General features: G+C 43.9%; 5 protein-coding genes across 6 annotated transcripts; 1 reads left to right on the forward strand and 4 right to left on the reverse strand.

Moving 5' to 3' along the window:
• Positions 1-7,262: 7,262 nt before the first annotated feature.
• LOC130205279 (bile salt-activated lipase-like) lies at positions 7,263-10,988 on the reverse strand. The gene is made up of 11 exons (XM_056432537.1): positions 10,923-10,988; positions 10,402-10,549; positions 10,034-10,153; positions 9,755-9,952; positions 9,516-9,646; positions 9,265-9,372; positions 9,030-9,144; positions 8,430-8,616; positions 8,096-8,296; positions 7,543-7,752; positions 7,263-7,446 (listed from the first exon to the last, which is right to left on the reverse strand). Exons 1-11 carry the CDS (start codon positions 10,986-10,988, stop codon positions 7,263-7,265), a joined length of 1,668 nt encoding a protein of 555 aa, XP_056288512.1.
• A 3,332-nt stretch (positions 10,989-14,320) lies between these two features.
• LOC130205278 (bile salt-activated lipase-like) lies at positions 14,321-17,932 on the reverse strand. Its single transcript, XM_056432536.1, has 11 exons — positions 17,867-17,932; positions 17,563-17,710; positions 17,190-17,309; positions 16,911-17,108; positions 16,672-16,802; positions 16,421-16,528; positions 16,186-16,300; positions 15,578-15,764; positions 15,244-15,444; positions 14,689-14,898; positions 14,321-14,592 (listed from the first exon to the last, which is right to left on the reverse strand). Exons 1-11 carry the CDS (start codon positions 17,930-17,932, stop codon positions 14,409-14,411), a joined length of 1,668 nt encoding a protein of 555 aa, XP_056288511.1. The 3' UTR covers positions 14,321-14,408.
• A 2,317-nt stretch (positions 17,933-20,249) lies between these two features.
• gtf3c5 (general transcription factor IIIC, polypeptide 5) lies at positions 20,250-26,325 on the reverse strand. Its single transcript, XM_056432538.1, has 11 exons — positions 26,033-26,325; positions 25,106-25,304; positions 24,703-24,904; positions 24,428-24,611; positions 23,102-23,206; positions 22,656-22,770; positions 22,403-22,483; positions 22,013-22,101; positions 21,669-21,751; positions 20,748-20,887; positions 20,250-20,578 (listed from the first exon to the last, which is right to left on the reverse strand). The coding sequence occupies exons 1-11, from the start codon at positions 26,231-26,233 to the stop codon at positions 20,379-20,381; spliced, it is 1,599 nt and encodes a 532-aa protein (XP_056288513.1). The 5' UTR covers positions 26,234-26,325; the 3' UTR covers positions 20,250-20,378.
• An 8,058-nt stretch (positions 26,326-34,383) lies between these two features.
• Positions 34,384-42,593, reverse strand: gfi1b (growth factor independent 1B transcription repressor). The gene is made up of 7 exons (XM_056432540.1): positions 42,407-42,593; positions 41,715-41,815; positions 40,969-41,136; positions 40,615-40,853; positions 40,348-40,485; positions 39,367-39,532; positions 34,384-37,691 (listed from the first exon to the last, which is right to left on the reverse strand). The coding sequence occupies exons 2-7, from the start codon at positions 41,806-41,808 to the stop codon at positions 37,513-37,515; spliced, it is 984 nt and encodes a 327-aa protein (XP_056288515.1). The 5' UTR covers positions 41,809-41,815; positions 42,407-42,593; the 3' UTR covers positions 34,384-37,512.
• Positions 42,594-52,736: 10,143 nt separating this feature from the next.
• On the forward strand, positions 52,737-69,983 carry tsc1b (TSC complex subunit 1b). 2 transcript variants are annotated; one of them, XM_056432532.1, is made up of 22 exons: positions 52,737-52,778; positions 55,945-56,164; positions 56,250-56,353; positions 57,132-57,284; positions 57,484-57,628; positions 58,052-58,206; positions 58,307-58,380; positions 58,479-58,657; positions 59,181-59,299; positions 60,155-60,314; positions 60,395-60,516; positions 61,155-61,248; positions 61,370-61,477; positions 62,427-63,015; positions 63,925-63,968; positions 64,867-65,033; positions 65,153-65,335; positions 65,478-65,588; positions 65,905-66,027; positions 67,232-67,419; positions 67,507-67,671; positions 67,893-69,983. In XM_056432532.1, the coding sequence occupies exons 2-22, from the start codon at positions 56,056-56,058 to the stop codon at positions 68,488-68,490; spliced, it is 3,690 nt and encodes a 1,229-aa protein (XP_056288507.1). In that variant the 5' UTR covers positions 52,737-52,778; positions 55,945-56,055; the 3' UTR covers positions 68,491-69,983. The 2 variants fall into 2 exon arrangements, with proteins under 2 accessions (XP_056288507.1, XP_056288508.1); XM_056432533.1 differs by having other exon boundaries at positions 63,925-63,938.
• The last annotated feature ends 103 nt before the right edge of the window (positions 69,984-70,086 follow it).

Below are 70,086 nucleotides of genomic sequence, written 5' to 3' on the forward strand. Positions count from 1 at the left end.
AAAACTGAATAATACACTTTGAATTAGAAGTCTCATTCTACTCGACTGGCACCGGGCTTGTCATTAATGCTTCCTTTGGTCAGGTCAATCTTTTCTTTCATCTGTCATTGGTACTAGTGGGTCGGCACACTGCTTCAGTATAGACTTCGTATGTCAGCTGTTTCAAGTTCTGTGTCTATGGTCCACTGGTTCTATCTGTACCTTCTCTTCAGTCATGCTATTTGGTGCTTTCATGCTTAGACATTAGATCGTACAAAGCCTTTACTGAGACTGTACTGTGTGTGGGGAAAGGACAAATTACAATGACTTCCAGCCTAATCTATAATTAAAATGTTGGAATACTGCTTTCTAAAACCATCAGTGTCCACTTCTACTCTGTTCTTACTCTTACACTAACGGCTATCTTGTTCATGTCAGGTGTATGTAACATCAGTGTTGTTGCTAATTTACGTGCCCACCTGTTGCAAACAGGGACATTTAAGTTTATACACTAAGTTGGAAGGTGCAAATTCATGCTCTGTGTGTTCAAGTACGATCAGTGCTTTGGTTTGGGAGGTGCTGGATAGACTATGGACCTTACAGTCCTAGTTGGCTGTTCTCTCCGCACTTGTGGTTGAGCCTTAATGTCTACTTGGCAGGTCACTTTCTCTAGCTCTTGTCCTTATCTTATCAGTCTTTCAGTTGTGCTGTTGACCTAGCTTCCAGTGAGATCAAGGAAGTTAGTATTTATCCTGACGTCCTTTCAGTGGTCTGTATGGCCACAGTCATCTTGATGTATCATTATACCCTGTCAATAACCCCTGTTAGAAAGTCCTGCTATCCTCTCAAAGGAAATCTTCCTAGGTTGTACAGTTCTAAACTCTCTCAGCATTCTAGTCTAAATAAGCTGCTCCTCACTACCATTCAATGGTTATGTACACATTCTTAGAAACATAACTTGTGTTGCTTTGTTGTTTATTAGTGTTGTAGCTGGGGAATGCTAAGAAGGTGCCTTCAGTGTGGTTACTGTAGAAACCTAAGGAACAGTAGGTCAAAACTGTCTAAAAATTAAAATTCGATGATCTATAGTTATACCACTAAAAGGGCTATATTGTAAAACTGAATCCTATCAACCTTTGAACTTAGAAGTCTCATTTCTCACGAGATAGCGGCATTATTCAGTTCACTACTTTGAAAGGTATGCTATCTATAAAATGTGGCAACATGCAGATTCAAGGAGAAGACATCTATTTCAAATAAGTCATTAAGATGGTAGGCACCTCTATCACATAATGTAGATAGTTGAGTCTTAGACCTGGTATGCAACATTATCCAGTTTTATGCTATACACAGTGTAGTCTTAATTTCACTAGCGGGTTCCTCTTCCAAAGGTCAACTAATTCTAGTCTCTCATGTTTATGCGACTGCATAAGACGTCACAATGTTGTGAACAGTGTGGTGGGGTGAGGATCCCAGAGAGATCTTCGATCATTGAGACTTCCGCCCACATACGTTAATAAGAATGTTGGAGTCCTTTGTCTAAAACATTAAGTACAGTGTTCTCACTGTCTGATTCCTATACTCAGTATTCAGTCAAGGATTTGATGATTCTGGTCACTTACACCTAGCTAGGGGTTTGGAGAGGTCCTGAAGGGGTGTCATCCCAGCAGGTCAAGTTGCCAGAAAAAGTCCCTATTGTGACATCCTATAAAAACACCACACTCTGTTAGTCCCCTTGTGTCTTAAAGCTCTGTTGTTGTGTCCTGTCAGCTCAGTTTAGTGTAAGTTGTGCGTGTCCATGCCAAAAGAGCAGCAAATTACCAGTTGGCTTGTGGTTCAACGTAGTGAGTTCACACATCCTAGTGCCTATGGAAGTGTTCTCACGCCTCACACTTCTGTTTTGCATGTGAGCTACGTAGTGGCCTATGACCACCTGACGTTGTTTCAGGGTGAGGTCTTGGTGTATCTGCCATCAGCTCTTGCACTTGGTACAAGTCAGGTGTGGTGTTCACAGTGCGCTCACACACTATTTTGGAGCTTCAGTCTGAGTCGGAAGTGCAAACTTGACACTATAATTGACCCTCACAGCTCGGTGAGCTGAATGGATCTCTGTTGTAAATAAATGTAGGCGACGACTAAAGGTCATGGTTTTAGGTTCCCCGAGACCTTCCCCGGGGGGTCCAAATAAGTTTTTCCCACCAACGTTTTCCCTTTGGGGGTTTTGACCCCCTAATCTAAACACTTCCTACCCTGGCTTTGTTATTGGGTTTAACCCGGGACAGTCTTTCCAATTGGGGAACCTTCTGTTCAAACGGCCCATCACGTTTAAAATTTTTTTTTTTTGTTGAAATTTAAAAAAATTAAAAAAAGGGCCCGGGGGGGGGTTTAAAAAGGGGGGAACCCCCTTCAAAAAAAAAATTTCCCGGGGTTTTTGGGGTTTTTTTGGGGGGGAAAAAGGGTTTGTTTTTTGGTATCAAACACATCTACCTCCCCCCAGTTTTTTCTTTTTAAACTGTGTGTGTGTGTGTGTGTGTGTGTGTGTGTGTGTGCCTAAGAGGGGCAGTTGTGTGGGTCTATGTGGGGGTCCTGGTGAGGTCGGAGTTCACAGTCCTGATGGCCTGAGGAAAGAAACTCCGTCTCAGTCTCTCTGTTCTTGCAGCGTGACTACGGAGGCGCCTGCCTGACCGCAGCAGCTGAAACAGTCTGTTGTTGGGGTGGTGAGGATCCTTCATGATCCTGCCGGCTCTGGTTCTGCACCTCCTGGTGTACAAGTCCTGCAGGGTGGGAGTGAAGTTCAATAGTGCGTTCAGCCGAACGCACTACTCTCTGCAGAGCCTTCCTGTCCTGAGCGGAGCAGTTGCCAAACCAGGCTGTGATGCTTCCTGTCAGGACGCCTCTACAGCTCCAGAGTAGAAGGACTGAAGGATCCTCTGGGAAACTTTAAATTTCCTCAGCTGCCTGAGGTGGTAGAGGTGCTGCCTTGCCTTTCTCACCAGAGTGTCTGTGTTTGTTGACCATGTCAGATCCTCGGTGATGTGGACTCCCAGGTATTTATACCCGCTCACCCTCTCCACAGTAGTCCCGTTAATCCCCAGTGGTGAGTACGTCCTCTGTTGTTGTACCCTCCTAAAGTCCACAATCAGCTCCTTAGTTTTGGTGACATTCATGATGAGGCTGTTGTCCGGCACCAGAGTGACAGATCAGCAACTTCCTCCAGGTAGGCCTTCGTCGTTGTCGGAGATCAGGCCCACCACCACTGTGTCATCCGCAAACTTGATGATGGTGTTGAGCTGAACCTGGCCACACAGTCATGTGTGTACAGGGAGTACAGTAGGGGCTGAGGACGCAACCCTGGGGGATCCTGTGTTCAGGGTGAGGGATTTGGAGGTGTGTCTGCCCACCCTGACCACCTGTGGCCTGGCGGTCAGGAAGTCCAGGATCCAAGCACACAGGGGTGTTCAGTCCCAGCTCAATCAGCTTGCCGGCCAGTCTGGAGGGACTATGGTGTTGAAAGCTGAACTATAATCAATGAACAGCAGTCTCACATAGCCCCCTTCTGGCTGTCCAGATGAGAGAGTGTGGTGTGCAGTACCTGGGAGACAGCATCATCTGTGGATCTGTTTGGGCGATAAGCAAACTGCAGCGGGTCCATGGAGGAAGGGAGGAAGGCGCAGATGTAGTCCTTTATCAGCCTCTCAAAGCATTTCATGACCACCGAGGTGAGGGCCACCGGTCGGTAGTCATTCATACATGCTGGAGAAGCATTCTTGGGCACAGGGACAATAGTGGATCTCTTGAAGCAGGCGGGACCACGGACTCAGCCAGGAGAGGTTGAATATTGTGGTGAACACTGGAGCTAGCTGGTTAGCACAGGTCTTCAGTACTCGCCCAGATATGCCATCTGGACCTGCAGCTTTCCTGGTGTTCACCCTCAACAGAGCCCTCCTCACACTGTGCTCGGTCACAGAGTGTGTGTTCATCCCCAGCGGTAGAACTCACCTCGGCTACGCTTAACGGTGTTGTTGTTAGCGGCGAGCTAGCGCTGTTGTTGCTAGCCTCAAACCGTGCATAAAATGAGTTCAGGTCGTCCGCTAGGGATGCGCCGGCACTCACCATAGCGCGGGTCTGCTCTGCTAGTCTGTGATAGTCCGTAGCCCCTGCCATAGGCGCCTGGTGTCGCGCTGCTCCATCTGTGATTCCACTCTGTCTCGGTACCTCCTTTTGGCTTCCTTCACCGCCTCCTCAGTCCATAGACCGCTGCCTTGTACTGCCCATGTTGCCGGATACAAGACCGGAGTTATAGGCAGCAGTACGGGCGCTCACAGCTTCACGGATGGATCTATCAACCCACGGCTTTTGGTTAGAAAGACCCTAACTTTACCGTGGGGACGATGGTGTCCGTTAAGCGTTGCTATGAGGCTCATTGCTACTTCCAAGAACTCGCTGACGTCACTGGAACTGGATTGGATCATGTCCCAGTCGACGACACGCAGAGCGCCCTGTAGCTCAGCCTCTGATTGGCCAGACCACCGCTTTGCGTTCCTCGTCACTATCGCTTCCGCGATCTTTTGCGGTACCGGAAGCAGAAAAATGGCGGCATGGTCTGATTTCCCTAACGGAGGAGAGAGACAGCCTTATAGCCTCTCTTGAATGGCGTATAGCAGTGGTCCAACGTTCTTTCCTCTGGTAGCACACGTAATGTGCTGGTGAAAGTTCGGCATGACTTTTTAGGTTTGCCCTGTTAAAGTCCCAGCCACCACCACAGCCGCCGGGATACTTGTTCTGATGCCGACATAACACATCATGTAGGTCCGATAGTGCTACGTCGGTGTCCGCTTGTGGTGGTATGTAGACGGCTGTGGTGATGACCGAGCTGAACTCCCGGGGGAGGTAGAATGGACGGCATGAGATCGTCAGATGGTCCAGGTTCGCGAGCAGGAACGAGAAAGAGTCTTAATGTTCTTGGGGTCGCACCACATGTTGTTCGTCATGAAGCAAACCCCTCCACCCTTAGATTTACCAGACTCTTCCGTTCTGTCTGCACGGAAAACAGAGAAGGACTCGGTTGGGCATATGACTCGATCCGCACCAGCGGGTCAGCCATGTTTCCGTCAGACAAAAGATATTACAGTCCTCATGTCCCGTTGGAATCTGATCCTTGCCCTAACATCATCCATCTTATTTTCCAGAGACTGGACGTTAGCAAGAAGGATGCTGGGCAGAGGTGGGCTTGAACTCTCAGTCTGTTCCGAATTCCGCTCCGTTTCCCTCGATGTTTTCGTCATCTCCCCGTAGTAGCGGCTCCACTGTTGTTGATGTGGTTCGCTCGTACGATCTCTGCCGGCCACGCTGGATCGATGGAAAAAGTGGACAAAAACCCTTGTTTTGCGCAAAAGTTTATGTCCAAAAGTGTGCTGTGGTCGTATGCTGTTAGTGCCGATGTGTTTGTGGCAAAGAAAACATTAAAAATAAACACAAAAACTAAAAGAGCGCACAATCTCCGCGGAGCTACCTCGACGGCGTCTGGACACAGCCGCGCCATCTGTTCAAATACAGAGTATAAATTCTCGGCCGAGGACTTCTAAGGCTTCACAATCCACAGACCACTCCTGGCTAAACCATTTGTAGTTAACTGTCTTTTGCTTCACCTAAAAAGAAGTGTCTCGCAGCCTCCGAAAGTTCATTTTATATTTCCCGGGCGTCCCGGCCCCAGGGGAAATATCCACTTCTCATTGGATACATTGTCTTGGTAACATCTTTCCCCAATTCGCTCATTGGCCGAGCCGTCTGGCTGTTGGTAGATTTGCATATCCACATGACGTCATCACTCCGGCCACCATTTGCCCTCGGACATGCGGTCCACTGCAGGAATGTGGTTTCCTTCAGGGGCTCTCTCCATGCCGGGGAGGGGGAGGGGATTCCTTTCTGCCACTGATCTGTGTTCTTGGAACACAAAGAGATTCGTCTTCACCAGTGTGTTACATCAATGCATTAAACAATAATACACAGACACTCACTAAACAATATTGTAAATTATTAAACAATAACACACATTCTATAACAACATGTATGAAGTTATGGTACATTAGTAAATCCTAATTTACATTTTGCTTTAGTAAATTATCTAATTCAACACTACAGATGGGGACCATTTCTGCCAATAAAGCAAACATATGTTGTGTCCATTACTAAGGCCCATTTTAGCTTTAGGCACTGCTGTAAAGAGACAAATTAGAAATATTTTGTTACTGTACTTAAGTTGTTTTTTTGGATACCTGTACTTTACTTTAATATTTATATTTGTTTACTTTAACTTTTCTGATGCATCAAGTTTTTTGCTGAACACAACATTATGCATTTGCCCTCTCCATCTTCTAATCGTAACTGCACTGTTACAACGTCTTCATAGTATCAGATTGCTTTTCTGAGCAATTACTTTCATTACCTAAGTACATTTAATATTAGAAAATTAGTTGTGATACTTGAGTAGAATAAATATTATATACTTTAATACTTTTACTCAAGTAGTATTCTAGTAGATGACTTACTTTTACTGGAGTCCTTTTCCAGTAAGCTATCTTTTACTCATGTATTGATTTTGTCTACTTTATACAGTAGACTGTACACTATAAATCCTGTCAGGTTGAGTCCAAATGAAATTTGGAGAAAATCACCCTCTGTTTAAAGTTAAATTAAGAAGATTCACCTTTTGATGACATTGCAAATGTCCGAGCTGTATAAAGGATTGTTTAATCTTCTTTAACATGATTCAAATGGAAATGTGTTTCTGTTTATCACAATGAAAACGGTCTGAAGTATTATGGTAGAAACATTTTACAGTACAAATAGTAGTAAGACCATGCTAATCGATGAAACCTTTGAGCTAACGCAAATGAACTGGTAACAAATCAGCAGTGCAGCCAGAATATTAAAAGATCATAATTTTCAGCTTATTGTCCGTTTTGATTTCGTTTATTTTTACATTATGAAGTAAATGCACTCTACTGCACAACCACTAAAGTATTGTACATTAAGATCAAGGCCAATAAGATTTATTATCATCCAAAAATCCAACAAAAGACAAACCAAGCCAAAAGGTTCCATACATGCAAAGTGAATTGGGTTAGCACATCTGTACGTAGCCTGTTGTCAATTCAAAGAAGCCAACACAGAAAGAAAACCAAGGAAATGTCAATTGTATTTGTCATCAATTTAATTTTGTATGGCCCAATAGGGATTTGATACTTCAGCTCTATAGGTCAACAATGCAGGTCCACGGGTCATTATTCTGAGATGGTCATGGGGAGGTTGGGTAGGACGCTGGTCCAGAAATGCACGTAACGCAATCTCATCATTTGTTGCACATAGTTCCTGTCCATCTTAGAGTTGATCTCCAGGAACAGATGTCCATCTCTGGTGAATTTAGGCCAGGCAGTGGGCACTCCTGATTCTCCTATGTTGGGGTCCCTGTGGACATAAGAAGAAAAAAGGGCAACTGAAGTGTGACCTAGGTTTGGTTGTTATCATGAGGTTCACGAGAAAAGTATGTCTACAGAATTATACCCAGTTCTGGCGAAGTTGGTCCAGTAGGCGATCAAGTAGCCAGAGACGTCGCGGTGGCGAGGCCAGTACCCAAGCGGTGAACTGAAAGGCTTTCCAAATACGTACTGCAGGTCATCGGCGTGGTCGGCTCCCATCCAGCCGGGGTAAGGCCGGGCTAGGCCGCCCATACGATTGGGCTCAGAGAATAGGTAGGAGTAGGTACGACCGGTTCTTTGGTGAGACGAGAAAAGAATAGATATATGACAATAACGACACTAAGGAGGCGGGCAACAAAAATAAAGATCACATTTAGCATTCTAAAAGCTGAATTCTTCTCAAAGTCTACTTATAATGATAGATGTCAAATATTGCAAGTTAATTTCTTGCCGTGCACCTCACCGTACCAATGCTGAAAGCTACTTTTACTAGTGAGCCTCGTAAATATGAAATATTTAATATATAATAGGAAACAGCAGGACTTATATTTACGGAAGCTGGATTGTGTAAGAACAATTTAACAAAAGGGCTTATAAATAAATTGACGGACGTCTGTATAGCTAGATCTTATCCTCACGTGGCATTGGCAGCATGAAGGTAGAGGGCAGCCTGAGTAGGAACCAAGAAGATGTAGTCCGTTCCAATCGCCACCACAGTTTTCTTGATGGTCTCCCCGCTGGGGTTAGAGCCCCAGGTTGAGGAGTATGTGGAGAAAGCTTGGTCCAAAGCAGCCTTGCCCTGCTTAGTGTACGAAGCCAGGAGCCGCTTTACGTCATCGCTGAGATCCGGGAGGTTTAAAAATTAGGTTTGATAAAACACCACAGCACTACAGCTTAAGCAACAGTAAATCACGCTGCTCTCATTGTAGGATTGTCAATGTTTTACAACGTGATGAAACGGCTTCAACTCACATAGGGGTGTCCACCAGGGGGGAGTTGATTGAAGGAACATCTAAGCCGGTGAAGAGGTGTCCGTCCATGTCGTTGACTCCAGCGATGTAGTCAATCTCAGCAGCATTGTGGAACAATCTAGAAGGCTCATCCGGTACGAAGTCGCCATCGATCACAGGAGACAGAACCAGGTTGTTGAGAAGAGGGTCTGAGAGAAGAAGATACAATGAGATACATACCATATACATCTCTAACTGTATGTTTTATGCATAACTGGAATTCTATGTTCTCATTTGCAAGATCTGCTGTTGGTATGCTTCAAATGCAATCTGCCAAGAGCTGTTTGAGGTCTAGATGGTGTTCTGGGGCCAAGTTCCCATGTAATCTTAGTGCATACTTTGAATGAATTTCCAGAAAAAGGGTGAAGGGAAAAAGCTAATTACTGCCATCCACTTCTGTAATGTAAGCATTATGAGTTGGCCACATCAAGAGCAGTTTCTCCAGTGAGGATCCAATAAACCCTTGTAGAGGAAAGGGCTGACATTTTCTTCTATCCATTGTTCTGGAAGAAAGTTTCACAATGTCTCCAATAAAGTAAATTGCATGAAAGACTGTCCTTACGATCAGGTGAGCTGGACAAATCGAGAGTGCCGGCTAGCGTAAGCTTTGCAGGATCAGTCATCTTCAAACAGGAAGCCATATTCTGATCGGTGGGGCAGCCGAGCTTCACGGCAACCTGGGTAGAGGGTTTAAATATGCTTGACTTGTCTACCAGCCCTGAAGTTATACTGTGCTAACTATTCCACGAAAGTGCTGCACAGAAGAAATAAAACACGTCAGAGTAGCTGTTGTGTACCTCTTCAGCGAACCTGCGGGGGTTCTTGCTGATAGCCCACGGGCAAATGGCGACGCCACTCTGGGAGATGGCTCTCTTGATCAGCCCTTTGTTGTGGGGAGTGATCGTCTGTGGGCAGTTATAAGACACATGTGAGTATGTTTTGGGATTGTTTTTAAACAAAGTTAGATACAAATTTACAAACTGAATTTAATGTAAATGTCATATCCATCATCTGTCCACACCCAGAATAAAACAAGAGAGCTTCTGACCTGGAAGTTGACACTAGCTCCGCCTGCAGACTCTCCGAAGACGGTGATGTTGTCGGGGTCTCCTCCGAACGAGCGGATGTTCCTGTGCACCCAGGCGATGGCCGCCTGCTGGTCCCACAGACCGTAGTTTCCTGTCAGATATCATATTCTTCACTCAGTCGTGCAACTTTTCTTTTAATAGTGCAAATTACAAAATTCTAATTCTGTCACTGTTGTGATGAAAATAAACTGGCTCCTACCAGGTAAGTCAGATTCTCCGGTGCTCAGGAAGCCCAGGGTGCCCACACGGTAATTCAGCGTCACCACAATAACATTTCCTCTGTCTGCAATCTCCTGCCCGTCGTACAGATAGTTGCTCAGGAAGTTGGCACCCATCCCGCCTCCGGCAAGGAAGGCTCCCCCATAGATCCAGACCATAACGGGCAGATCCGAGGACACTATAAGACAGAGAACATGGGAGCCAGGGGTAGTGTGGATCTTTTATGGATGATGCTCTGTGGACTTCTCTCAGTCTTTACCTGAGCGGCCGTGAGGAACCCAGATGTTCAGGTAGAGACAGTCCTCACTGCCTCTGGTATCGGTCATGATCATGTTTATCTGCATGCATCTGTTCCTGTACTCGGTGGTCTTCATTACACCTGAGGAGAGTGTAAGAGCAGGGTAAGACGTACATCATACAGTTTGGGCTCATTTACCCGCGACAGCCAGAAGATGAAACATTTTCACGAAATTCAATTCAAGTTCAAAAGAGAAAGAGTGACACACTTGGATGTCGGGAGTTACATTGGTGAGTGCTAACAAACACAATTATCTTTGTGGTGTGAATGTATCAAGTGAGGCATTAGTGTAAAATCCAATGAGTGAAAAGTTCACTGATTCTACCCACCGTCCCAGCCGGGGTGACGTTTTGGTTTCTCAAACCTTCCAGGGATGTCAGCAAAGGGAATCCCCCTGAAGACGTCCATGGTACGGCGGAATCCAAGACGGATTTCCTCGCCCCGCACCATACCTCCCTCTGTGGAGACCACCCCGAGCTACAGAGGTGAAACAAACATCTTCATTTACTTCACATAAAACTACACCAACTGATGTGTGGCATGCTTCATTTAGATTGTAATTGTGTTTCCTTTTGACCTGTTTTTCAAAAGAAATGCAATCAATCATTTAAAAGCAATTTGAAGAATGCTTATTATAAATAACTAGAAATATCGTGAGATACAAACGTATGAAGAGTTTTTTCCCTCCACAATAGAATATATATATAAATTCCTGCTTTCATAGAATCAGACTGTACTTTTCAAGAAGTATAGCACTCAGTCACACTAAACTTTGTATGCCAATACTAAACAGAGCACTTCAACACACGGTTCTTCAGATACACTAAAAACCTTTTTTTGTGATACTTACGGAGGTCGCAGAGACCGCCTCCAGAAACACGGTAACCGCTACCAAAATCCCCAGCTTTACCATCATGACTAAGCTGTGACAACCAAGTTGATGGTCTCCAAGCTTATATAGAAGGAAACCCCTCCGATTAACAACCTCTGACCACTGTGCAAACTGGTCAGATGTTGTTTAGTGTGCCTGCTTTTCCCACTGTTAGATAACACGTAATATTTAACCACAGTGTGTCCATAACACTTTTTATCAGACTTTCCATGGTACCTCTAAAGGATTAAAACCTCTGGCTCAACCAAACTATCATCTGTAGCAATCAAACAAAGATGCAGGCCAACTTCTAGTTTTTTAGTGGACATTGGTAAAAGAAAACATGAATAAGCAGTGGCATATTTCAGTAATCCATTATTTTCTTATCACAGTGAAGTTGTGTAAGGATCGGCCATATCAATGGACCAAACCTGTCCTGCCTTTTAATGTTCTCTTTTACATCAAGTAGTCCATAGTTCACTAGTAATAGCAGATTAAAAGGGAGAAAGAAAGGTGACCTCCTTCTCTTCTGCTTTGATGAAGCCATTTCATCTGGTGATGTGGATTCTGTAGACGGCATTGCCCTGGCATCCAACACCACTGTAAAGAATATTGGCGTTATCTTTGATCGGGACTTGTCCTTTAACTCCCACGTAAAGCAAATCTCAAGGACTGCATTCTTTCATCTACGTAATATTTCAAAAATCAGGCACATCTTGTCTCAAAAAGATGCAGAAAAATTGGTTCACGCGTTCGTTACTTGAGACTGGATTACTGCAACTCCTTATTAGCAGGCTGCTCTAATAAATCTCTTAGGTCCCTCCAGTTGATCCAGAATGCTGCAGCTCGTGTTCTCACTAAAACTAAGAAAAGAGATCACATCACTCCTGCACTAGCTGCTCTGCACTGGCTCCCAGTAAAATCAAGAATCACTTTTAAAATTCTTCTCTTAACCTACAAAGCCTTGATTGGTGATGCTCCATCATATCTTAAGGAGCTTGTCGACCATATTGCCCACTAGAGAGCTACGCTCACTAAATGCGGGACTACTTGTAGTTCCTAGAGTCTTAAAAGTAGAATGGGAGCCAGAGCCTTTAGTTATCAAGCTCCTCTTTATGGAACCAGCTTCCAATTTCAGTCCGGGAGGCAGACACAGTCACCTCGTTTAAGAGTAGACTTAAGACCTTCCTCTTGACAGAGTTTATAGTTAGGGCTGAATCAGGTTTGCCCTGGTCCAGCCCCTTGATATGCTGCTATAGGCTTATAGCTGCCGGGGACGTTTTAGGATGCACTGAGTACCTATCTCCTTTTTTCTCTCCTTAAGGATGAATTTTCATCTCTCAATCACACGTTACTAACTCTGCTTTCTCCCGAAGTCCTTTTGACTTTACGTCTCATGGGGTCATCGGACCCTATGAGACGGCATAGATCCTATCTGCCTGATGGATCGTCTGGGTCGTGGAATTCCTGCTCATGACTACGCCACTGTCCTGTTGAGACTCCGCCCACTCCTCCTCCCCACCGCCATCTGCCTGATGGATCGTGGAGGTCTCCATCGTGGAATATGCCTACTATGAACTATTCATACACTCTGTCATATTCATTGAATGTATTTTAACTCTAAATCTGTCCTTCTGTACACATTACATCTATTGCATCTGTCCATCCTAGGAGAGGGATCCTCCTCTGTTGCTCTCCTCCAGGTTTCTTCCCTTTTTTTCCCCGTGAAGGGTTATTTGGGAGTTTTTCCTGGTCCGATGTGAGGTTTTGGGGCAGGGATGTCTATGTGTACAGATTGTAAAGCACTCCGAGACAAATTTGTAATTTGTGAAATTGGGCTATACAAATAAACTGAATTGAATTGAATTTGACTCGGTTAAAGGCTACCTTTTAAAAAAAGGTCAAGGCAAAGTTCAGGATCTTGGGCACAAGGTTTGAATCAACATTTAAAAGGGACTCATCATGAAAAAGTCACTGTGTCAGTCCTTGTGCTGTACATTTGGGTATATGGAATACACACCAACCAACACACTGTGTCATGAGACAACCCAGTTAGTTTTCTTTGTTGAAACAGGTGATTCAACAAGCCTTACAGATGTGTCTCTCCTTACATCAGCTCAATAGAATGTTGTACTCATGATTGCTAGTGGATTTTACCCACGAAGATAAGACTTCTCCTCTTTTAATCTATAGCACCATGTTTTCTCAATCGAAACAGACTGGGATTTTTCCCGTGGGGGGGTAAAAGAGACGGACGCTTTAAGCATAGCAATTTAGACAGACTGTATGAGGAAAATTCTGTGTTTTTTGATCAATAAAGCATGGAAACCTTTTCTAGTGGAAAACTCACATAAAAATACAAACCTGAAAATCAGCACGATATGTCCCCTTTAAAATTCAAAGGTTAAATCAGGATGGATTTCAGTTCGAGGATACACTACCGTTCAAAAGTTTGGGGTCACCCAGACAATTTCGTGTCTTCCATGAAAACTCACACTTTTATTTATCAAATGAATTGAACATTTCATAGAACATATAGTCAAGACATTGACAAGGTTAGAAATAATGATTAATATTTGAAGTATTAATTTTTTTCTACAAACTTCAAGCTCAAAGGAAGGCCAGTTATAGCTGAAATCACCAGCATAACTGTTTTCAGCTGTGATAGCATAATTGCACGGGTTTTCTAATCAGATATTAGTCTTCTAAGGCGATTAGCAAACACAATGTACCATTAGAACACTGGAGTGATAGTTGATGGAAATGGGCCTCTATACACCTATGGAGATATTTCATTAGAAACCAGACACTTCCACCTAGAATAGTCATTTACCACATTAACAATGTAGAGAGTGTATTTCTGATTAATTTAATGTTATCTTTATTGAAAAAACAGTGCTTTTCTTTGAAAAATAAAGACATTTCTCAGTGACCCCAAACTTTTGACCGGTAGTGTACATGTAGTTGGCTTGTAGGAAACATTTAGAGGGATAAAATAGGGTGTTAAAATAACCTCTGGTGAGTTGACACAGCTGTACGACTGGATTCAAAGTCACACAGCTGCAGCCAATCCAAATGGTAAGGAAGTAGCTCCTTGTTTAATGCATGACCCTTTTAACAGTAGAGCTGCACTCCAATACCTTCATCACAAGATGGACACACGGGCACGCTCTACCACAAACCACCATGAAGATGCATTTGATCTGTTTGATTAGTAGTAGTTTATAGCACTTTTTATTAACTATTGAAAACCCAACAAAAGACGAACAAAGCCAAAAGGTTCCATACATGCAAAGTGAATTGGGTTAGCACATCTGTACGAAGCCTGTTGTCAATTCAAAGAGGCCAACACAGAAAGAAAACCAAGGAAATGTCAATTGTATTTGTCATCAATTTAATTTTGTATGGCCCAATAGGGATTTGATACTTCAGCTCTATAGGTCAACACTGCAGGTCCATGGGTCATTATTCTGAGATGGTCATGGGGAGGTTGGGTAGGACGCTGGTCCAGAAATTCACGTAACGCAATCTCATCTTTTGTTGCACATAGTTCCTGTCCATCTTAGAGTTGATTTCCAGGAAGAAATGTCCATCTCTGGTGAATTTAGGCCATGTAGTGGGCACTCCTGATTCTCCTATGTTGGGGTCCCTGTGGACATGAGAAGAGAAAAGGGCAACTGAAGTGTGACCTAGGTTTGGTTGTTATCATGAGGTTCACGAGAAAAGTATGTCTACAGAATTATACCCAGTTCTGGCGAAGTTGGTCCAGTAGGCGATCAAGTAGCCAGAGACGTCGCGGTGGCGAGGCCAGTACCCAAGCGGTGAACTGAAAGGCTTTCCAAACACGTACTGCAGGTCATCGGCGTGGTCGGCTCCCATCCAGCCGGGGTAAGGCCGGGCTAGGCCGCCCATACGATTGGGCTCAGAGAATAGGTAGGAGTAGGTACGACCGGTTCTTTGGTGAGATGAGAAAAGAATAGATATATGACAATAACGACACTAAGGAGGCGGGCAACAAAAATAAAGATCACATTTAGCATTCTAAAAGCTGAATTCTTCTCAAAGTCTACTTATAATGACAGATGTCAAATATTGCAAGTTAATTTCTTGCCGTGCACCTCACCGTACCAATGCTGAAAGCTACTTTTTGTAGTGAGCCTGGTAAATATGAAATATTTAATATATTATAGGAAACAGCAAAACGTATAATTACGGAAGCTGAATTGTGTAAAAGAATAATTTAACAAGAGGGCTTATAAATAAATTGACGGACGTCTGTATAGCTAGATCTTATCCTCACGTGGCATTGGCAGCATGAAGGTAGAGGGCAGCCTGAGTAGGAACCAAGAAGATGTAGTCCGTTCCAATCGCCACCACAGTTTTCTTGATGGTCTCCCCGCTGGGGTTAGAGCCCCAGGTTGAGGAGTATGTGGAGAAACCGTGGTCCATAGCAGCCTTGCCCTGCTTAGTGTACGAAGCCAGGAGCCGCTTTACGTCATCGCTGAGATCCGGGAGGTTTAAAAATTAGGTTTGATAAAACACCACAGCACTACAGCTTAAGCAACAGTAAATCACGCTGCTCTCATTGTAGGATTGTCAATGTTTTACAACGTGATGAAACGGCTTCAACTCACATAGGGGTGTCCACCAGGGGGGAGTTGATTGAAGGAACATCTAAGCCGGTGAAGAGGTGTCCGTCCATGTCGTTGACTCCAGCGATGTAGTCAATCTCAGCAGCATTGTGGAACAATCTAGAAGGCTCATCCGGTACGAAGTCGCCATCGATCACAGGAGACAGAATCAGGTTGTTGAGAATAGGGTCTGAGAGAAGAAGATACAATGAGATACATACCATATACATCTCTAACTGTATGTTTTATACATAACTGGAATTCTATGTTCTCATTTGCAAGATCTGCTGTTGGTATGCTTCAAATGCAATCTGCCAAGAGCTGTTTGAGGTCTGGTTGGTGTTTTGGGGCCAAGTTCCCATGTAATCTTAGTGCATACTTTGAATGAATTTCCAGAAAAAGGGTGAAGGGAAAAAGCTAATTATTGCCATCCACTTCTGTCATGTAAGCATTGTGAGTTGGCCACATCAAGAGCAGTTTCTCCAGTGAGGATCCAATAAACCCTTGTAGAGGAAAGGGCTGACATTTTCTTCTATCCATTGTTCTGAAAGAAAGTTTCACAATGTCTCCAATAAAAATGTAAAGTAAACTGTATGGAGTGCTGTTTTTACGATCAGGTGAGCTGGCCAAATCGAGAGTGGCGGCTAGCGTAAGCTTTGCAGGATGAGTCATCTTCAAACAGAAAGCCATATTCTGATCAGTGGGGCAGCCGACCTTCACGGCAACCTGGGTAGAGGGTTTAAATATGCTTGAATTGTCTACCAGCCCTGAAGTTATACCGCGCTAACTATTACACAAAAGTGCTGCACAGAAGAAATAAAACATCTCAGAGTAGCTGTTGTGTACCTCTTCAGCGAACCTGCGGGGGTTCTTGCTGATAGCCCACGGGCAAATGGCGACGCCACTCTGGGAGATGGCTCTCTTGATCAGCCCTTTGTTGTGGGGAGTGATCGTCTGTGGGCAGTTATAAGACACATGTGAGTATGTTTTGGGATTGTTTTTAAACAAAGTTAGATACAAATTTACAAACTGAATTTAATGTAAATGTCATATCCATCATCTGTCCACACCCAGAATAAAACAAGAGAGCTTCTGACCTGGAAGTTGACACTAGCTCCGCCTGCAGACTCTCCGAAGACGGTGATGTTGTCGGGGTCTCCTCCGAACGAGCGGATGTTCCTGTGCACCCAGGCGATGGCCGCCTGCTGGTCCCACAGACCGTAGTTTCCTGTCGGATATCATATTCTTCACTCAGTCGTGGAACTTTTCTTTTAATAGTGCAAATTATAAAATTCTAATTCTGTCACTGTTATGATAAAAATAAACTGGCTCCTACCAGGTAAGTCAGATTCTCCGGTGCTCAGGAAGCCCAGGGTGCCCACACGGTAATTCAGCGTCACCACAATAACATTTCCTCTGTCTGCAATCTCCTGCCCGTCGTACAGATAGTTGCTCAGGAAGTTGGCACCCATCCCGCCTCCGGCAAGGAAGGCTCCCCCATAGATCCAGACCATAACGGGCAGATCCGAGGACACTATAAGACAGAGAACATGGGAGCCAGGGGTAGTGTGGATCTTTTATGGATGATGCTCTGTGGACTTCTCTCAGTCTTTACCTGAGCGGCCGTGAGGAACCCAGATGTTCAGGTAGAGACAGTCCTCACTGCCTCTGGTATCGGTCATGATCATGTTTATCTGCATGCATCTGTTCCTGAACTCGGTGGTCTTCATTACACCTGAGGAGAGTGTAAGAGCAGGGTAAGACTTACAGTACATCATACAGTTTGGGCTCATTTACCCACGACAGCCAGAAGATGAAACATTTTCACGAAATTCAATTCAAGTTAAAAAGAGAAAGAGTGACACACTTGGATGTCGGGAGTTACATTGGTGATTGCTAACAAACACAATTATCTTTGTGGTTTGAATGTATCAAGTGAGGCATTAGTGTAAAATCCAATGGGTGAGAAGTTTAGTCATTCTACCCACCGTCCCAGCCGGGGTGACGTTTTGGTTTCTCAAACCTTCCAGGGATGTCAGCAAACGGAATCCCCCTGAAGACGTCCATGTGACGGCGAAACCCAAGACGGATTCTCTTGCCCTGCACCATACCTCCCTCTGTGTACACCACCCCGAGCTACAGAGGTGAAACAAACATCTTAATTTACTTCACATACAACTACACCAAATGATGTGTTGCACGCTTCATTTAGATTGTAATGCAGATACTGAACAGAGCACATCAACACACGGTTCTTCAGATACACTAGAAAAACATTTTTGTGATACTTACGGAGGTCGCAGAGACCGCCTCCAGAAACACGGTAACCGCTACCAAAATCCCCAGCTTTGCCATCATGACTAAACTGTGACAACCAAGTTGATGGTCGCCCAGGCTTATATAGAAGGAGACACCTCCTGTAAACAACATCTGACCAGTGTGCAAACTGGTCAGATGTTGTTAAGTGTGCCAACTTTTCCCACTGTTACATAACACGAAATATTTAATCACTGTGTGTCCACAGCACTTTCCATCAGACTTTCCATGGATAACCTCTGACACATTAAAACCTCTCTGGCTCAACCAAACCGACGTACGTCGCAAAGATTCAGGCCAACATCTAAACATGTTGTTTTTTTGTGGACATTGGTTCAAGAAAACGTGAATAAATAGTTACATATTTCATTAATCTGTTCTTTTCTTATCACTCATAGAGAACTAGTTTCACCACACATGATCGCCACAACAGGCAATCTGACAGTGAGGTTGTGTAAGGATCGGCCATGGCGATGGACCAACTCTGTCCTGACTTTAATGCTCTCTTTTACATCAAGAAGTCCATAGCTCAATAGTAATGGCAGATTAAAGAAAGGGAGGCCTCCTTCTACTCTGCTTTGATGAGGCCATTTGACTCGGTTGAAGGTTTCCTCTCGATAAAGGTCAAGAAGTAGCTCAGGATCTTGGCCACAAGGTTTGAGTCAACGCATCATGAAAAAGTCACTTCGGTAGTCTTTGTGCTGTACGTTTAGGTATGTCGCAATGTGTCATGAGACAACCCAGTGAGTTTTATTTGTTGAAACAGGTGTTTTAACAAGCCTTTCAGATGTGTCTCTTCTCTCGCATCGGCTCATTAGAATGTTGTACTCATGATTGCTGGTAGATTTTAACTACGACGATTTGACTTCTACTCTTTTAACCCATAGCACCATTTTTCTCAATCGAAGCAGACTGGGCTTTTTTGCTTGGGGGTGTCATCAAGCGTAGTGTTTCAGACAGATATTACGAGGAAAATAATTTTTTCTTTCTTTCAATAAAGCATGGAAACTAAAATAAATAAAATTGAAAGGTGAAATCAGGATGGATTTCAGTTTGATGATCCGTTACCAAATGTAACGGAATGTAAATGATGGCATCCCCAAATCCCGAGGTTTTGTGTTTTGGCTTCAGGAAAGTTTTGAGATACCTGGTTGATGAAAGAACGTGTATTAAAATAACATCTGCTGCGTTGACACAGCTGTCCGACTGGACTCAAAGTCACACAGCTGCAGCCAATCTAAATAGTAAGGAAGAAACTTTTTTTTGGTAGGGACATTCAATCAATTTCAGCAAACATCCCAGTATGATTCAATGAAAAAACACACATTTCTACCTTGTAGTTTAATATTTGAAATGTATTCCAACACTGACTTAATGAGGACATTTTATTCATACAATTCAGTAAATCTATATATATCATAATAATATTCAGTATAATATTGTCGCAACCCTGTAAAGTGGGCTTTGTATTTGGATTGGTCAGTCGTTAATCAAGGTGAGGCAGTGTGCATGCTGGTCGAGGTGCGTGCCTGTGATTGGTGTAGAAGAGGGGAGGCGGGGTTGACCTGTCCTGGGAACGGGAGTGAAGTGTGAGTTCCTCGTCAGTGTTAGAGAATGCTAAGATTAAAGTATTCCTTCAAGAACGTCATTCTGACTCATCTCTGTACTGGCCTTGTTAGACCTTAGTGCTGCGTTGGACACCATTGACCATGACATCCTGTTACAGAGACTGGATCAGTCGATTGGCATTTCAGGCTCCGCACTAAGTTGGTTTAAATCCTATTCATCAGATCGATCTCAGTTTGTATTTGTAAACGATGACGCCTCGATGACACCAACGTTAGTCACGGAGTTCCACAAGGTTCTGTGCTTGGACCAATTTAATTGACCTTATACATGCTTCCTTTGGGCAATATTATCAGGAAACACCCCATAAACTTTCATTGTTATGCAGATGATACTCAATTATATCTATCGATCAAACCAGAGACCAACCAGCTCGCTAAAATTCAAGCATGTCTTAAAGACATAAAAACATGGATGACCTGCAGCCTTCACTGGCTGGACTCCAAAACCTTCATCACGAGATGGAAGCACAGGCACGCTCTACCACGAACCACGCAATGCAGCAGAGTTTATTGCACTTTTAATTAACTATCCTATCCGTCTTTTTACTCTCACGCCCTTTTACCTCCATCTGTTAAAATAATCATGTCTTATCCCCGTTAAATAAAGGATACACAGTATGTAACAGAAGTCACCGCCACATGGCATTTCCAATGCTGTGCATCTCTTGCCTCGTGTAGTTTCTCAAACACAAACATAATTATAAAGAATATATGGTTCTTACACACGCCACTACAATTATTTCCATTTTTATTTTCATTTAAAGTACAAAAAAACATTGCAATTAAAACACATCCCCTTTGACAAACAAGTTAAACACGAACAAACTCCAGATCGACGTCATCAAAATGCCCGTTATTTGTTAGATGTAATCCAGAATTTCTGTCTCCATCTCGTTTTCGCTGCCCTCCGACGGCTGAAACTCATCCTCGTCGTATTCGTCTTCGTCGTCCTTGTTCTCGTCGTCCGGCACCTCGTCCTCTTCCACTTTACCCGCATCTCCCTCTACGAACGTTGCATTTAGGCCCATTCGTCTGCGTTTCTTGGGGAATTCCGGCAACGCTGGGGGGGGAGGGGAAGAGAAATAACTTCAGTTAACCAACCAAAAGGCGCACAGGAGAACACGCTCATGAACACGGCGTTCGGATGTTATGCCCGAGTCCCGCCCTCGCCATGTTGCGTCTCCGGTAGGCGGAAAGTGTTCGGGGCGTGCGCTGGGTGTGTTCCCTACATGGTCTCTGGGCTCGGATGATGGTCTTGATCATGGCTGAGATGATGTCCCTCAGCTTGTCCGTGGTGCCGAGAACACACCAGCCGTCCCGCTCGTCGCAGACCTTCTCGTCGGCCTCCTGCTGAACCACCTGTTTGATGCTGGAGACACACAGGGGGTTGCAACTTTTTTTCTTTTTATGATACTTTATACTTCTACTCCAATAATTTCAGAGCCAATTTAGTTTGTTCTACTTTATTTAAAACACAGCTGGACTACAATGAAGGAGTAGACCCATCTCAAGGAGGATCAGAAGAAATGGGTGTCACAGCAAAGGGTCTGAATACTTATGACCGCGTGATATTTCAGTTTTTCTTTTTTAATAAATTTGCAAAAATGTCTTCATTTGTTTTTTTCTATTAAGATGGTGTGCTGAGTGAACATTAATGAGAAATAAAATGAACTTTTTTGATTTGAGCAAATAGCTGCAATGAAACAAAGAGTGAATAATTTAAAGGGGTCTGAATACTTTCCGTACCCACTGAATTTATTTTGATAACTTGGATTCATGACATGAATAAAGATGTATTATTGTTACTACAGGTAAAGATATGATTTTATTGAAATTCACAAGCTACCGATCCGTGTATAAAGTAATACGATTAGTCTCTCCGTTATCAGCTGCAACGATAAAGCCAGGGTGGGTAATCTTCTTCAAAAATCTTCTTGCTTTCAATTAATCAAATTCTCAGACATAAAATTAATTAATTAATTGCAGTAACTTCTAAATTGCTTGATTCCCCGTCACTTGCTTTTTCTTCTTCTATTTTTTCACTTAAACCAAAATCAGAAAACTACTCATTTCCAAATTTTTGGGAAATTTCTTTCAGCACGTGTACTCGTGATGTAATTATCATGACGTCACGAGGAACTGGAACGTACCAGTCCACATCCAGATCGCAGAGCTGGTAGAACATCTGTCTGTGAGGAGGCAGCATGCCCTCTCTGAAAATGTAGGACGACTCCTGTGGAGGTGAAACTACGGTCAGTCGGGACAGCGGCCATTTTTAAAAACACTCACATTTCAGCATTTAGGCTCACGGAGAATCAGAATGTTGGGGCGAAGTAAAAAACACAAGATATGACATTATTATTATTTGAATAATAGATATATAAAAATATAAGCATAAAAGATTTTTTTAAGGAGCTCGAATCGAAACTAGCACGTTAGCGCTGTGCTAACGTTGCAACTCGACTACAGGATGTGATGCTGGACTATCGCCGACCTTCTGCTGGTAAGACACCGGCAATCTATCTCGACTGGAGCTGGGACCCTCCTGAGCTGGAAGCTCCATCACACTGGCTGCCTGAGGATCTGGAAAGAGAAAAAAAGAAAGCATTCATTTTCGAACAAAGTAGCCTCTTTTTTCCCCCCCGCAGCAGGCCTGAGATACACCACATTTAAGTAACACGCACAGAATTCACAAACAACTAAACTAGATACTAATATGGGTGGAGACTGGGAAGGTGGAGGGAGTTACATTTCTGAAACAAGTGAACCGAAGTGACCATATTTGGACTCTGCAGAGGAGCGACGTAGAGACGCCGCATATTGCTGGTGGACATATGTGACTGGGGTCTGTATGAATTATGTATTTGTTTACATTCAGACTCACATGATTTGTTGAATGTGATGGGCAGACTGTAGTTCAGGGCACTCCTCTTGGCTTTCACTGGTATGTCGGATAATGAATACCCTAAAAGTGGAAAGACAGAGGAACCAACCAGTCAGTGTCGTGAATTTTCATGAAGGCTATGAAGGATATCACTGAATTGGCACCCATCTGTGCCTTTGATGTCCAAACAAAACCAAAAGAACTGTGAACAGGAGACGATACATTTGAATGCCTCCTCTTCTCAGGCTCTCACCGTGCTTGGTGCTACAGCGGATCCTGAAGTCCAGTATCTGGTATTTCTTGGATTCGGGGTGCTTTCGGGGGTCGTGGCCCAGCCCCACCCACAGACTCCTCCAGGGTCCCGTCACCTTTTCGAGAGCAAACCTCACGGGGTTAACGTACGTTTGGGCGGGAAAGAAAAGGTTGCTTTTCCCTTTTGATTTGAGGACATTTCCGTCGTGATATAAACGGGACTTTCATTATTTCGGGTTTTATTTTCGAGTTACTCCACAAATGGAAGAGGAGTGGAATAAAATGTACAAAATACAAACGTCTTAACTTTCGTTCATATTTACATATGAATAGATTTCAGCTTTGGAAACTATTTCGACAGAGTTTTTCAGACTCAGGGCTCCATGTTCCTTTTCCACCTGACATTGCAGCCTCTCACTCTGTACCCACCGTGTGCCCTCAGCTCACCATGTAGTAGGCGAAGACGGGCAGCAGCAGTTTCAGTTTATCAGGGTGGATGTTGATGTTGGCCTTGACTGCATTTCGGGACCAGATGTGTCGGCTCTCAAACATCTAGGCGAAAAAAAAGAAAGTTTGGTTCCAGATAAGATAAAAAAGTTATTCCATTCCCTGAACCGCTTATTCTATTTAGGGACGCGTGGCGCCGTTACCAGCTGGCATTGGGTGAAGGCGGGGTTCACCCCGGACGGGTCTACCTCCGGGCACATATAGAGACAGACGACCAGTCGCGCTCACATTCACACCAACGGACAATTCAGAGTTCAATGACCTGCATGTCTTTGGACTGTGGGAGGAAGCCGGAGAACCCGGAGTGAACCCTCACTGACACGGGGAGAACATGCAAACACGGCACGAGAAAAGTTATACTTGTGTCAAATTATGTAACAACTTTTTTCGAGATCAACCAGTCAATCCGTGAATAAAAAACGTTATTTATGATGGTTTGGCTACAGTAGATTTTAAGTTATTAAAAAGGAGCTCTTTGGAGTTTTTGGCCCCCTAGTGGACAACTACGATACACATTCCGGCCAATACGCTCCCGCGAGTCCTCTGATCTACGGGGCCGGAACGCAGCAGAAGGAGGAGATGGCGAAGGCGTACTCGCCGTAGGTTTAAATGGTTTGTGAGGGCTTACAGGAACGGGCGGGTTGGCCTCAAGGGAGACACACGGTGGCTTTTGGTGAATAACACAAAGTAAACGGAAACTCTGTGACACTTTCCACATGCTCCATTTACCGGTATGTGCGCCAGGAGACGGAAAAATCTTTTTCTTTAAACTATTTCTATGGAGAACAGAACAAGGGGAGGAAAACATTGGCTTTGGGCTTGGCTTAACGATTCCTTTTTAAAAAGATCGTTTGATAAAATATTCCCTCTTTCCCAGAGTTCAACGTAGTGTCATTAAAAGCGTGACCCGGAGTGTAAAGCCGAGAAACATTTCATTTAAGACGATGTGAAACGGAGAAAGCAAAGAAATCGTCCCACCGGGTGACCAACCAGCTGCAACTCCTGAAGGGTTCTTCCCTTTTTTTCACCGTGAAAGAGTTTTTTCTATTCCTTGGGAGTTTTTCCTGATCAGGTGTGAGGTCAAAGGTCAGGGATGTCGTGCGTGTACAGATTGTAAAGCCCTCTGAGGCACATTTGTAAGTTGGGATATTGGGCTATATAAAATAAACTGAAATGAACTCAAACATTTGACATTTTTGCTTTACAGAAGAACTTCAGAGCGCCTCTTCGGCCACACTGATGACCCTGGTACACACACACACACACCTTTCTCAAATGTTCCGCAGCCTGCTTGTCTTTCTCCTTCACGCACACGCGTTCCCAGTTGACCGCGGCTGCCTCGAGGCACTCGGTGGGCACGACGGGATCCGCGTAGCTGATAAAAATGGCGTTGTGGGGCCGGCGAGCTCGATTCAACCCAATAAAGTTGTTGTTGCTGATGGGCACCTGGCTGTAAACGGTAAAAAAGAAAAGAAAGACGAGCCGTATTATGAAAAGATTCCCCCGATAAGCCGCATCACGGTGACATTATCCGGACATACGGCGACCGCTGATAGACGTCGGGCCGGTAGTAGTAGTCCACGGGAGTGTCGAGGCGGGAGAAGCAGGCCGGTGGGAGGAAGAGGGGCATCGGCTGCTGGAAGAACTCCTGGCTCTCCGATTTGCGGAGGATGATCTTGTCGTACAAAGAGACGTCTTCTCCACCCTCCGAGTGCACGGCGAGACACTGGAAGTCTGCCATCCCTGCAGAAAAACAACCAGCTTAAACCTTTTATTTCGGTACATTTTTTAGATTTATGTATGAAAGATAGAGCACAAATCGACATTTATTGTATCGATTGAAAAAGACAAATAATAGGACAAAAAACTCAATTCAAGAAAAAATATCTTTGCCGGTGGTGGAAAGGAAACGAAGCGTTCACGATGAGGACTTTAAAATCTCACCTTGGAATTTGTACGTCGTTCCGATGACTCCGAGTATCTCCATGTGGATCTTGGCGTCCGTGGGGTCCTTTTTCCGCACGCGCCGGCGCACTTTGAGGACGAGGTTGCTCGACGGGAAGCGGTTTCCGCACAGAGAGTGACAGAACGGGTCCTGAGGCCGGAAGCGCAGCTCCAGACGCCGGTTGGGGTGAGCGAAGGTCTGCGGCCGCCACAGGGGAACGCAGACAGGAGTCAGATCAGTGCAGCAGAGATGTTTACAGTCATATGAGTTTAACTATTTAATTAATTTTTTTTAATTTACCTTTTTTAATGCCTCCCTGCTGCCTCAATATAAAAAGAAGGAACCATCTTAATATTAATAATTTTTTTTAAAGGTATTTGTCTATTTATGTATATTGTGTGTAAACAATGTGTAGTTATTGTGTTATTTACATTGGTTTAACCGGTTGTTAATATTATATTAGCTTAGTTTTATTTCTTACATTTACTTTCATACTGAATTGTTTACTTTTTTTTTAAAGATTTTAGAATAATTGAAATCCCTTGCAAAGGAAAACTGTCAAGAAATCTATGTTGATGTTTTACAAGTGTAGAGCAACTTTTACACATGACGAATAAATAAATCACGTCACAAAACGAGATAAAAATGATAAAGTAGTTCCAATGAATGACGCAACATGTACCTAAATAAAACAAACAATGAATATGTGCATTTAGCTGTTTTAACCATCTGTCATGTAGCATTTCGTCATTAAAAAACTAAAGTAGTTCCAATGAATGACGCAACATGTACCTAAAAAAAATAAACAACAATGAATATGTGCATTTAGCTGTTTTAACCATCTGTCATGGAGCATTTTGTCATTAAAAAACTTATTGTGATAACATATTACAGAATTATATGAATGTGCGTAATGTGAAGCTTACTTTGGACACTCCTTTCTCCCCCCCGAGAGTCTGCAGCATCTTGTCCACATTGTGCACCATCGCCGGATACTCCACGCACACCAGCTTGTTGTCATGCAGCACAACCCGGGACGAGCTGCCCGGCACGTCGACGTCCTCCGGGCCGGAGAGAGTCAACTCCTTCAGGGTGAAATCCAGCCTCGGCCCGTTATCGTCCGCCATGTCGGCGGTATTTATTTAAGTATGCACGCGGGCGACAACACCCCGCGAACGGAGGGAAAACAGCACTCTACGCGCGCTTCCGCGGCGGTGGTTGCTGGCGGAGGGGTATCAAGTGTGCGAGTGCAAAATAACGCCGGGCGGAAACAAGTGCGCACTCGTATAGTTCCGCTGGTGCACTCCACACATAAGACGCGTTATTCCTTTCCGATATCGAAAAGGCGTGTAAGAAATACAAAAAATGATCATATAATCAACTTATTTAATGTCAAACATTAATGTATCATGTTTATGATAATTTCATGTCGTGCACGAGATAGCCTATTCATATAAAGCTTTAACTCAGCGACATACCAAGATATCCAGTATGATTAACTTTAAGATTGTATTATAAATATGTCCCTTTATCTTGTAAAAAAAAATACATTATGCAAGTAACATCTTGTCACACCTGTTCTGTCCCGCACAATCTTCTATTTGTAATTACAGTTTCAATGTACATGTGTGACCACGTGGTGGCGGTATAAAACCAAATGAAATGCGGGCATGGGAGGAAATCCTGTCTGTAGGAAAAGCATGGGAGGAAAATGTAAAAGCTTTCCCCCTCCTCCCCATCAAAGTTCAACAACTCAAGTAACTGAATCATCTCGAATGCCCCGAGTCTATATGAATCATCAGAGGATTCATCACTACTTCATATCGGGGATTGGATATTTTAACAGCCACTAATAGTCATCTATATTTGCCAGAAGGTGACATCCAGTGTTTTGAGAGGGCCCTTGGTAAAGAGGATTTATGAGCTGTCCCTCCCAGCCGAAATCCCTCCCAGATACTGTCAACAGACCGTCATCCCCTCAGAGAAGACAGAGGACTTTGAAGAAACTGTTGTGTTTACCAAGTTATTTAAGATGCTGTTATATAGGCAATTTTATATCCTGATGTAACGCTGTGTTTACTTAGATTCTAGTTTGACTTCTTCCCTCACGCCTAAGGAGCTGCGAGGCTTAACATTTACAATGTGGGCCGGTTTGCCTCCTCACATTCACTTTTATTATTTTAGTTGAAGAATTCACTTTTTGTTTTAAGATTATTTTATTTCATTGTTTTTCTTGAGCATCAGTCTGACATTTTGGTGAATTATTTTTTTAAAGATGTATGTCCCATGAGATGTTCCTGCGGAGAAAATGTGCTGTTGTAGAAAATGTGGTGTTGCATTCAAGTGCAGTTGTTGGAGGGGGGATTTACCTAATTGGAGGTCAGTTGGAGATTGTGATGCTGTTTATTAGTTGAGTCTGACATGCTGGATGGTGAGCATTATCCACCTGTAGGTTACCTGAACAACATGCCTTTTAAACAACTCTAACTTTATCTCTTTTACACATGGAGAATAAAACATGCACAACACGGGCAGCAAGTGGACGTTAAAGGAAACGCATAGATTCAAGTTAAGATTTTCTCTTCCAACTTTGGTAAATATTGTACACTAATGACGACACCAACACATGTTATGTACAATTGCAGGTTTTTATTTAACTTTTTCTTCTTTTTCTTCCTGCCCGTCTTAACGTTTTCCCGGCTCTTAACTTATGAAACGAGAGTTAACTGTCAAATAATATAGTTAAGCTTAGTTTTTCATCTAAACATCTTCAGTAAGCCACATAACAAAGTAAATAATGTGAATAAACCAGGTGTGTAAAGTAACTAAGGCTTCACGTGTTATTATGTACAACCTTGAATCCTTTAATAGTAATATTTCAGAGTAAATACAATATTCTAGGTTGAAAATCCATGCAGCATCCTCTTGGCTTACTTTTCTTTTTTCTTTTTTTACACCTGCACTCCTCCCCTTAAATTTAAAGTGACATCGCTATGAACTGTGGGTAATTCCCTCGGGCAAACGTTCTGTGTGTTCCATATTAGGATGCAAACACAATATTTAGTTGGCCAGGAAATAAAGACGTCCCAATATGTCAAATGCAGTATGACAACAACAAAAAACACCAGGATGTCCCACGATATCCTGTCACATTAGAGGAAGTAGTACGTCCCAATTAATGCAACAGTAAACCTACTTTGTGAAAGGCAGCTGCAGCGTGCGCTAAACGCAGAGATGCAAACGTACGCAAAGTGTGGCCACAAACGCCTCTTTGACTTTGCAGGTACGGGCCTCAAAGTCGCCGGACTCGGGCCTCAGTTACACCGGCTCTTGTCCTGCTATGATATATATATATACATATATATATATATATGTATATATATATATTGTCAGGAAAAGAAAATTAGAATAATGTGATAAAGTTCTTGAAATTCTGCAATTAAAAAAAAAAAAAAAAATGTAATAAAGTTTGGATTCATTACAATATTACGTTTTATTGTATAGCTTATTATCTTTTTATATTGCTAAAGTAGGGTATTAAAAAAATCACTTGAATCGCCTAATTAACTCGAAACACCTGGAAACACATTTTCAAATGTTTGATTTTGTTTTGCTGTTATAAATCCTTTTTTTTACTTGGTCTGAGGAAATATTCAAATTTTATGAGATAGGATTTTAGAGTTTTCTTAAGTGTCAAGCATAAATCAGCATATTAAAAGAATAAAAGCAATATTTCAGTTGATTTGTAATGAATCCAGAATGCATGACATGACATTTTTTTTTTTTTGCATTTACAGAAAAAAAAACTTTTATCACAATATTCTAATTTTCTGAGACAGTCCTGTATATATGAATATATATATATATAGATAGATAGATATATACACTACCGTTCGAAAGTTTGGGGTCACTTAGAAATGTCTTTATTTTTCAAAGAAAAGCACTGTTTGTTCAATAAAGATAACATTAATCAGAAATACACACTATACATTGTTAATGTGGTAAATGAATATTCTAGGTGGAAACGTCTGGTTTCTAATGAAATATCTCCATAGGTGTATAGAGGCCCATTTCCATCAACTATCACTCCAGTGTTCTAATGGTACATTGTGTTTGCTAATCGCCTTAGAAGACTAATGTCTGATTAGAAAACCCTTGTGCAATTATGTTAGCACAGCTGAAAACAGTTATGCTGGTGATATAAGCTATACAACTGGCCTTCCTTTGAGCTTGAAGTTTGAAGAACTAAATTAATACTTCAAATATTAATCATTATTTCTAACCTTGTCAATGTCTTGATGATATTTTCTATTCAATTTTCAATTCATTTGATAAATATAAATGAGTTTTCATGGAAGACACCAAATTGTCTGGTTGACCCCAAACTTTTGAACGGTAGTGTACATACATATATATATACATACATATATATATGTATGTATATATATATATATATATATATTCATACATATATATATATATACATACATATATATATATGTATACATACATATATATATATATATATATATATATATATATGGGAACAACATAGTGACAGTTAATTTACCAGGTCAATGTAAATGCATCCCACCTGGATTTTTTTCTTTCTTCTTATTTGACGCTTTTTTTTAATGCACTCGGCACCTTTGCATGAGATATACTGAACACGTCTTCACACACACGCACAGGCAGATGGATTCTTCTAAGGGCTCCATAGAAACCGTTAAAATGATTTGTACCGTTTGTGTTCATTTTTTGATCAAAACTATGACTGAATACCAGATTTATCGGCTTTACGCTCCAACTTCAGAAAGAAGAACATCTTTGAGGATATTGGGAACCCCCTTTGTCTGTTTATATGTTCACTACTTGTTCTTGTGGCGATGGTTTCTATTCATGGGACATTATCAGGGCTTCAATAAAGACATACGTGGTGTTTAGTGGGAGGGGCCAAGGAAAGCACACCATGGGCTCTGACTGACAATCTGTTGTGTGCTGTGGTGAAGTCAGGATTTTCATCATCACTCTCCTTCTGTTTACTTTTTCCTTTTGTATTTTTGAGAATGTTCCCCCGGCTCTGTCGCTGCTATCTCAGCCGAGGGCCTGTCCGCTCCGCCCTGCGGCTGCGATGGCGTGTTCCGGCAGTTGCAGTGTGGCGAGGCCGTGATAAGGTTATCAGACGGCCTCTTACTCCGAAAGAGCCTGCTGCCCTCAGATTTCACCCCTTTTTTCGGACTCCCACTCCCTCTGGCTTCTCACCCGGCGACGTATCTCCCCTCTCCTGTCCTTCTCCTCCTCCTCCTCCTCCTCCTCCTGCTCCGTCCTCTGGACCTGCAGCCGGCCGCTCCGTGGTCGGACGGGCGGCCATGTTTCAACGTGTGACGTGGGACCCTCAGGCCACGCCTCCGACGCCTCGTCACTCTCTGTGTGGGCAACGCTAAAGATCACTTGCGGCGCTCGAAAAATGGGTTCAAGCGGCTTCCACGTTTAAGCTCCGCCCACAGAGCTGTCACGCTGTTTGATTTAGACGCAGCTCTCAAAAAACAAAAATGTCCCCGGATGAATAAGTCTTTGCACTGTGATCATAACGATGAAAGAGTTGTTTTGCTTCCCTGTTTGACTTCATTAACTCGGCCTGGAAATGAAAACAGATCCAGTCCCTTCTGAGGGAAGTAGCACGCCGTTGCTTTGAGGTCGAAAGATGGCGCCACCAAAGTCATCGGGGGCAATCCATCCCATAGTCGCGCCGGATGAAAAGTCAGAGACCAGACGAGTGCACCCCCCACCCCGTTCATCACGCCGTGACCCTCCAGATGCATCGGCGGCCCATTGGAGGGGACTCCACCCTCAGGTTGGGAACCACTGCTGCGGACCTTCTGCTTGCTATGGGGTGCTTCTTTTAAATTGATATCGCCGAGTCTCGAGCGAACGCAATCGACAAATAGAAAACAAGAATATATTACTCGTGACATCAAGTCGTCCCGATCGTACGCCATCGTTTGCTTTTTATCGGGCCGTTTTTTTTGACGCCGTGAGAGGGGGGGGGGGCATGTGGTTCCACGGGACACCGCTCACCACACGGCTCGGATCCAAGACCGCTCGGTGCCCATGGCAACCCCCGAGCGACGATATATCATGGACAGTCGTGTCGATAAATTAATCTTTTTTTGCAGCGAATGCAAATGCCTTGTTTGGAGGAACGAATGTAAATGAGGCCTTCACTGACCGAGAGTCCAACTTTAGCAGAGCAAACCTAAGAGGATTTCTCGTAACCACGTCATGAGCAGCGTCTACGTGTCTCTCTCCGTCTTCTTTCTTCTCCTTCTTCTGTTTCCTCTTCTTGTCGACGATAAGGAGCTGGATGTGAGTGACGTTGAGTCGCCTACTTGTTGAAATGGACGATTACGTCCCGGGAAAAGGCCGCCGCAGGAAGTGCGAGTCTTTTTATGACACTTTGTGGGCGTGGCCCGGGTTGTGCACGCCGTCGCCGAGCTTATCTCCTGGAGGGCAGGACGTGCGTTGGGGTCACGACGCGATGTCACCGGCAGTCAAGTGGTATCTCGCCCCCCCCCCCCTTTCCCCCCGCCGGCGCTGTTTGACAGCAGCAGATGTGATCGCGGCAGCATCTCCCCGTGTCCAGTCATGCTGACAGCTCGTGTTTCTGTCTGCATTATTCTGTCTGTGGGCGAAAAGAACAGCGTGATGGATCGCTGGCATGTCACTCAGCACTGACCCCCCCCCCCACACACACACACACACGTGGTGGTGGTGGTTGTTATTGTGGCTTCGGGGCCTGATCTCTTTCACTGAGACGCTTCGTTGTTTGTTGTTCTCATCAAACGTGTCCTGGACCTTCAGCAATCAAAACCTTTACAGCTTCTCCGGAATTGTTTTTTACTACTTCACATATATATGTTCTTTAGAAAATTACGCTTCAATTGCTTGTTTAATTGTGCTATTTTAGCACAAAAAAGCAGCAGCTCTATCTAGTCTGGTGTAAAGATATATATATATGTATAAATATATATATATATACAGTATATAAATATATATACATATATATACATACATATATATATATATACATATGTATATATTTATATATACAGTATATATGTATGTATATATATATATATGCATATACATACTGGAAATATATGTGTATATATACATATACATACAGTATATACATAAATATACATATACATACATAAATATATATATATGTATATATATATGTATAAGTATATATAAATATATATATGTATATATAAATATATATACATATATAGACATTCATATATATACATATGTATATAAGTATATATACAGTATATATGTGTATATATATATATGTATATATACATACTGGAAATCTATATGTATATATACATATACATACACTATATACATAAATATAAATATGTATATATACATATACATACAGTATATACATAAATATACATACATAAATATATTTGTTTATATACACATATATATGTATATTACATATATATATATGTACGTATATATATATGTATATATCATACAGATGTGTCGGCCTACTTATGTGCAGCTTCCTGACCTCTTCCCTGTGCGCCATACTAGAAAGAAGTGAATATGTTTTCATGTTTATAATAACAGCCGAACGGACCTCTGAGTTCCACTTCCACACCGGCCTCGCTCGCTTTGGATGAAGCGGAATCGACGCAACGAACCAGTCGGACTCAAAGCCTCTCATTTGACCTGTTGTCATAGAAACCACATCGCGCGCTGCGTCCGTCTGATGCAAAGACTTAGCAAGGATAAGAAAGGCTCTGCATCTGAGGACCAGGAGAGTCATTGGGATGCTATCCGGCTGGAACGGTTGACATGGAATCAATATCTGGGTCCCTAAAACTGTGAAGTGATTTGTTTTGTCGAGGAGGGAGTGTGGGTGGTATTTAAAAAGAGCAGTTGGAGATTTAAGTAGATATATCTCCCCAACGGTAAAATGATGACTCAGACTCCAGGGCCATGTCTTTGATCTCACGGACGCAAAGCGGACCCCCACCCCCCCCTCCTCCCCCCCTCTCCCTGTCTCCCAAGAAGGATCCACGGAAGCCTCGGGCCGTCCTTCCAATCCACGGCGTGTTCCACGGTAGCGGCCAGGAGTTCATTTGCATGAAGCCAAATTTGCAAGACAAATTCCTGCCATGTTTGTCAGGTTACGGTACGGAGTTAGTTTTATGTGAGACGGAGCTTGGATTGAGGGGTGTTGGTTTCTGAGGGACGGCGTTGACGTTTGGAAACTTGATTTAAAATAAATATATTTAAGGTCTTTGCTGGATGGGAGAGATTTGTGTGGATCGGTGCTCTTATGAGGCAGACATGTTCATGTGACACTGCAAAACAATACTTATATATATATATATATATATATATATAAGTCGAATATATAAATATATATAATATATATATATATATATATATATATTATATTTATATATTCGACGGACTTTATTTCCTGCAGCTTCTGAGAGAAAAAAAAGAAGAGAAAAAAAGAAACTTCCCTAAGAAACGGTTCCCAGGTGGAGCCTCAACAGTTGGAAAAACCATCGAGTACATTTGCAAATGTCAGGATACTACAATGCCTCAGGCAACATTCATGCAAATGAACAAAAGCTGGATAACCACATGAACCGCTCCAGCTCACTCCTCATCCGATATTTACTATTTGTCATCTGTGTTTAAAAAAAAGTTTTTAAAAAAAGTTTTAAAAATGAATCCACATCAATCTTTTCATGTACAATTGTACACAGGTGAAGGAATATCACAGATGCATTCACACCTGAGGGTATTCCCCCCCCCCCCCCCCCACACACACACATATCCCCGCCCCTCCTCTTTCAGGACCCACGTCCTGTTTGCTAAGTCCCACCCTTGGGTGTCATTCCTTTCGGTTGGCTACCTGTGCAGGATTGTGATTTGCTTCGTCTCCTCTCACCAGGATGCGGAGCAGGTCTCGACCTCTCGTGGATCACAAGGCACCCCGTTGCCCTGGTAAAATCAACACAGTTTGCATAAAGACCTCAGATTTGTTTGCCGGACCGTAAGCCCTCTCGTCTCCTGTGTGTTCCGTGTGCTGACACTGATTTCTGCAGCAAGAGGCTCCCCGTGGGAAAGTTATTGATCCCCTCTTCTTTATTTCTATATCAATCAATTGTCTGTGTTATGGCACATTTCATGCAGGTCGACTCAAGTGTGCTAGAAACATAGAACACATTAAACAAAGTGTATACAAAATACTTTATTCGAAAATGCACAAACACACAAATACATGAAATACAATTATTTATAACCAATGTGCACAGGCGAACTCACACTGTTGGGCTTTCATGACTTTTGGGACGTTACTTTGACTTACATTCATTTCCTGGAGACGTACACTAGCCATAAACTCTACCAGCCTCATTTGATACTTACCCTAAACTTAACCCTAACCTAAACCTTAGCTTTAACCTTTACTTCACCCTTACACTAACCTTACCCTAAACCTAACCAGCATTTCTTCCCAATAAAGAAGGCAGCCCCCCCCCCCCATACACACAGGCAATGTGTCTTTTGGGGACATTATATTGAATGACATTAATTTCCTGAAGAATGACCCTCCGCAATAATTACTACATGCCTCGCAACTTTTGTCCAGTTGAAAGAGCCTGAAATGTTTCCCCACAAGGTAGCTTAAAATATGTGTCCTCACAAGGTAGCTTGAAATGTGTGTCCCCACAAGGTAGCCTGAAATGTGTCCTCACAAGGTAGCTTGAAATATGTGTCCCCACAAGGTAGCTTGAAATATGTGTCCTCACAAGGTAGCCTGAAATGTGTCCTCACAAGGTAGCTTAAAATATGTGTCCTCACAAGGTAGCCTGAAATGTGTCCTCACAAGGTAGCTTAAAATATGTGTCCCCACAAGGTAGCCTGAAATGTGTCCCCACAAGGTAGCTTGAAATGTGTGTCCCCACAATGTAGCCTGAAATGTGTCCTCACAAGGTAGCTTAAAATATGTGTCCTCACAAGGTAGCCTGAAATGTGTCCTCACAAGGTAGCTTAAAATATGTGTCCCCAGAACGTAGCCTGAAATGTGTCCTCACAAGGTAGCTTAAAATATGTGTCCTCACAAGGTAGCCTGAAATGTGTCCTCACAAGGTAGCCTGAAATGTGTCCTCACAAGGTAGCTTAAAATATGTGTCCCCAGAACATAGCCTGAAATGTGTCCCCACAAGGTAGCTTAAAATATGTGTCCCCACAACGTAGCCTGAAATGTGTCCTCACAAGGTAGCTTAAAATATGTGTCCCCACAAGGTAGCTTCAAATGTGTGTCCCCACAAGGTAGCCTGAAATGTGTGTCCCCACAAGGTAGCTTGAAATGTGTCCTCACAAGGTGGCTTAAAATATGTGTCCTCACAAGGTAGCTTGAAATGTGTCCCCACAAGGTAGCTTAAAATGTGTGTCCCCACAAGGTAGCCTGAAATGTGTCTCCACAAGGTAGCCTGAAATGTGTCCCCACAAGGTAGCTTGAAATGTGTGTCCCCACAAGGTAGCCTGAAATGTGTCTCCACAAGGTAGCCTGAAATGTGTCCCCACAAGGTAGCTTGAAATATGTGTCCCCACAAGGTAGCTTGAAATATGTGTCCCCACAAGGTAGCTTGAAATGTGTCCCCACAAGGTAGCTTGAAATATGTGTCCCCACAAGGTAGCCTGAAATGTGTCCCCACAAGGTAGCTTGAAATGTGTGTCCCCACAAGGTAGCTTGAAATGTGTCCCCACAAGGTAGCCTGAAATGTGTCCCCACAAGGTAGCTTGAAATATGTGTCCCCACAAGGTAGCCTGAAATGTGTCCCCACAAGGTAGCTTGAAATGTGTGTCCCCACAAGGTAGCTTGAAATGTGTGTCCCCACAAGGTAGCCTGAAATGTGTCCCCACAAGGTAGCCTGAAATGTGTCCCCACAAGGTAGCTTGAAATGTGTCCCCACAAGGTAGCCTAAGTCTGGACACACGCACTCTTAACTATCAAAAAGCTTGAGATAAAAAGCAGTTTCAAGGGTGCTTTTCAAAGAAGACACAAGTTACCGCCGAGTCTTAGGGAACCAAATGCACCCACTTCATTCTCATTGCGCTCAGGAGACCCGTGCTGGACGATCTGATTGGCCGACAGCAAGGTGTTTCCGAGCCATACCGTTTAGGGCCCCGTAGACCAGCAGTTCTACGGGCAGCCGGTGAAGCGTTTCCCCTCTAATGTGTTTTCTAGTCCCACTTAGCCCTCTATACATGTATCAAAGTAGTTTATAGAGCCACGCCGCAAATAGAAAGAAAGAAAGTGTTGCTAATCAATCGGGGGGAAAAAGATCAAAGCAATCGAGCAAACTCTTGACAACCGCTCATCCGGTTGCTGTCAGATTTAAAAAGGCGCCGATGATGATGTGATTTGCCTGGAGCAGCTTAATGTCCTAACAGGTTTGGTGTTTGAGGAAGGTGGTGAGTCTTCGTTGTTTGTTGAAGTTAATCCAGCAGGCTGTGGGTGTGGTAACGGCTCTGCCCCCATCACTCCCTGCACCCCCCACAGGACTCAATGCACTGAGGAAGGCCAAATGTTTACACTGCGTTTGTGTGTTCTGACAGCTTGTTTAATTGTGTGTGTGTGTGTGTGTTTTTTTTTCTTTTTCTCACTGAGATTATAGAGCCTGCTTTGGAAGTCGCTGAGCTTCAAAGCGAACGTAGCGGATGCTAACTGCGTCCTGCGTGGCGTTCCAGAGCGTCGCTCCCCAGCGAGAAATCTTCACACCCGAGGCCGCCGGCCGCGAGTCATTCTACATCCTGCTAGCGACGTGTGAGAGCGGCGGGGAAGAACACACACACACACATGAAAGAGAGGTGAATGCTAATAGTTCAAAGTGTGTTTGCACTGCTCGTCTTAGATAAACGCTGCGTGAGTGTTTTTTTGCCCGGAAGGTGCAAAGGATTTTATAACACATTTCACTTTGCGTGTCTTTATTCTAGAAGGTCAACCATCAAGATTTCCCTGCTTCTCACTCTTTAAGTCTTTATATCAAGCGAACGCCTTTGCAGCTCACGCGCCGGACGCCAGCCGGTAAAACACACGCTGCATCAAGCATATACACAAACGATAGGAAACCAACAAAATATGTCCTCAAATACCAAAAGCATATTTTAAAAACTCAATGACGTCGGCACATGTAAACTCTGAAAGATCGCTTCCAATATATTATCTCATTTCATTTGTACATTCTCATCAACTTCGTAATTTCTTAATTATACAGGAGATTTTCGCCTTCACTCAGAATTCAATATGGGTTTCTATTGTTTATATAGGAATGTATCGTACACACACGGCGGCTCCTCTTCACTTCATGCCGTGCTGGCTCTCGTGGTGCCGCCGGAGGTCCACCTTGCGCTGGAAGCCCTTGGAGCAAATGTCACATCCGAAGGGTTTGAAGCCCGTGTGCTTCCTGCTGTGGGTGATCAGGTTGGAGCTCTGGCTGAACGCTTTGCCACACACTTGGCATTTGTGGGGCTTTTCACCTACAAATATTTTAAAAAACACACACTTTAATCAGCGAGAAATCCTTTCCGAATCATTTGTGTAAAGAAGTTCAGGTTTGTTAACTTTGTTTTAACCCTAGCCTTTTTTTTAGGCCTCTGCTTGAAAAAACAAGGATGTATCTCCTCTACCACAAGACTATTTGAATAATTTGTGTTATAATAAAAGTAAACACTTGCGAGAATACTCCATCTGTGTAAATATCAGCCTACGTGTTACTGGTTAAGATTAAATGAAGATGGCACAGAGCACACATTAAAAAAAGTTACAGGTTTGCCTAAAAATCACTTATTGTAATTGTGATATCTTTGGAATGATGCAGCTGAAAAGTTTAAACTTCCTCAGCATCCGAGCGCAATATCTGACGAGTATCTCTGCAAAGTTTGAATTTGAAAAAGTGAAGCAGAACTAAATTAGAGTCTCGTGAGTAAAGACAGTTTAGGTGAGGTCTCCAAAATGGTCATTTGTGCACATTGTCATTTTTTCATTGTCAAAATTCAAAGGTTAAATCAGGATGGATTTCAGTTCGAGGATACACTACCGTTCAAAAGTTTGGGGTCACCCAGACAATTTTGTGTCTTCCATGAAAACTCACTGTTTTTTCTCAAATGAATTGAAAATTGAATAGAAAATATAGTCAAGACATTGACAAGGTTAGAAATAATGATTAATATTTGAAGTATTAATTTTGTTCTTCAAACTTCAAGCTCAAAGGAAGGCCAGTTGTATAGCTTATATCACCAGCATAACTGTTTTCAGCTGTGCTAACATAATTGCACAAGGGTTTTCTAATCAGATATTAGTCTTCTAAGGTGATTAGCAAACACAATGTACCATTAGAACACTGGAGTGATAGTTGATGGAAATGGGCCTCTATACACCTATGGAGATATTTCATTAGAAACCAGACACTTCCACCTAGAATAGTCATTTACCACATTAACAATGTATAGTGTGTATTTTTGATTAATGTTATCTTTATTGAAAAAACAGTGCTTTTCTTTGAAAAATAAAGACATTTCTAAGTGACCCCAAACTTTTGAATGGTAGTGTATATATATATATATATATATTATTTAATAAGCGCGCCATAAAAGGTGTGCTTTTTCCCCCCCATCTAAAAAAAGATAAGCACACGTAGCTACAGGTGAATAATTATCCCTTTGTTCAGATTCACATAGACTTCCTTTGACAGCTCAAATATGCAAATATGCAGAACATTATGGCTAAGTTTTATTTTTCTGATTTATCAGTAGTTATATTACTCCAGGAAACCGTTCCTGCGTGCCGCACCTGGAAATACAGCAGTAACAAAAAATACAAATATACATATATTTTGTGTTATTATTTAATAAGCATGCCATAAGAGGTGTGCTTCCCCCCCCCCACCCCCCCATCTAAAAAAAGATAAGCACGCGTAGCTACAGGTGAAGAATTATGCCATTGTTCAGATTCACATAGACTTCCTTTGACAGCGCTCCGCATGAAGCAGGAAAAAAACCAAATATGCAAATGCACGGAACATGATGGCTACGTTTTATTTTTCTGATTTATCAGTAGTTATATGACTCCAGGAAACCATTCATGCGTGGAAAGCCGAAGATTACAGCCAAATATCGTGCCACCTGCCCCGCCACCATCTACGTATGGACTCACCGGTGTGAATGTAGGTGTGCTTCTTCATGTCGGACTTCTGGTGGAACCTCTTGCCGCAGTACTGGCAGGGGTAAGGCCTCGTGTCCGAGTGGATGAGCAGGTGCGTGGAGAGGGTGGAGGAGCGCTTGAAGGATTTGCCACACATCTTGCACTCGAAGCTCTTCTCCTGATTGGAAGACGAAAGCAAAGAAAGGTTGAAGGGTCGCGCGGTTCATTGTGGCCTGAAACCGACCCCATGACACAACATTATAGAACTAGAACGGGCACGCGGTAGAGCGCATACCTTCACATATCACAAGATTGGGCATTGAATTATGAACATTTTGGCATTAGTTGCATGCCAATTGGATGAAAATTACTATGGTAAAAAGAAGATTTTGACCTTTTCATGACCTTGACCTTTGACCCGATCGATCCCAAAATCGAATCAAATGGTCCCCGGATAATAACCAATCATCCCACCAAATTTCATGCGATTCGGTTTAATACCTTTTGAGTTCTGCGAGTAACACGCATACAAATAAATAAATAAAGAAATACACGGCGATCAAAACATAACCTTCCGCATTTTCAATGCGAAGGTAATCACAGAACCAAACACGAAGGATGGCAACTTGGCGAGCTTGTACGTATGTGATTAAAAGGAAAAAACACTACTTTAATCTTCTTTTTTTTTTGCAACTTGTATTTAAAAGAAGTCAATGCACTCGTTTCACACATCGAGTTGGGTCCACTCATCTTTCTGAGTGACATAATGTCCCGTAACATGCTCTCCATATGCACAATAAACCCCCGGTGATGTCACGGTGATGTCACCAGGGGTCTCCTCAACCTGGGTATGGAGAGCAGCAGCTTTTATCACAACCCGGATGGGGTCGGGGTCAAAGGAAGCGGCCGCTTACCGGGCCTCATGGGAAGTGCGGAAGCAACTTCTCCACGCTGTGAACGTCCCGTACGCGCCGTGCGGCTCCAGAGACGCACCTGAGAGTGGACGTTCATGTGCTGCTCCAGGCTGACGGCGTGGCCGAAGGTCTTCCTGCAGATGCTGCAGCCAAAAGGTCTGGTCCCGCTGTGCGACCTCCGGACGTGAACCTCCAGGCCGTGTGGCGTCGAGAACACCTACGGGGGGGGAAAACGAGTCGGCAGGCCCCGTTAACGGAGGCGTCTGACGAGTTGCCTGTTTTTTTCTTCTTCTTCCGATCGATGCGGACGAGAAGCGACAAACAAAAAAAGCGATGTTGTGCGCACCTTTTCGCAGGCGATGCAGTGGTAGTTCTCCAGGGCGGGGGAGTAGTGCGTGCTGCAGTCCAGAGGCTGCTGGGGCTGCGGGCTGCGGCTGATGTGCGGGCCGTACAGGTTGCTGGTGTGCTGCAGCACCGTGGGGCTGAAGCTCATCTGGCGCAGCTTGTAGGAGGACGGCACCGGCTCCCAGCCGTACGACGGCTTGAAGTAAGGAGCGAATCCAGCCATGTGGGCCTCTTGGGGGGCTGCACACACACACACACACACACACACACAAAGAAGAAGAAATCACCCATCAGATTGAGAGCTTGTGGAGGTGGTAGGACAAAAGGATGAGAGGTGGAGGAACTGGCAGCTCACCATTTCGGTAGTATGGCTGTGTGGGGGCCACGGGGGGTCTGGCTGGCTCCGGGTGAGCAGGTAAGGGCCGTTCCAGCTCTGGCTCCTCCTTTGCGAAGGAGCAGTGGTCCTCGGGGCAAGACTGGAGCCTGTCTTCGGAGTCCGTGCTCTGGGCCTCCTGTGTTTCTTCTGCGAATGCAAAGCAAATAGAAGTGGGATTGAATTTGAAGATCGACGCTCTATAACAGCTCTAATTCTTCTTTGAGGACATTTTTGTCTATTTAACCCTTGTGTTGCCTTAGGGTCATTTTGACCCGAATCAATATTACACCCTCCCCCCGCTTTAGGATTAATTTGACCCCATTCAATGTTTAATGTCGGTGTTCTTTCGGTAGTCAACAAACAAACATAAAGTGCCTCACACTTAAACTTGGAAAACGATATTAATTCTAATAATTTTCTGTAGGTTTTAATTGCTGGCATCAAATTGAACCCAAAGGGTAAAATATGTTAGTAAATATAAAGGTAACAGGAGGGTGAAACATTGAATCGGGTCAAAATGACCCAAAGGCGGGGGGAGGGTGTAATATTGATTCGGGTCAAAATGACCCTAAGGCAACACAAGGGTTAAGAAACATCTGTTCATTATTTAACCTCAAGATCTAGAATTGGAGACTGTGTGTATGATTTTATGATTATAGTAGGTTTTTAAAAAGGACACAAGAGTAATAGCTTCTTTTCTTTCGTTTCTCTGATTCCAGTCTCACCGTTACACGCCGGGGCCTCAGACTCGTCTTCATGGGATCGGTGAACATTATACGACGAGCACCTTTTGTTTTTCACCAGGAAAGACCGAGGCATGTTGATCCTACACACACACCCCAAAAAGAATAATTACAATTAAATACAAATCACTCTATATATATATATATATATATATTTATATATATATATAATTTCACTAAAGCTTATATATATATATATATATATATATATATATATATAAACATATGTATTATGTATGTATTGTGTTTATATATATATATATATAATTTCAGTGAGGCTACTTTTATATTATATGTTCTGTCTTTTATTGCAGGTGTATATACATGCAACCTGCCATTTAAAAAAATATATATATATATATAGAATTATATATATATATATCAGTCAGTCAGGGTACTTTTACAGTATTTATATATATATAAACATACATATGTATATGAAAATAGATATAATTTCAGTCAGGCTACTTCTATATTAGATGTTCTGTCTTTTGTTGCAGGTGTGTTACTCCGTTATTATTTAATATCTTATTAAAGTCACGCGCTAATGGTTGAATCCAAATGAGACATGAAGTTTAAATATGTCCGATGTTTAAATTAATCTTAATACTTTGCAGGTTTCAAAAACAAGTCGTCAAAAAGTCCCAGAAGTTATTCCACGGAGGTAAACTCACCGTTAACCGAGCGCGTTCCCGTCGAGATGAACAAAAGTTATGCAGTTATGGAAACAATAATATTTTCCTCGGGGTTCCGCGGAGCAGAAAAAAAAGCGTGTCTCCAAAATCCTTTCCCTAAAAGTCTGAAAAGCAAAGCAGTGTAAAAAAATAAAAAAAGAACCCCAAAAAAATGCATCACACTTGTTGCTCTCTCTTTTTCTCCCCGCCCTGATTTTCAATCAGATAATTTCGCAGGGGGAATCTGACTGTGGTTTTTTAACCAATGAGAGGGCCTAGCAGGTGGAAATTTGCGTAAATACGCACGCCTGCCTAAACACGCACGCGGCCTGATCCGTCCCTGGAACAGTTACACCAAACAAAGTGACAGTGTGTCAAAACGTTCGGGGTTAAAGGACAACAAATGTAGCTTCATGAAAATTATTCCTCCGATGCATTAAACGGAAGACATGTTTATTTTCTTCTTGTTTCCCCTCCGGTGCCAAATTGCGCTGTTACATCAATGTAAGTGACTTTCTCGTGAAAACAAAATTAAAAGCACAAAAACTAAATAAGTACTTTCAACGAAAAAAAATCCGACCCGTATGATTTCCACCTCACAATGTTTGATTTACAGGATTTATTCGGAGTAACGCTGTGTATTGTGTGCATGATTTGAAGGAACAAAACATCATGGGACCGAAGCTCCTCCAAAGACACACACACCGAACCAGTCCGGGAGATCCGCGCTGTTGACTCTTGTCTTTAGTTATTAGAGCATGTCAATATTCAGACACGAGATTTCTTGACACGTGAGGATGCGGCACGCCATGTGCGCAGCGACACGACGGATTAAAATAAAATAATGAAAACGTGTGAGCTTTAAAAAAAAAATTTAAAAAAGTGTATTCATTTTTAATTAAACATTTTCTTCCCTTTAATATCATGTTAGAAGACATCGAGTCAAAGAGTCGGACAACATTGTGAAGAGGAGGATTTATATCAGGAAGGAAGTGCACGTGCGACACCTGGTGGAGAGAGTGTGCATCTCAAAGTCTCTCAAAGGATATTTCCTGGACCTTGATAAAATATGCATGTATAATATTTAATTGTATTGTATTAAAATCAATACATTTAATCAATATATTAATCAGTTACACTCAGCTGTGGCCATCTAACAACACCTTTAAACACTTTTTTATAAGCACTTGAAATACGTTATGAAATGCGTGATTACTTTTTGTTATGCACCAGAATATATACGTATAAAAAAGAAAGTAACTTTTCAGATGGACACATTCATATAGCTTCATGTAAAGCCATGGCCAACTATTATTATTAGTTATATTTAAAATATAATGTAATTTTACTAATAAGCCACTGTTAGTACACATAAATAATTAGTTATATCAAATAAAATAAATGAATGCTTAGAGAGAAACTGTATTATGAAGTACTGGTTTGTTAGCCTTATAGCTAAATACGATTAATTTAGCTAATGTGGACCATTTAAGATTAAGTCAAAGAAATCGATGCTTGCATTTAACCTTAAGGGATGTGCACACACACACACACACACACACACACCTTCCCCCACTGACCAAATGTAATATAATAAACTATAGTACTCTGCTGTTAATTTCACACTGTATGCAGTAATATCGTCGAGCAAGCAGCTCAATCAGAATGCATCTTAGAGACAGACTGCAGTTATTTAATTAAGCCTGACTAGCTGAAGCCTGGCTGACACCTGACTGAAGCCTGACTAGCTGAAGCCTGGCTGACACCTGACTGAAGCCTGACTGAAGCCTGACTGACACCTGACTGAAGCCTGACTGAAGCCTGACTGAAGCCTGACTGACACCTGACTGAAGTCTGACTGACACCTGACTGAACCTGATTGAAGCCTGACTGAAGCCTGACTGACACCTGACTGAAGTCTGACTGACACCTGACTGAACCTGATTGAAGCCTGACTGAACCTGATTGAAGCCTGACTGAAGCCTGACTGAAGCCTGACTGAAGCCTGACTGACGCCTGACTGAAGCCTGACTGACGCCTGACTGAAGCCTGACTGACACCTGACTGAAGCCTGACTGAAGCCTGACTGAGTGATAGTTGACATTTTTATTTTATGGATCAGATTTTCTGTTGCCACATTAAAGATCTGATCAACTGAGAACAATTTGTTTAGATTCACAGTCCATTCATACGTGTGTGTGTGTGTGTGTGTGTGTGTGTGTGTGTGTGTGTGTGTGTGTGTGTTTCCTACAGCAGCATAGGCTCCGCCCCCTAACAACACTGCATATTCCTGGGTATGAAGCTCTCTACAAATGATGCTGAGACCGGATTTACCACCACATTGGCTCTGCAGCTTTAATATTAGCTGATATATTTGACATGCCATCATTGATGCTGCAGTAAAATCAGTTATTTATTAGAGCACTAAAATATAAATATAAACAATGTTTGTGCTCCTGATATATTGTCTGAGTGGCATTTCTGAATATTTCCTTCTGCAATTGGTGTAAATGTTGTCTGTGAACTGCTTAGTCAATAACATGAAAGCTTAATTCCGAAGTAAGTGAATGAATTAATTAATAGGATTGTTTGATATTCTGGCCAAAAAGAGAATTTAGATATTTGCTGTAACCTCAAAGTCAATATTGTGGAGCTTTGAGCGAAAACAATAACACCCTGCAGGAGAGAATGAGTAATTCCTCATCATTAATGTGGTAAACTGGTCCTTCTGCTTTGAGGAACATTTCTTGTCGAGATTAGTTTGATTAATTCCTTGGAATTATTGCATATTACAATATAGTGTTACTTTGATTTTGCTCAGTTACATGGCGACCTATTAACTGTTCCATAAATACAGATATGCAAATAAATCATTGATGCTGCAAAGGTATCTGCAGAATAGAGCTTATTGCGCAATGACATCAGTATTCTTCTCCTTAAGATGCCTTTCTTCTTGATGAATTCTCTAAAATGTATCCATCCCATCTCTTTCTCTTTGTTTCTTGAGAGCTTTGACTTGCAACTGGTGTTTTTTTCTTCTTCTTCCTTTCGTCTGCAGGATCCAAAAACATCCAGTCGGTCCCCGGAGGATGGCAGGGCCTCATACACTCTAAAAAGCCCAACTTCAAATTTGTTGTCCTAACACATTTTTTAAAGTTGAGTCAACAAATGCCATTGAAAAAAGTTGAACTAACTCAAAATGTCAATTTCATTAATGAAGAGTGGAATCCACTTAAAATGTTAAGTTGAGAAAACTTAATATAGTGGTTTGGGCATCTGCTGAGGTAACTAAGGCCACTGCGCATGTATGTCAGTAAATACACTCACATATATACAGGACTGTCTCAGAAAATTATACAAGAATTGTATAAGTTTTTTTTTTTCTGTAATGCAATTAAAAAAAAAAAATCATGCATTCTGGGTTTTTTACAAACAAACTTATGGCTTACAGCTTTTTATTTATTTTAATATTGCTGATTAACTCATTAAAAGCAAAACTCTAAAATCCTATCTCATAACATTAATTTAAAAAGATTTCTAACAGCTGAGTGTTTGTCAAGGCTCAGGAAACCCTGCAGGTGTTTTCGAGTTATAGAACAATTCAAGGATTTTGTTTATAACTACTACTATACTTTTTCATGATATTCTAATATTTAGAGATAGGATATTTGAGTTTTCTTTATATATATATATATACAAATACATATATAAATATATATATATATATGTAAATACATATATATACTACTTTAATCTTATATTTTAAAGAATCAAATAATATAAAAATATTTTCTTTAGCCCCTGTTTAAAATACATTGGTTTTTGATACCATTGTTTGTTTATTATATTTAGATATGGATTAGATTTGGAAGGATATTGTCCATTGTTTAATGGCAGATTTGCTCCAGTTCAGGTTTTTGTCACTTATTGAATTAAATGGAGCCTGTACCGTGAGAGCAAATGTTTCCCTGTATTTTGCTCAATCTATTTATTTTATTTAACAGACTATGAAGATTGAAATACTATAATACTAATGTGTAGGAGGTGACTTGTATGAAAGTGGTATATTTTAGTTTTTCAAATCTGCATAAAAATGTCTTTTGACTTTTAAATTGTATTGTTACAGAATGGGAAGAAAAAAAATGAAAATTTAAAAGAGGCGGTGAATATTTATTATAGTCTCTGTGTGCTTGTTTTTGTGTAGAATACAGACCCGGAGGAATCTTACGTGAAAGGAGTTGAACTGGGAATACTGCAGAGTGGGTGGAGCGGGGGTGTGGTTCAGGGAACGGTGTCTGATTGTCATCAGCTGGACTAATTGGTAATCAGATTGGTAATCAGTCCAGCTGATGACGATCTGTGTTGGTTATCGGAGTCTGTCTCCATAAAGGAGCTGGACAGACAGGAGATGAGAGGAGCGTGGAGAGCAGAGACACAGTCTGCTGTCGGAATAAACCTTATTACTGAATATCCCTCTGGCTACTTGTTGCTTATTGGTGCTTTAGTGGGGGGGAACCTACTCGTGATGGCTACACACGTGTCACAACCATGTTCCAAAGCTTGTTTCAAGGCCTTGATTTTGGATTCACAAAACAGAATTGTTTCTTTTTTTTTCTTTATGCAGCCATTTTGATTTTTAAGGATGTTGACCCTCTGCTGTCTATGTTCAAGTGTTGACACCTGGAATTCATATAGTTATGCAAACAAATGTTTAGTTATTGGTAATAAACATTTTGTGTTTGAAGAAGTTTGTTTTCTTTAGCTGTTGACTTTTCAAAAAAAAAAACGTTTTTTTTTATTAATTTAAATGAAAAGAATGTTGAGTGTACTCAAATAATGGGCAGTGAAATTTAGTAACAAATCATTTTAAGTTAAAAGTAAGTTCTCTCAACAAAACATTTTAAGTTAAAAGTAAGTTCTCAACAAAACATTTCTCAACTAAAAACTTTATGTGCTGTTGATGTATGCTTTTAATCTACAAGAACACACAATTTAAAGTTTCTCCAATTTAATATTTTAAGTGTTCTGAACTTAAGTACATGAGTAGATGTAACTATCAAATGCAATATTTTAAGAAGTGTTAACTTAAATACATAAGTATGTCTGAATAGTAATGTTACGTTTGACAAACTTAAGATATCACTTTGAGTGAACTTCTTATAAGTTGACACAACACATTAGCCCTTAGTTGAGTGAACTCAAAAAGGCTTTGCAGCTGGTTGCCTCACTTTTTTAAGTTGACTCAACTTTTTTTTTTTTAGAGTGAACTCAAAAAGGCTTTGCAGCTGGTTGCCTCACTTTTTTAAGTTGACTCAACTTTTTATTTTTTAGAGTGTACGCTGGTCATCTGTCATGATGTGTATGATGACACTGGAATCCATCTCCAATTCATTTTACGCCAAGTGCATTCCATTGTAACAGTGAGTAACCTGCATAAGCGGCACCAGCTATTTACAAAGGACATCCAAACTTTTTTATTTTTTATGTTTCAGTCAAAATTAATAATTCGCTGTATTAGCTCCCGTCTCCCATTCCATTCGCTCTACGTCTCCCTCATGCACATGCCGTGACCTTCAGTATAGTCACTGAGGTCCATTTTGTGATGGCTCAAAAACCTCTGCACCTTCAGCTTAAGTGTGACCTTCAATAAAACATACATCTATACAGTTTTATAAAATCTTTATTTGTTTGGAGTTTTGGAATTCAGACTTCTTCACAGTCAACTATAAAAAAAAAAGACAAACTTTCACTTTGCTCTAAAATCCTGAAATTAGGAGAAAATGAGTATTAATTAGTTCTATCACTTCTGTTTTTTATTATTTAATTAACTTGATTATAATTTAAATAACAAATTATTTTTTTCATTGTTAAAAATGTAAATGTTTAAATACGCCATCAGCATGTTGATGTACTTAATTATCTGTAGGTAGCAAAAAGAGACACAAAAGGGTCATTTTATTACGCAATTTGATTTAATATTTATTTTTATTTTTATTTTTAGGCAACTGTCAAATTTAAACTAGTGTGTAACCAAATATTTCTGTCATATTGTATATTAAATGAATTACGACATAATTGTCATGATCTGAAGTTTTCCTGTCTTATTTTGAAATCCCTGTCTCTTGTTTCCTCTGTTTCCCTGCACTTCCTTCCTTGTGATTGTCTGTCTTGTTCCTGATTGTTTCCTCCTGTGTGAATATCCAGCCCCGCCCTCATTGTTTCCACCTGTCTCGTTCCCTAGTCTATTTAGTCTGAGTCTTCCTGTATGACATGGTCAGATTGTGTTTTTTGTTTCCTCCCGTTGCCAGAATCTGATTCCCTTGTGCTGCGTTTGGGTCCACGTCTGGCCCCCATCCTACAACAATAATAGTAGTGATGGTGAGATAAAGCCTCATGAGGCATCGAACCACTTCAGCCAATTGGTTCGAGAAAGGGTTCATTTCTCGAAGTTATGTGCTCACGAAACCACCTACTGGCCAAGTGTATAATCACAGGCAGCTGTATCTGAACCACATAATGTGATGCATTGAATTTTTTTGTCTGTTATGGCTGTTGGGAATGACTATGAATTACAAAAATGTATGACCAAATCATTTCTGTACATAAATTATCACATATGCTATCATATAATTTGCGTTATGTTGTCTGCTCAGCTCCGGTATCGTTGTTCTATACGGACTGTTTTGTTAGCGATTTTTAAATATTTTTTTTGCGGGGGGGGGGGGGCCTTGACACGTCCAGGCCCAGTGGCCCGTGGTTTCTTAATCCGTCCATGGTGCCGGGGTGTACGGTGTGACCATATCCCGGATGTAGACGGGGCCCGATCCGTTCAGACCACGGTAAGCCAGAACCAGTGTTTTGAAGCGGATGCGAGCAGCCACTGGTAACCAGTGGAGAGCGCGGAGGAGCGGAGCGGTGTGGGTGAATTTCGGGAGGCTGAAGACCAGTCGAGCTGCTGCATTCTGGATGAGCTGCAGAGGTCGGATGGCCTTAGCAGGTAGACCAGCCAGGAGGGAGTTGCAGTAGTCAAGGCGTGAAATGACCAGAGCCTGGACCAGAACCTCGACCAGAGCCTGGACCAGAGCCTGGACCAGAACCTGTGCCGCCTTCTGAGTAAGAAGCGGACGTATTCTCCTGATGTTGTGCAGCATGTACCTACAGGAACGCGCTGTCGCAGTGATGTTGGCAGTCAGGGAGAGTTGACTGTCTAGTGCAGGGGTGCTCACACTTTTTCAGCATGCGAGCTACTTATTATGTGACCAAGTCATGGCGATCGACCGACAGAGGGTGGGGGGTCGTGACTTTTTCTTTGCTCAGTCCCGATGCGCGCAAACCGGTGTCGGAGCTCTGCGGCGCACGAGATGGCGGGCAGGGGACTATTAACGCGACACGAAGAGACAGAAATGACATGCTTCTGCTGTAATGTGGCGCTATAGAGAAAGTGACAGGGGGGCGGGCCAATCGACGTATTGAGCACCCCTGGTCTAGTGTCACCCCGAGGTTCCTGGCAGTCAGGGTAGGGGCCAACACAGAGCTGTTGAAGGTGGTAGTCAGGTCATGGGTGGGGGAGCATTTCCCTGGAAGGAATAGTAGCTCGGTCTTGTCAGGGTTGATTTTCAGGTGGTTTGCAGACATCCACTGAGAGATGTCAGTCAGACAGAGATTTAGCTTAAATTATGCTAAAATTAAAACATTTTTACTGTACCAAGGAAGAGATTATAAAAATAAAGGTCAGACTTTGTTATGTTAAAAAAGCACATTTCTGATTATTTGAAGTCCTGTATATAGATTTCCCCAAGAGTTCCAGGAAATGACATGCAGATGTGTTCCATACATATCTGAAATCCCCTACACTGGCAATCAAACAATTTTAATGTACTAAATTTAAATTTAAAGTAACATTGGGTAACAATTGTACCTTAAAATAACAGCTTGAAAAAATTGTGCCGATACAATGACTTTTAATATGGCGATTTGCGTCTCCGCCCTTGCCATCGGGGGTCTGTGGGGAAATAACTCAGCTATGTAGGATTCTGGAGCAGCCCGCTCCGGGGCGGATGTACTTCGACCTGCTTTCTGGCAGTGATTACGCAATGTCATATAGTGCCACTCCACGCTCGCAGCTACAGTATAAGGGTAGCTTTTTTATGTAGCTTTTTGGTGTTGTCAACAATATTGTATTCGATCACACGTACTCCACATTCAAACATTTAGAAAACAACGTATATAGGCTGAAAACGCGATCGGTATTTCATCTAAACTAAATGTTGTCATTCTTTTGGTTATGTTGTAACAATTCGCCCTTAGCAACTCAATCAAGGGGAAAAGGTACAATACGCTAAAAAAAAGGGAATTCTGGTGTTAACTCTCTCTGCTCAAATGGTCGTAAAAGAAAAACACACAGTCGATATGCGGAAACCCAAATGTTATTATATTAAATCAAATTCAATGCATCTGCAAGCCCCCAAAATGAACACATACACTACAAACAATCAAACCCACTCAAAACGAAGTATAATCCCCGGATCCCGACAGTCCCCAAAGTCTTTGCAGTCCCCCAAAACAAAAGTAAACGACTGCACACAAGTCGATTGGCTGTTGCCGAGCGGAGCGACCGTGCCGGGCAGGGATGGATTAACGAACGGGCCTACCGGGCCCAGGCCCAGGGGCCCATGAGCTCAGGGGGCCCCTAAGCCAGAGCCTCCGCGTGTGACGTCGCTGTTATTAACATTGTATTGATATGAATATGATGATATGACACGATGCGCCGTAGCCGGTATCTGCTAGGCTTAAGTCATTCATGTCAGAAACAGGGCCCCAATAGTCCTACTCAGGGATGGATTACCGAACGAGCCGACCGGCACCAGGGGCCCATGAGCTCAGGGAGCTTTTGCACTACACATATACGATGTTGATTTGCACTACATGTTTCGCTTTACCTTTTCTTGCTTCTCAGTTACGGCTTTTTGTAAATAGTTCATTTAAGAATTTAATAAATTATCTTTTGAATTCAAACCTTAACTCGGTGTGGTCTCCCTACTATATTATTTCCACTTTGAGCCGTGTGGTTGTAACGATTACAAAAGTTATTCATATAACCGAAGTCTCTGCAATCATATAAAAAAATGTTTTGCGGGGGGGGGGGGCCTTGACACGTCCAGGCCCAGGGGCCCGTGGTTTCTTAATCTGTCCATGCTTGAGTCTGAATTTGACACAGTAGTATCGTGACTCAGTGAGGTGACATGCATACATGATTCAGAGCTATATGGAATAATTCATTTTTTAAGCCACATCTATGTGTCTTCCAAGTCATTAAGTTGCATTCAAGGGTCCAGCAGTTTAGCTGGAACTTTAAATATGCTTGAGACGGTTGTTTTTCAACATACTGTAGCACTATGTTACATTAGTAAGATATTACACTGATGACACTTACCAAATCTTGATTAAATAGCTAGTTTATGTGGAGTCTGACGTAACGTTATCCCACTGTGAGAAACACATGCATGTTGCATCAGCATTAGCAATGTTATAAATTGTTTTGCTAAAACGTTGAACTGATTAAAAGACTGTATTATGGTCTCTAACATCTAACATTTGCAAAAGTCAACAGTAATAGAAGACTTTTGCATATCGTTTGCATGGTTTGACCAGCGAGAGGATGACGAGACCTGTAAAGACAGCACAGATAACAGAAAGGAAAATAATAAAATAATAAATAGCAAACACCACCGAAGCACATGCACATTTACTATCTCATAATTTTGACTTTCTATCCCATAATTATGACTTTTATCTTAGAATTTCGACTTTCTATCTCATAATTATGACCTCAAGTCTTACCATGGGGATATGTTTTGTGATCACAGACACATTTTCATCATCTTTTTTTTAATGTTCTCTGCATAAATGTGCTTCGATAGTCAAGAGATCCTAATTTTGCATTTATATTTTAAAATTATATATATATATCTGTTTACAATTTTACACGAATGGGCTTCCATATTGATCACCCCACCTGGTAAAAAAAAAAAAAAACTTATTTGCGCGTGCGCTCTTCACATGTGGGTCACGCGAAACCGCATTACACACATTTCATCCTTCCACCAATGGGGAGATGAGAACAACAATCTTCTCTTTGCAGCAGAGCAACAGCATACACCCCCGGACACAGACGAAACAACACTTACGCGTCACTACACGTCATTTACCCCGTTTATTTCAAATGTTATTCGGGTAAACAAAAGTTATTCAAGTGGACCTAACTTGTGGGATTAGTTCGCACGCTGCCTGACAGGCGGAGGTAGACCGCGGTGGGATGGGCTGTGAGGTGTTCAAGATGGCGGCGCCCTGTGGAGTGCAGCTACTCTAACAGGTAAACAGGTCCGATTATTCGCGTCTCCTGCTTTTTTCCCCACAGCGAATCTCAACGCACGCGACTCGTGTCGCAGCGCAGGAGGCACTCGGCTTGCTTCCCCGCCGACGGGACAACACTGACAAGGCGAGTGCGAGGCCGACTGCGGGTCGCTGCTCCCCGGCTAGCGGTTAGCTCGCGCTGCGCTGGGACCGACTTGTTTTTGGACAGAGAACCGGTGATGGATTTTTTTTTTTTTCCGCGGACGTTGCCGCTCCGAGCGATTTATTCGCGGTTGCATCTGCGTGTTATTGTCGGTGGTTGAAGAGGTTGTCTCTCTGCCAGGGTGAAGGGTGCCTGCGTATTTGTTTATTCGGATAAAGTAAACCCAGCCCTGTCCATTGTTCTCAGCGAGTTGTTTACGACAGGCAGCAGCCGGTGGTCAGTGCACATGCAGCCGCCTCACACTCTCACTGTGCACAGGCATAACATATTGTCTTAACAGCCTTATGTGTGTTTAAAAAAAATGCATTCGCTTATTTGTTTGCCTCGTGATGCATTCAATGACACGTCTCGTGCAGCGTTTCTGCGTCATCTGCCTTTTGCGTTAATATTTTATTCTGCAGTCCCTCGCGAATCTCTGCCAGTTTAATTCATTCCATCATGTCAATCATTAATATACTGCTGTTGGCCTGCGCTCGTTCATCCGTCTGGAGGCCCTCCTGCCGCCGTGGAGACTCGATGGTTCACGAGTTTCCCTCGAGTTTGACCTCCTTGACCCCTCGTGCCACGTCACTGTCACCGTGTTTATTGTCTTGTTTGTCACAACTTGTGCTGGTTGATGGAAAACACTCAATGTCTTACAGCAGGGAGGCAACCAGCCAGGGTTACAGAGGTGCGCGAGTCACGTGGTCCATGTCTGACCAGATACCCTCCCCCCTCAAAAAAAATGTCTCAATACTATTTCCGTATATTATGTTTTACATTAATAATGCAATTGTTTACTTTTTCTTCTTCACGTTTTAAAGAGGTCTTGCAGTTTTGGTTGTATTGCATTCTTTCAGAGGGGTGTTTCTATGTTGTCCGCCATGTGTACATTTGTCAGGGTACACTAGGTATTAGAAACGTCTGTGTAACGCGGTACTCATATTTGAGAAATGCAACTGTAGTAGAATTTTAAAAAGTTTCCCTTTTGCACCTAATATTCATAAATGTAATCGTTAGTTACATTTTTTTAAATGCCGTTTCGGTAATAATTCCTATGGAGGTAGTTAAAGTTTGGCTTCTGCCTCTGACTTAATTGTATATTGCTCAAAGCAATTATTGCGCAACTCAATTATTGATTAGCTGACGGTCCGAAAAGTAAATATTTGATGGATTAATTGTTCATTTCTTGAGCCAAAAAATGTCAAAACAACCCGTTTTCTGGTTCTCTCTTCTTTGCGCATGAGGATTTACAGCTTTTAAGATGACATAATGTGTTTTTGTACTGAACAAGACACCTGAAGGCCTCATAATGTTTTTTTGCTCTATTTTCTAACCCAGAAAGTTGTAATTTTGAGTCAAAATAGCTCTGATCATGACGGAATCGGTACTATAAATAACTCTTCGTTAATGCCCTGTTTTAGTCCAGCAGACCACTTTCAACAATTGCTTTTTTAAAATCTCGGGTACAAAGTAATGTGCTTTTGATTATGCCAAATAAACCGGCTCCGTGGGGTCGAGCGGGGCCTTTTACGCCTCTGATGAAACTGCTGGAGAATATTCACCCAGGAGAAAAATAGAGGCTGTTGGTAAACCGCCTGCACGCTGCCAAATGTAATACCCAGTGTGTGTGTGTGTGTGTGTGTGTGTACACGCATAGAAGCGCTCGGGCTGCATAGAGGTTCTTTGTGTCCTGTTCTCGGTTCACACTGTGCCACTGAAGGCGCTCGCTCGAAGGGTGGGTGGTGGTGGGGGGGGGACTGAGCCGTGACCTCTTCGCCACCGAAAACGAGGCATTTTGATATCGTGAGGCACAACTGCAGCGTCTGAATTAATGACGAGTACTAACATTTCTTTAAAAATAACATTATTTCCCTTTAACTTGAAAAACAAACACTCAATACTTTTAATTTGCCAATTTCATTCTCATAGGAGTATACAAAAGCGTGCAGATGTTTATCTAATATACCTATCTTGAGTGTTTTGGCCTAAGTGTTGAAGGGAGGTCTTCGGCCTGCTGACTCATTCCTCCGTTAGAGAACCAGCTGCTGGCTGCAGACACCCTGACGACAACGACCTGCCCGTCGAGGGTTATTCATTCCCTGTTTTTCAGATGGAGATTTGCGCGGCTCTCCACTGGCCTCCCTTCTTTCTTTCTTTTTACTCTGAACGACCCTCTCGGCGTCTGGCCCAAAATGCATCCCAGAAAACGTAAATAGACCAATAAGCTGAACTGGTAAACACATTAGGCCAGGATGTGTTTTTTCTGTCTTTTAAAAAAAGCAAATTCCTGTCTGAGTGTAATAATTAGTCAAGGCCGCTCTTGAATTGAACTTCTCACTGCTGTGCGCTGGGGAAGAGTCCCCCCCCCCCCCATGTATGTTGGCTTCATTGCGTTCCCTGAATCTTTTCCTCGTTTGCTCTACATTGCACACGTGGGTCTATTTTCTGTCCGTGGACCTGTGGATGTTCGGCATAAGCGCCCGATTTAAAATGCGTCCCATGCCGTGGGTTTACCCAAAGTTTGGTACAAGGGGCCGCCTGGCGGGGCCGATCGGCTACTCACCCGTGTGCCTCGTGAAGTCGTCGAGATTAAACCAAAAGACATGGACGTGAACCCAATACATCTTTACAGCTGCAGTACATTTTCTTTCTTTTTGGCCACTAGGGGGCAGTGCAACGAGCTGTAGACTCAAACGCTGACATGTGCTCACCGTGTAAAGTTCACACTCGACTGCTTTGTTTAGACACCCGGAGCGCCCTGAGCATTCCTTTGGAGTCCTGCCTGTGTCCACTTGGGGAATAAAAGTCCAACAATAACTGTCCACTTTTCTTTCTTTTTTTGGGTGCTTCGCACTCGCTCGTTTAAACCCCGCCTCCCCAGTACTCTGTCGGTATCGCCATGTGACCGCTAATCCTAAACCGCAGCTCTTGCTTATTCTGGGAATGTTTTCTGAATTAGTTCTCTGCTCGATTTCTGTAGAGGTGCCTGGAGACCGTGTCGGTGGGTGGCCCCCAGGAGTCCTCCAGGCAGGTTAGGGACGGACACCGCGAGAGAGACGCTGCCCCCACCCCCCTCCCCAGCACCGCCACCATGGCCAGGGAGCAGCCCAACGTGGGGGACCTCCTGCCGCTCCTCGAGACCTCCGACCTCCAGCAGCTCGACGAGATCCGAGGCCTCATCAACGAGCAGCTCAGCTCTGGTAGGGCGGCGCGGTCGCGTGGTGATATCTCTGGGGAGCTCTGGTCATCCCGATGACCCGTCCTGCCTGTTTCCCTTTTTTAAAGAGCGAGGGTCCATGCTGCTCAACGGGCTGGTGGACTACTTCTTGGACACAAACTCTGCCCAGGCCATGCACATCCTGTCCTCAGCCAGAGAGCCACACGATAAGGTGAGGATGTCTCTCTCTCGGTAAAATCAATTATTTCCAATCGACTCGCCTGGATTGGACGATCCGCTCGACTCGTTTTTTTTCTTGCTTTTCTCTCCTGAGTGCAATTACTGATTTAAGCTTTCATGGACAGTCCCAGCCATCTGTGCATCTGATTCAAATATATATATTGTATAGCTTGTTAGCTTAGCTCAGTCGCTAGCAGCGTCTCATTGACTCTCCTGTATAGAACTTGTCAAATGAATGGTTCAACACAGTTAAGAAGTCATTCATTTGTATATTCTCCTTCTCAACACAACTCAAGTTAAAGGAGAACGGAAAGCACAATTGATACAGAGGACAAGTCTGAATCCGTGAGAACGCGAGCATTAAGTTAGTCGGCGTCTTTGTCCTCAGCTCTGATGTCTTCCACCGTTTCGTTGTTGTTGTATTTGAATATTGCCCTAGCAAGACGTGGTTTTATTGCAGGGTTGGGCTTTGAGGTCATACTCATTATAGCCTCTGGTGTTTTACTTTAAAAAAAAAAAAGTATTTGCATCCAATCAAACTATCAGAGGATCTTCTGTGAGACGCCGTGTGGAACCACAGTGGTGCTTTGTAGCTGCTACCTTCTTGTGGAACTTAATAATTATATATATTTATAGATACAGAGAGAGAACAAAAGTTCAATTCTAACTTAAGTTAAGCAGAGTTTCCTCTCCTTTTCAGTTACTATTAAGAAAAGACTCCAGCCACCTTTTATTGTGCTAACACTGCTCCCCCCCCCCCCCCCTCGCAGCACCTTCTGGACAAGATGAACGACTGCATGACCAGGCCGGCCTGCCGCCTGCCCACGCTCACCCTGCTCGGCCATGTGATCCGCAAGCAGCCGTCCTGGATCCACAAGATCGCTCGCTACCCTCTGCTGCTGTCGCTGCTCAAATGCCTCAAGGTAACCGGCTCGGCGACTCTTGTGAGTAAAGAAGCAGTTCAGGGTTAAGTGTCTCGCTCAAGAACACATCGACTAGGGCGCGGATTTCAAGACGGACCTGCTAACCTGCGACATGCAGTCGCCCCCAGTTATTATGTGATTTTTGGACGCTGTGAAAAGTTCCTATTTCAACTTTTTCCCCAAATCTGTGACTCGGCAGACGGATACGGACGTGGTGGTGCTGATCACCGGAGTGCTGGTGCTGATCACTCTGCTGCCCATGATCCCTCAGGCCGGGAAGCAACACCTGTGGGAGTATTTTGACATCTTCGGCCGCCTGGCGTCTTGGAACCTGAAGAATCCCGGTAGGTGGTTCCTGAACGCGCCTCACAGAACCTGTGAGTGTGTGTGTGTGTGGACGGGTCACTCCAGCTAGACTTTGGGGTGGTAACTACTCTCATACTAACCTCTGGTACAGAAAATGGGACGAACTAAAATATCCCTCATCCTACAGTGAGACATATTGCCCAACCCGGTTCAAATATATTTTTTAAATATTGTATTTACTGTATTTAAATCTCATTTCCCAAAGTGTGAACTGCTCCTCGGCTCCCGAGATGATGTTTGAACTTGCAGGAAGTTAACTGGAAATCTAATTTAGGTGAAAGGGAGTGGGGGGGGGGGGGGGGGTCTGGGCCAAAACAATCATCTGTAGCCAATTATCTTTCTGTTCTCGTTGAATGTGTTTTGTTTCTTTGTTTTTTCCTGGGTACTTTCGACCCGTCCAGGGCACGTTTCAGAGGTTTACCTAATCCACCTGCACGCCAGCGTCTACTCGCTCTTCCACCGTCTCTACGGCATGTACCCTTGCAACTTTGTGTCCTACCTGCGCTCCCATTACAGCATGAAGGAGAACATGGAAACCTTTGAGGAAGTAGTGAAGGTGAGGATGTCGCCCCCCCCCCCCCCACCCGGCTGCCGTCACTCTGCATCGTTACGAATTACTCATCCAGATGTGTGTGTGTGTGTGTCCATCCGTTCAGCCGATGCTCGAACACGTTCGTATCCACCCGGAGCTGGTGACGGGAACCAAGGACCACGAGCTTGACCCCGCCAGGTGAGTCTGCTCTGCCTGGTAGAGGAACAATTTGGTGTTTAAAAAAAAGAAAATGTGCGTCTCCTTTGACGAACGGTGCTGTGCTTTTCGCAAAACAGATGGAAAAAGTACGAAATCCACGATATCGTCATCGAATGTGCCAAAGTGTCTCTGGACCCCAAGGAGGCCTCCTGCGAGGAGGGCTACGCCAACATGCCGGAGAACTTCTACCGCCAAGTCCACCAGCGGCCTCAAGACTGCACTTCCAGCCCCTACACGGACCCCCACAGCAGCTACGGTCAGTGAGCATAAACACTCGCTCTAGTTGCGAGTGAAAGATCGCGTCGCCGTTGCTCTCTGGTGGAAAATAAATATGCAATGGGAAACTTTTTCCGTTACGATCAGCCAATAAGTACCCTGACGCAATGTGTGTATCTGTGGCCGTTGATGTGATACGGTTCTAAAATTCCCCTGACCTTACAAACCAGTCGAACAGTGCAGGGTTCGTACGGTCATGGAATACTTGGAGAAGTCATGGAATTCTAAAAATGGTTATTTCCAGGCCTGGAACAGTCCCGGGGGAAAAGAAATCCCCAAAGTTGTGGAAATTGTATATAAATATTGATTCTTTTAATCAAACTATTGTCTCTCATTCATATGTGTTATTTAAGGTGTATACACTGAGATTTCACAAAAAGTTTGGTCATGTAAATGTGATTTTAAAGTCCTGGAAATCCATCGGTCTCCATGTGTTTGAACCCTGGAAGTGGTTGCATCCATGTGAAGGTTGATCAGACTGTCTTTGTCGCCCTTGACAACAGGAAGCTCTTCTTCGACCCCGTTCTCGACTCCGCGGCAGCCGCTCGCCCCGCCCCTCTCCTTGCCCCCCTTCTCGGGGACGCAGTCCTCCCCCCGCAGCCCACAGACCTCCAGGCGGCAGGTGAGATCATCCAGAACGCTGTCAAAAAACGTTGGTGGTGGCGGCGGCGGGTCTTCGGTCTCTGAGCTTCGGTTTGCTGCCGGCTCCTGGACGCGTGGTCGCGTTTACACTCCATGTGTCGGGCGGAGTGAGCTCAGCGTTTCCCCTCCGAAAAACCACACAATGTCCTTTTGGCCGTGGAGATGCCGTCTCTCCCTCTAGGCCAACCACACGAGGGAGGGTCCGGGGGGGGAGGGGCTATGTTGCGTGAAATAATGTCGTGCTGGGAAAGATGCTGAACCTCCACCTGCTCCACGGTCACTAAACGGTAAATTAATACTAAAAAGGTTCATCGGTAAAGTGAAAGCATCCAGAGTCACATTACATACATTATTTTAACAGAAGTGGGAAGTCGTCCTCCCTCAGTTACAGTTTTTAGAGCAGTAAATTGGACCCTGAAAGCAACACCTTTTCTAGGCCCTCTGTGGACGGAGGTCAGAGGTCGCTGATTCGAAGTCTCAAACCTGGATATTGGCGTGACGCCTCACTACTAGCTCAGAGTTTCCCACTAAGAACCTGAGGTGTTGAGTCAGGTGGTCCCGTGATGGCTTTAGCTACTAGATGCCCAACAGCAGCATATTGCATTCGCTGTGCTGTCTTCCTCTGATATTAATGTTTCATATCATAATAAAACGTGTGCACATGTTCATTACTTTAGTGGAGGTGGATTTATTTGGGAGGTCCCGGATGAATTAGCCTCAACTCGATGTGAGAAGCCACGTAATTAAACCTGCGAGGGGGCGTGTACGATTTTGTGAGCGTCGGCGGAGGCTGGCCTCTGTCGGAGCTGTAATCCTTCGCTCTCCGTCTTCCCAGAACTCCACCGGTGAACTCAACTCTTCCTCCGGGGGGAAGGACCCTCTGTGGAGCCCCTCCTCGTTGTGTGGCATGGCCACGCCCCCCAGAGGCATGTCGCCCAGCCTGGAGCGCTCCCACAGTGCCTCGCACCTTCCCGGCCGCTTCCAATGCACATCAGGTCAGCGCCGGCACGTCAGCGAGGAAGACGTCGGGTGTGCCGCTCTGGCATTTTCTTCACCGCTGATTTTTCTCCGCCAGGAGGAAAAGGAACGCCGGCCTCCAGCACTCCAGCCACCTCGTCCCCCCCGCCCACCCTACCGGACGACTTCCCCGTCGTCTCCTTTCCAGCCAACACAGTCCAGTCCAGTCCACCAAGAAAGGTATGCTCTCGCCCCTTTTGTAATATTCTCATTTTAACATCATTCTTCTTTTTTTTTTTTTTTTTTTTATTACAGAATAACAGAGTTGCAAAAAGCCAATCCGGCTTTTCTGAATTTCCCACATACTTTAATTATTCCTCTTGTTTTGCTAATTTAGGAACGTCCGAGAAAATCAGACAAACCTGTCGGCCAATTCCAATTATCTTAACTTGTATCCGCTTGAAAACTATTTTCCTAGTCGGCAGGAGGCTAATTGATGAATCAAACAGGCTTTGATTTTGAAGTGAAGTACCGGGTGGACATCATCAGTGGAATTGCAGGATTCTGAATCATTCTTTGGGAGGGCTTTTTATCTCATAAATGTTCTTTTATTCTGGTGCATCAATGTATAAATGGGCAATAATACACATATATATATATATATTTGTTTTACCTTTTATTTGACCAGATGAAACCTATTGAGATTAAAAAATCTTTTTCAAGGGTGACCTGGACAAGACGGGCAACAACATATGAAACAGTTACAAGCCAAACACACAGAACAAGACGAGTTAAAAGAAACTAAAACATGAGCCCGCCCTTGAGGTTTTTAATCCCAAATCAAGGGTATAAATGAAAACTCTAAACTGTCTCTCCAGGATCGTCGAAGTGGAGAAAGTGTTAAGCCGGCGCTGGTGAGACAGGAACCGGTGAAGGACTCTGAGAAGAGTGCGGACGCAGCCACACTCAGAGGTACGGCCCTCATGACGGGTCTCCAAAGAGCCTCAATTCTCAATCTCATCCCAAAATGATGATTTAACAACAGTCCCGGTTAAAAGGTCGAGTCATATTTGTGACCCTCTCCCCTCACCAGATGCGCTCGCCGCGGAGAGTGTCTCCATAACTCTGACGGAGCTGTCTGTCTTCATGAGGAAACAGGAGCTGGAGCTTCATCTGAGGACGGAGAAGGAGCGGGACGAGGGTGAGTGTCCACTCGCCGCGGTCCGTCGGGAGCACGTCGGCGCGTCTTCACGCAACCAAAACTAGCTGCACGACGGGCAGGCGGTCAAAGAAGAACGACGACGAGATCGACCACGCCCTGTTCCAGTGTAGATGAACCACGGTGCCAAAATCAACCGTAACACGATTAGGGTTCGTACGGTCATGGAAAACCTGGAAAAGTCATGGAATTTTAAAATGGTCATTTCCAGGCCTGGAAAAGTCATGGAAAAAAACTTAAATCATAAACGTTTTGGGAAAAGTCATGGAAATTTGTTAAAATCACATGTTCATTTACGCGGAGTTTGAAATAATTTAAAAAAAAATTTAAAAGAAAGACGCTCAAAATATAAGCCAGCGATAGCTCTCAATAAGCAACATTTTCTACAGTTTTCATGTTTATACCGAGATTTCAGTTTGGTCATGGAAATTTGGTTTAAAGTCATGGAAATCCATTGGTCAAAATGTCTAAGAACCCTGTATATAAATATTATATGAATGTTATGAACCCACACATGAGAGCGTTAGATGTTCAGACGTTTGTGGGACGTCCTCAACAAGTATGAAGCAGAACTAGTGGTTACTACATCCGTGGTAGATGAAGTAAATGATAACTGTTGCCACAGAGTTAAGCCCCGCCCCCTCTAAGGTGTGAATAAACCACAAATAGTCATGCGAGGAAAAGGTTGTCAGTTCCGTTTTTAAATATTTTTATTTATTTTTATCCGATTTAATTGACAGATTCATTAATTATTAAAATAATCGTGAGTTGCAGCTCTCGCCTCACCATGAACCTACCGGGCTGCACGTCAGACGGCCTCACAGAGAGGTTTCCTCTGGAGACCAAGCGTCGGATGAGTCCTTCAGGACGGCATTTAGTTCCGAGTCGGTTGCCGCGAGGGTTTTTTTAAGTCCGACCGTTTCTGCTGCAGCCGCCATCAGCGAGGAGCTGCTGGAGATCGAGGAGACGCAGGAGCAGTCGGGCCCGAGGGGCGTCGACTCCACCTTCCATCTCACCACGGAGACTCTGACCGGCTGCCAGGCGCAAGACCAGGCCTCCCCCGACGCCCCGCCCGGGGGCCACGTGGCATCGACGCCGGAGAAATCGGAGACCGCCGCGAGTACCGGCGACCGCGGAGGAGGCGGAGCGGCGGGGGACGGCCCCGAGCAGGCCTGGGCCTTCCAGTCGGGCTTCACCCCCATCGAGCACCACCTGCACCGGAGCCCCTCGGCCGCGGCCGACGACGTCGTGGCCAAGTTCGGGATGTTCTCCCCGGGCGCCAAGACGCCGCCCGGGGCGGCGCCGGTGCCCTACGAGGCGTTCTTCGACCTGGCGCTGCCCCGGGCGGCGTCACTCTTCGTGGGCCAGAAGACGGCGGCGGCGGCGCTGGAGAGGCTGCTGCAGCGGGAGGAGGGGCTGGAGGACGGCGAGGAGGAGGGGGTCGCCGCGGCGTCGCCGCTGGAGGTGCTGGACCGCCTCGTGCAGCAGGGCAGCGACACCCACGATAAAGTTCTCAAGAGGTAGGCGCTCGTCGCTTATGGCTGCACCGCTTCGTTTTGAGCTTTTCTAGTTTTTGTTTGAGTTTCCCGTTCATAAACGAACGCGTGCAGACGGCGTTTTGCTCTCCAGACTTGGAGTGCGGTCAGTATGGAAAGGTGTGTTGTGAGTTCTCGGTGTGCCGGTCACTGCCCGGGGTTTTCCCCTTAGTCTGTTACTGCGGCCGAAAGGAAACACCCAGTTTACAACAAGTGCCACATTGTTCAAAATCGGTCCTTCTACACACACACACACAGATACACACATTCTGGCTTCGCTCATTCGACGATGTGTGTGTTATCAGTTTTTGTGAGATGACCGCTCTCACGTCTGTGTAATGGAGATGAAGCTACAGTCGGTCTCCATCTAAAGTAAAATTTGCAACTTCCTGAGAAAGAAATGGCACGGGATGTGATTTTTGCATTTATTCATTCAATTAAAGAAATGTAAGGCTATTATTATTTGTGAGCTTCAGAGATGCTGGTCAGGCTTTCTAATTGTTTTTGTATTTGTGTGATCTGAGCCAGGCTAGCTGCTTCCCCCCTTCATGCTGTATGCTGAGCTAAGAGTCCCCTGTGTGTGTGTATTTGTGTGTGTGTGTTTAACAAGTGTTTTCCCCACCTTACACCCAAGTTGTCTCCACATAGTTTGGTGCCGTCTAAAGCTGACCTCAGCCTCGAGTCCCTCAGTCCTTGTAGTAAAACCTGGTTTGAGATTCACTGTTTTGGATTTACAACCAACATCAATGAAATATCTAAATATCCACCCCCCCTCCCCCAAATTCTCAACACCAGACTCTCGTCCCCACGCGCTTCTGTCTTATCGTATATTTTACACATCCCAACAAGCGTCCTTCTAACATGCTTCTCTTCATTCTCTCCTCTTCTCTCCAGACTACCTTTGCCAAGTAAGTCCGCTGACTGGACGCACTTTGGAGGTAAAGCGCTGGCCGCACGCGGCCGAGCCGTACGCGTGATAAGAGAAGCCGTTGTGGAGGCCGAGCCGGAGCGTTATTCCAGCATGACTCGCGATTCGTCCCGCGAACGACTCGTTGAAATGTTTCCCACGCTGAGCCCGTTGCTTTGTTTACGACTCTTGACCGACTTGTAATTGCAACCCTTGAATTGAATCACCCCCCCTCCCCCTCGGCTGATGGGAAACACTAATAATATGTATATATGAGAATTATAATACTCTGTATATATGAGAATTATAATATGTATATATGAGAATTATAATACTCTGTATATATGAGAATTATAATACGATCTATATATGAGAATTATAATATGTATATATGAGAATTATAATACTCTGTATATATGAGAATTATAATACGATCTATATATGAGAATTATAATATTATGTATATATGACAATTATAATACTATGTACATATGACAATTTCCAATTTAATTGCTGAAGCCATAACGCTCTCGTCAAAGCCACGAGACAAAAAGTCATTTGACCTCGGTGAACTGTTTCTATGGTGTTCTATAGGTATGTGTGTGTATAGATATATAGATACATATATTTATATATATCTATACACGCATATATATTTATATATCCATACACTCATAATATACATGTGTGTATATATTATAAGTATTTATATATATATATATACACACACACACAATGACATTTATCGGTTTGTTATGCTCCTCAGGCTCCAGATTAGATTAGTTTTTACATTTTGGGTTTAAAGAAGTACACACAGCCAGCTAATCTCGTTGAGTCACCTGTGCTATTTGTCCCACACCAGAGTGATAATTAAGCTGATTTGTACTAGTGTGTTAATTACATTGTTATTACCGTGGCCTCCTCCCCAGGCTCGGCTCCGCTGGACGAGCTTCACACGCTGCGCAGCCAGCTGCTCCTGCTGCACAACCAGCTGCTGTACGAGCGCTACAAGAGGGAGCAGCACGCCGTCCGCAACCGGCGCCTCCTCCGACGCATCATCAACGCCACCGCGCTGGAGGAGCAGAACAACGCCATGGCGAGTCGATCAGCTCTGTTAGAGACTCCCAAAAAAAGCCTGTATTAAATGTTACCAGAACATGATACTTCTTACGTTCTTTCCTACTGACTTTTAGAAACTCCTGTGTGTGTGTGCAGAAGGACCAGCTGAACCTGCAGAGTGTGGACATCGAGTCTCTGAGGGAGAGTCTGCAGGTGGAGCAGCAGCGGTACAGGCAGCTGTGGGACGACCGTGAGACGGTGATGACCAGGCTGCACACCCAGATCCGACAGCTGCAGCAGGGGCGGGACGACTACTACACCAAGAACCAGGAGCTCCAGGTACACACACACACACACACACACACGGGTATAAATAACTGTGTGCAGCGTCATGATAATGATGCAGCACACCTATATTTGTCCGCTGTCGTTGGCTTTTTAACGCGTCTCTCTTTAATCTGGTTCCGTTTGGGGTCTCCAGAGCAAGCTGCAGGAGTGTCAGAAGAGGATAGATGACCTGGAGGCGGAGCTTCAGAAAGCCAACAACAAAGCCTGCCACACGGGTCACCTCCTCAGCCAGATGACCATCAAGGTGAAGGAAGACTCATTTCAGGTCCTGTAAGAAATCCAGAGGGGTGTCTGGGTGTTTTTTTTGGTTGCCTCCTGGGACTAAATCCGTTGAATCCGGAAGACGACGAAAGTTCCTTATTAATGACGCTCGTGCAGAATGAATAGGCGGGATTAACGTCTTCAGATCCGCGGCAGAGAGACGGAGTGCACCGATCCTCTCGGCCGCGGCTTGTTGAACATTCGGCCGGGTTTCCGCGAGAGAGCGTCGCTGACTAATGTAGCGTAATTGCTGCCTCGCCCTCATTGTTTTTGTTCTTTTCTTCTCGTCTGTCCTTCAGCTGAGCAACAGCGAGAGCACCCAGCAGCAGATGAGCTTCCTGAACAAGCAGCTGCTGCTCCTCGGGGAGGCGCACAAGCTGTCCATGCAGAAGTTGCCGCACGCAAGCGTCGACAATACCAAGGTGTGTGTGTGTGTGTGTGTGTGTTCGTAGGAGAGCTGTGGATAAGACCTACAGAGGTGAAAAAAGGGACATTAATTGGGTTTGTTGTCCCACTGAAGCGGCTTTAGCTTCACTAAGATCATGAGTCGATGTCATGGTCCTCAAAACGACTCCATTTCAAGCTACTTTTTTTATTTATTGTGTTCCACTCGTAAATTCCCCTCATTTCTTACCCAAAAGTGAATCCGGAGAGCACTTTGTGTATTTTAAAAGCCCGACAAGTTCAGGTGTGTTAAAATGAACTCAACGTCCAGTGTTGAAGTCACATGTTCTCATCTTTTGAATGTGAACTACCGGACACACACACGGATGCAATTTTGGGTGTTGGTCAATCCTCCAAAGATTAAGTTCAATCTAAAATAGAGCGTTGGTTTAAAAAATATTTTTTTATCATTTAACCCTTGTGTTGCCTTCGGGTCAATTTGACCTGATTCAATGTTTCACCCTCCTGTCGCCTTCGGGTCAATATGACCCGATTCAATGTTTAACCCTCCTGTTACCTTTATATTTACTAACATATTTTACCCTTGAGGTCAATATGACCCCAGCTATTAAAATCTCCAGAAAATTATTAGAATTAATATTGTTTTCCAAGTTTAAGTGTGAGGTACTTTATGTTTGTTTGTTGACTCCCGAAAGAACACCGACATTAAACATTGAATCGGGTCAAAATGACCCGAAGGCAACACAAGGGTTAAGCTTTTCAGGAAAGTAGTGACTTTTTTTCTGACCAGAGGTGGACGTTTCTTTTTTAGATTTGTGGTGTTGCTACAGAAGTGAATCGGTCACTTGTTTAAGGATATCTTGATGTCTCTCCTGGTGCTGCTCAGCTTCAACAGTTTCTATTTGATTACATTCTCAGTTGAAGTGCAAGTTTCATCTGTCCAGAGCTTCACTGAATGCACCACCTGAGGGAGAAGCCCGTGTTTTTTTAGTTGTTTTTGTTTAGACCTCCGTGTAGAACTACATTCACAGGTGCTGTAGATAATGGAAGAAAGACCCCCTGAAAACTCATCGGACTGCCATGGACCACAAGCAGCTTTCACAAGGCTAAAATATATATAATTTAAATAAGCTGCCGTATCCTTGATCTGTTTCCTCACTCACTCGTACATTTTTCTCGTTACTTCCTGCTCTGTGGGCGACCACCATCACCCCCACCCAGGAGACCCAGATGCTGAAGGCGTCTTATGGGAAGGAGGTGGAGATGCTGAGGCAGAGCCTGCTGGTTCAGGGTCAGAAACTGGAGGTGGCGCAGCACAGAGTCGGCGAGCTGGAGACGCACCACTCCAAGAAGGAGCACCTCATCACCGAGCAGAAGAAGTTCCTCGAGGACGTGAAGTGTCAAGCGAAGTGAGCGCCAACCTCCCCGAGTCGAGCACAAGGGTTCCTCGCGGTCGCTCTGCAGCTTCATCGTTGTGTTCCTCTTCCTCTCTGCAGGGCGGAGCTGCAGGCCTCAGACGGCAGGTATCGGGCTCAGAGGAGAATCACTCAGCTGCTGCAGACTGAACTCCTGCAGCTCTACAGCAGAGTGGAGACGGAGGCGCCGGCCGGCAGTTCCAGCAGTTCGCCAGCAGAGGGCAGCCCTGACCCACACGGCTCCGGGTCAGGCTCCACACTGTTTTATTGTGTAGCAGTTTGCGTCATACTGACCATTAGACCACCAAATGTACTTGCAACTTTTTTTCAGGTTTACATATGGTCCCTCACCTTTTTTATGGAATGTACCATACTCTTTCGTCTAAATATAATGCATGCGTTCATGACGGAAACGAATACTTGATTTATCGATAGATTTCTTGGTGGTTTTTCTTCTTGTCGTCCAGTGTTGTGGTGCCAGGTGGACAACTTCCCACCAACGAAGAAGCGGTCAGCAGACCAGCGCACGGCTCTCCTCGGGGCGCCAGCAGCAGCAGCACTTTATCGCCACGGCAACCAAAGGCGAACAACTCTCCCAAGACCACGGCCACCTCGGTCAACGGCAGCCAGGACCTGGCCCCGCCCCGGCCGGTGGAGCCCTGCCCGCCGTCCGGGCCCCTCTCCGATGCGCCGCTCACCGTGGGCTCCTACCCCAGCGCCAAGAGCTTCCTGGGCATGAGGGCCCGCGAGCTGTTCCGCAACAAAAGCGAGAGCCAGTGCGACGACGAGGAGCAGCCGCCGCCGTCGCTCCTCACCCACGGCCCGAAGACGGAGCCGGGTTACGTCGGCGCGCCACATTCCCCAATCCCGGCCCCCGCCACCCCTCTCACTGTGCCCGCCAAGGAGCCCCCCGCCGAGCCCAAGCAGCGGGCCTCCAGCCAGGAAAGCCCCCGCAGGAAGTCGGGGTCGGTCGGGGGGCGGAGCCAGGCGGGTTCGGGGCGCCCCCCCCGGCAGCAGCAGCTAAAGATCATGGACTACAACGAAACGCATCACGAGCACAGTTAGGGGCGTCGGCCTGAGCCGGGACGCAGAGGTTAACGACGGAGAGGAGAGGACCGCGTCGGCAACTCTTTGGATTTCAGTGTTATTTGTTCCATGCCTCTGAGTGGACAACAGGATTGCCCACAATGTTTTTCTACTTTCTTTTTCTTTTTTTTTCTTTCCATTACCCACTGAGGATTTTTGACACGGTGACGGGGATACAAAGTGCATTTGATGTTACCAGTGAAGATGCTAGTCTTATGAATTTGATTATGAGACGGACGCTTAAAACTACGCCGAACAGGGATCAAAGCGATCAATAACTCGCACGTGACGTTTTGAAGGGGTCAGTTCATCCAAACTGCAAAACAGTCCAGCTGGCTCGCGTTGTATCGGCCGTTATGGGTAGTTTCGCTTTTAATTTGTCCAAAATGTGAGAAATCGCTCTGAGGCACAATGCAAGTGAATGGGAGCTGGTTTTGGACGTATCTCAATATTTGGACAAATAAAACTGAAACTAAAATGTTAGTTTGGTTGTACCCGCCCTTTTTAAAACCAAATCCGTCATCAACGCCATTAACATCAGAGCAGCAGGAGTTATAATTGGTCACGATCGTCTGTTCGGAGCGATTTTGGCGTCGACCGCGGGACCGGAATATGTTTTTAATGTGGAGCGATGGAGGTGACGAGCACGTGGAGGCGTTTGGTTAAATCTGGGGTAATCTTGGGAGTGGACTCATTTGGGGGGGGGGGAGGGGGAAACCCCAACATATCCTGACTGGCTTTATTGTTTCCTGTCAGTTCTGGCATTTCAACAACGATGCATTGAGGAAAGCGCTTGAAAATTTGGAAAATGATGAAATGTTTTGCATTATTTTGTATTCATTCAGCCACGAAGTACATATCGTAAATTTGAATTCGACCTGGCAAGTGACACAAGCCCAAGCTTTAAAAAAACAAACCAAAAGAAACTCAAAGAAATCATATTTTTCTGTTCTAGCGACCGCTTCGAAGTGCCATGCAAACATTTGTGTTCTGGCTGAAAGTCAAACAGCGTTGAACTGAAGTGTTGTTTTCTCGTGCTGCTGCGTGGACACTCGGCTGGGACGGCGTGGGGAAGAAGAAAACCTCTCGTCCAATCATGTTCCTTTGTGTGCCGGTCTGAGAGAACGGGGAGTTTCCTTCGAGTCTTTAGAAGTAAACCGCCGCGGTGTCGAAAACCGTCTAAATCCTGTTGTCCACCGGGAACTCCTGCTGTCACTTCCTTTTTGCCTCGCTATCTAAAAAAAAAAAGCATGTTCAGCAATCCACTTTAAAATGCCAACCGCAGTAACTACCGCAAACCAAGACCGAAGGTACGGCACAAACTGCAGAAACCAGGACTCTGACCGGAGCTGGAGAATCTGGGATCAAACGTCGAGAAGAAGAAAAACGTTAAAAAAAAGGAAGTTCTTAAAAGCAGTGGCTTGTGTTTAACTGTGAACAATAAAGATCGTCTTCAATGTTTTGCACTACAATTCTGAGTTTTGCTTCTTCTTCCTCCTGCTGACGCCCCTCGTACCTGTGGAAGATGCAGCATCAAGGTGTTTCTGTCCAGTTGGTCTTTTGGGAATGGACATT

This window comes from Pseudoliparis swirei, chromosome 15 (genome assembly GCF_029220125.1).
Source record: "Pseudoliparis swirei isolate HS2019 ecotype Mariana Trench chromosome 15, NWPU_hadal_v1, whole genome shotgun sequence".
NCBI classification, from domain to species: domain Eukaryota; kingdom Metazoa; phylum Chordata; class Actinopteri; order Perciformes; family Liparidae; genus Pseudoliparis; species Pseudoliparis swirei.

Excerpts from the sequence above, each read along its gene's own strand:
- LOC130205279 (XM_056432537.1), bottom strand. The coding sequence starts at position 10,988 with ATGATGGTAAAGCTGGGGATTTTGGTAGCGGTTACCGTGTTTCTGGAG. Across the intron at positions 10,154-10,401 it reads ACGTCACCCCGGCTGGGACG|GTGTAATGAAGACCACCGAG; the intron begins GTGGGTAGAATC and ends CACTCTCCTCAG. Across the intron at positions 8,297-8,429 it reads CCCCTGGTGGACACCCCTAT|CGATGACGTAAAGCGGCTCC; the intron begins GTGAGTTGAAGC and ends CCCGGATCTCAG.
- LOC130205278 (XM_056432536.1), bottom strand. The coding sequence starts at position 17,932 with ATGATGGCAAAGCTGGGGATTTTGGTAGCGGTTACCGTGTTTCTGGAG. Across the intron at positions 15,765-16,185 it reads TTTGGCCAGCTCACCTGATC|ACCCTATTCTCAACAACCTG; the intron begins GTAAAAACAGCA and ends TTCTTCTCTCAG. Across the intron at positions 14,593-14,688 it reads ACCAACTTCGCCAGAACTGG|GGACCCCAACATAGGAGAAT; the intron begins GTATAATTCTGT and ends TCATGTCCACAG.
- gtf3c5 (XM_056432538.1), bottom strand. The coding sequence starts at position 26,233 with ATGGCGGACGATAACGGGCCGAGGCTGGATTTCACCCTGAAGGAGTTG. Across the intron at positions 24,612-24,702 it reads GACGTCTATCAGCGGTCGCC|CCAGGTGCCCATCAGCAACA; the intron begins GTATGTCCGGAT and ends TACCGTTTACAG. Across the intron at positions 20,579-20,747 it reads CATCCGAGCCCAGAGACCAT|CGTTGCCGGAATTCCCCAAG; the intron begins GTAGGGAACACA and ends CTCCCCCCCCAG.
- gfi1b (XM_056432540.1), bottom strand. The coding sequence starts at position 41,808 with ATGCCTCGGTCTTTCCTGGTGAAAAACAAAAGGTGCTCGTCGTATAAT. Across the intron at positions 41,137-41,714 it reads TGAGGCCCCGGCGTGTAACG|AAGAAACACAGGAGGCCCAG; the intron begins GTGAGACTGGAA and ends TTGCATTCGCAG. Across the intron at positions 40,854-40,968 it reads ACAGCCATACTACCGAAATG|CCCCCCAAGAGGCCCACATG; the intron begins GTGAGCTGCCAG and ends GTGTGTGTGCAG.
- tsc1b (XM_056432532.1), top strand. The coding sequence starts at position 56,056 with ATGGCCAGGGAGCAGCCCAACGTGGGGGACCTCCTGCCGCTCCTCGAG. Across the intron at positions 61,249-61,369 it reads GGACGCAGCCACACTCAGAG|ATGCGCTCGCCGCGGAGAGT; the intron begins GTACGGCCCTCA and ends TCCCCTCACCAG. Across the intron at positions 66,028-67,231 it reads CAAGCGTCGACAATACCAAG|GAGACCCAGATGCTGAAGGC; the intron begins GTGTGTGTGTGT and ends ACCCCCACCCAG.